Source organism: Calliopsis andreniformis, unplaced genomic scaffold (assembly GCF_051401765.1).
Source record: "Calliopsis andreniformis isolate RMS-2024a unplaced genomic scaffold, iyCalAndr_principal scaffold0007, whole genome shotgun sequence".
Taxonomy (NCBI): Eukaryota; Metazoa; Arthropoda; class Insecta; order Hymenoptera; family Andrenidae; genus Calliopsis; species Calliopsis andreniformis.
Genome location: NW_027480425.1, coordinates 7,834,195 through 7,906,283, shown reverse-complemented (window position 1 = coordinate 7,906,283; position 72,089 = coordinate 7,834,195).

The window sequence follows — 72,089 nt, the reverse complement described above, 5'->3', positions numbered from 1 at the left end:
CCGGAAAGTAGAAATGACCATAACTTTCATACTGGTTGCAATTATTCGTTTTATGCGAAGGAAAAACTGTTGTATTTATATTGTATTTTATGCTTCTTGCGTTGACTTCTAACGCACTAGTTATTCGATCTGGTGGAGCAACGCCCTAGAGTGATGCCTAAGTTGTCCGGAACGTAGCAATTACCATCACTTTCAAACTGGTTGCAAATATTCCTGTTATATGATGGAAAAACTGTTGTATTTTTATTGCATTTTATGCTTCGGGCATTGACTTCTAAGGCCCTAACTATTCAATCTGTAGGAGCAACGCCCTAGGGTGTAGCCTAGGTAGCCTGTAAGGTAGAAATGACCATAGCTTTCATACTGGTTGCAATTATTCGTTTTATATGATGGAAAAACTGTTTTATTTATATTGTATTTTATGATTCTGTCGTTGACGTCTAAGGCCGTAGCTATTAGATGTGGTGGAGCAACGCACTAGAGTGACGCCTAGGTTGCCCGGAACGTAGAAATGACCATTACTTTCGCAATGTTTGCAATTATACACTTTATTCGATGGAAAAACTGTTGTATTTATGTTGTATTTTATCCTTCTGGCGTTGACTTCTTAGGCCCTAACATTTCGATCTGGTGGAGCAACGCCCTACTGTGAAGCCTAGGTTGCTCGGAATGTAGAAATGACCATAACTTTCACACTGGTTGCAATTATTCGTTTTATACGATGGAAAAACTGTTGCATCTTTATCGTATTCTATGCTTCCGGCGTTGACTTCTTAGGCCGTAACTATTCGATCTGGTGGAGCAACGCCCTGGAGTGAAACCTAGGTTGCCCGGAACGCAGAAATGACCATAACTTTTACACTGGTAGCAATTATTCGTTTTATACAATGGAAAAACTGTTCTGTTTCTTTTGTATTTTATGCTTCGGGCGTTGTCTTCTAAGGCCCTACCTATTCGATCTGGTGGGGCAACACCCTACAGTGAAGCCAAGGTTTCCCGGAACGTAGATATGACCATAACCTTCACACAGGTTGCAATTATTCGATTTCTACGATGGCAAAGCTGTTGTTCTTATATTGTATTTTATGCTTCCGGTGCTGACTTCTTAGACCCTAACTCTTCGATCTGGTGGAGCAACGCCCCAGAGTTAGGTCTAGGATGCCCGAAACGTCGAAATGATCGTTACTTTCGCACTGGTTGCAATTGGTCATGCTATACAATGGAAAAACTGTTGTATTTATACTGTATTTTATGCTTCTGGCGTTGACTTCTAAGGCCGTAGCTGTTCGATGTGGTGGAGCAACGCCCTAGAGTGAAGCCTAGGTTGCCCGGAACGTAGAAATGACCATAACTTTCACACCGGTAGCAATTATACGTTTTATACAATGGAAAAACTGTACTACTTATTTTGTATTTTATGCTTCGGGCGTTGACTTCAAAGGCCCTAACCATTCGATCTGGTGGAGCAACGCCCTAGAGTGAAGCCCAGGTTGCCCGGAACGTAGAAATGACCATCACTTTTACACTGGTTGCAATTATTCGTTTTATACGATGGAAAAACTGTTACATTTATATTGTATTTTATGCATCTGGCGTTGCCTTCTTAGGCCCTAGCTGTTCGATCTGGTGGAGCAACGCCCTAGAGTGGGGCCTAGGTTACCCGGAACGTAGAAATGACCAGTACTTTCACATTGTTTGCAGTTATTCCTGTTATACGATGGAAAAACTGTTGCATTTTTATTGAATTTTATGCTTCTGGCGTTGACTTCTAAGGCCCTCACTATTCTATGTGGTGGATCAACGCCCTAGAGTGAAGCCTAGGTTGCTCGGAATGTAGAAATGACCATAACATTCACACTGGTTGAAATTATTCGTTTTAAACGATGGAAAAACTGTTATATTTATATTGTATTTTATGCTTCGGGCGTTGACTTCTAAGTCCCTAACTATTCAATCTGTTGGATCAGCGCCCTAGAGTGAAGCCTAGGTTGCTCGGAATGTAGAAATGACAATAACATTCACACTAGTTGAAATTATTCGTTTAATCCGATGGAAAAGCTGTTGCATCTTTATTGTATTTTATGCTTCTGGCGTTGACTTCTAAGGCCCTAACTACTCAATCTGTTGGAGCAACGCCCAAGGGTGAAGCCTAGGTTGCCCGGAACGTAGAAATGACTATCACTTTCAAACTGGTTGCAATTAATCCTTTTATACGATAGAAAAACTGTTGTATTTATATTGTATTTTATGCTTCTGGCGTTGACTTCTAATGCACTAACTATTCGATCTGGCGGAGCAACGCCCTAGAGTGAAGCCGAGGTTTCCCGGAACGTAGAAATGACCTTCACTTTCAAACTGGTTGCAATTATTCCTGTTATATGATGGAAAAACTGTTGTATTTTTATTGCATTTTATGCTTCGGGCATTGACTTCTAAGGCCCTAACTATTCAATCTGTTGGAGCAACGCCCTAGGGTGTAGCCTAGGTTGCCCGGAAAGTAGAAATGACCATAACTTTCATACTGGTTGCAATTATTCGTTTTATACGATGGAAAAACTGTTGTATTTATAATGTATTTTAAGCTTCTGGTGTCGACTTCTAAGGCACTAACTATACAATCTGGTGGAGCAACGCAATAGAGTGAAGCCTAGGTTGCCCGGAACGTAGAAATGACGTTAACTTTCATACTGGTTGCAATTATTCGTTTTATACGATGGAAAAACTGTTATATTTATATTGTACTTTATGCATCTGGCGTTGCCTTCTTAGGCCCTAGCTGTTCGATCTGGTGGAGCAACGCCCTAGAGTGGAGCCTAGGTTACCCGGAACGTAGAAATGACCAGTACTTTCACACTGTTTGCAGTTATTCCTGTTATACGATGGAAAAACTGTTGCATTTTTATTGAATTTTATGCTTCTGGCGTTGACTTCTAAGGCCCTCACTATTCTATGTGGTGGATCAACGCCCTAGAGTGAAGCGTAGGTTGCTCGGAATGTAGAAATGACCATAACATTCACACTGGTTGAAATTATTCGTTTTAAACGATGGAAAAACTGTTATATTTATATTGTATTTTATGCTTCGGGTGTTGACTTCTTAGGCCCTAACTGTTCGATCTGGTGGAACAACACCCTAGAGTGAAGGCTAGGTTGCCCGGAACGTAGAAATGACCATAACTTTACACTGGTAGCAATTATTCGTTTTATACAATGGAAAAACTGTTCTATTTATTTTGTATTTAATGCTTCGGGCGTTGGCTTCAAAGGCCCTAACTGTTTGATCTGGTGGAGCAACGCCCTAGAGTGAAGCCTAGGTTGCCCGGAACGTAGAAATGACCATAACTTTCACACTGTTTGCAATTATTCCTTTTATACGATGGAAAAGCTGTTGTATTTATATCGTATTTTATGCTCCTGGCGTTGACTTCTAAGGACCTAACTATTCGATCTGGTGGAACAACGCCCTAGAGTGAGGCCTAGGTAGCCCGGAACGTAGAAATGACCATCACTTCCATACTGGTAGCAATTATTCGTTTTATACGATGGAAAGACTGTTGTGTTTATATTGAATTTTATGCTTCTGGCGTTGACTGCTAAGGCTCTAACTATTCGATCTGGTGGAGCAACGCCCTAAGGTAAAGCCTAGGTTGCCCGGAACGTAGAAGTGACCATCACTTTCAAACTGTTTGCAATTAATCCTTCTATACGATGGAAAAACTGATGTATTTTTATTGCATTTTATGCTTCCGGCGTTGACTTCTAAGGCCCTAACTACTCAATCTGTTGGAGCAACGCCCTAGGGTGAAGCCTAGGTTGTCCGGAACGTAGAAATGACGATAACTTTCGTACTGGTTGCAATTACTTGTTTTATACGATTGAAAAACTGTTGTATTTATATTGTATTTTATGCTTCTGGCGTTGACTTCTTATGCCCTAACTATTCCATCTGGTGGAACAACGCCCTATGGTAAAGCCTAGGTTGCCCGGAACGTAGAAATGACCATAACTTTCACACCGGTAGCAATTATTCGTTTTATACGATGGAAAAACTGTTCTATTTATTTTGTATTTTATGCTTCGGACGTTGACTTCTAAGGCCCTAAATATTCAATCAGTTGAAGCAACGCCCTAGGGTGAAGCCTAGGTTGCCCGGAAAGTAGAAATGACCATAACTTTCATACTGGTTGCAATTATTCGTTTTATGCGAAGGAAAAACTGTTGTATTTATATTGTATTTTATGCTTCTTGCGTTGACTTCTAACGCACTAGTTATTCGATCTGGTGGAGCAACGCCCTAGAGTGATGCCTAAGTTGTCCGGAACGTAGCAATTACCATCACTTTCAAACTGGTTGCAAATATTCCTGTTATATGATGGAAAAACTGTTGTATTTTTATTGCATTTTATGCTTCGGGCATTGACTTCTAAGGCCCTAACTATTCAATCTGTAGGAGCAACGCCCTAGGGTGTAGCCTAGGTTGCCCGTAAGGTAGAAATGACCATAGCTTTCATACTGGTTGCAATTATTCGTTTTATACGATGGAAAAACTGTTATATTTATATTGTATTTTATGCTTCTGGCGTTGACTTCTTAGGCCCTAACTATTCGATCTGGTGGAACAACGCCCTAGAGTGAAGCCTAGGTAGCCTGCAACGTAGAAATGACCATCACTTTCACACGGGTTGCCATTATTCCTGTTATAGGATGGAAAGACTGTTGCATTTTTATGGTATTTTATACTTCTGGCGTTGACTTCTTAGGCCGTAACTATTCGATCTGGTGGAACAACGCCCTATGGTGAAGCCTAGGTTGCCCGGAACGTAGAAATGACCATAACTTTCACACCGGTAGCAATTATTCGTTTTATACGATGGAAAAACTGTTCTATTTATTTTGTATATTATGCTTCGGGTGTTGACATCAAAGGCCCTAACTATTCAATCTGTTGGAGCAACGCCCTAGGGTGAAGCCTAGGTTGCCCGGAAAGTAGAAATGACGTTAACTTTCATACTGGTTGCAATTATTCGTTTTATACGATGGAAAAACGGTTATATTTATATTGTATTTTATGCATCGGGCGTTGACTTCTAAGTCCCTAACTATTCAATCTGTTGGAGCAACGCCCGAGGGTGAAGCCTAGGTTGCCCGGAAAGTAGAAATGACATTAACTTTCACACTGGTTGGTATTATTCGTTCTATACGATGGAAAAACTGTTATATTTATATTGTATCTTATGCTTCTGGCGTTGACTTCTTAGGCCCTAACAATTCGATCTGGTGGAAAAACGACCTAGAGTGAGGCCTAGGTTGCCCGGAACGTAGAACTGACCATAACTTTTACACTGGTAGCAATTATTCGTTTTATACAGTGGAAAAGCTGTTCTATTTATTTTGTATTTTATGCTTCGGGCGTTTACTTCTAAGGCCCTAGCTGTTGGATCTGGTGGAGCAACGTCCTAGAGTGAAACCTAGGCTGCCCGGAACGCAGAAATGACCATAACTTTCACACTGGTTGCTATTATTCGTTCTATACGATGGAAAAACTGTTATATTTATATTGTATCTTATGCTTCTGACGTTGACTTGTTAGGCCCTAACAATTCGACCTGGTGGAACAACGACCTAGTGTGAGGCCTAGGTAGCCCGGATCGTAGAAATGACCATCACTTTCATACTGGTTGCAATTATTCGTTTTATACGATGGAAAAACGGTTATATTTATATTGTATTTTATGCATCGGGCGTTGACTTCTAAGTCCCTAACTATTCGATCTGTTGGAGCAACGCCCTGGAGTGAAGCCTAGGTTGCCCGGAACGTAGAAATGACCATCACATTCAAACTGGTTGCAATTATTCCTGTTATATGATGGAAAAACTGTTGTATTTTTATTGCATTTTATGCTTCGGGCATTGACTTCTAAGGTCCTAGCTATTCAATCTGTTGGAGCAACGCCCTACGGTGAAGCCCAGGTTGCGCGGAAAGTAGAAATGACAATAACTTTCACACTGGGTGCAATTATTCGCTTTATACGATGGAAAAGCTGTTGCATCTTTATTGTATTTTATGCTTCTGTCTTTGACGTCTAAGGCCGTAGCTATTAGATGTGGTGGAGCAACGCACTAGAGTGACGCCTAGGTTACCCGGAACGTGGAATGACCATTACTTTCGCAATGTTTGCAATTATTCATTTTATACGATGGAAAAACTGTTGTACTTATATTGTATTTTATGCTTCTGGCGTTGACTTCTTAGGCCCTAACAATTCGATCGGGTGGAACAACGCCATAGAGTGAAGCCTATGTTGCCTGGAACGTACAAATGACCATCACTTTCACACGGGTTGCAATTATTCCTGTTATAGGACGGAAAGACTGTTGAATTTTTATTGTATTTTATGCTTCAGGCGTTGACTTCTGAGGCAGCAGCTATTCGATGTGGTGGAAGAACGCCATAGAGTGAAGCCTAGGTTGCCCGGAACGTAGAAATGACCATCACTTTCAAACTGGTTGCAATTATTCCTGTTATATGATGGAAAAACTGTTGTATTTTTAATGCATTTTATGCTACGGGCATTGACTTCTAAGGTCCTAACTATTCAATCTGTTGGAGCAACGCCCTAGGGTGAAGCCTACGTTTCGCGGAAAGTAGAAATGACAATAACTTTCACACTGGGTGCAATTATTCGCTTAATACGATGGAAAAACTGTTGTATTTATAATGTATTTTAAGCTTCTGGTGTCGACTTCTAAGGCACTAACTATACGATCTGGTGGAGCAACGCAATAGAGTGAAGCCTAGGTTGCCCGGAACGTAGAATTGGCCATCACTTTCAAACTGGTTGCAATTATTCCTGTTATATGATGGAAACACTGTTGTATTTTTATTGCATTTTGTGCCTCGGGCGTTGACTTCTAAGGCCCTAACTATTCAATCTGTTGGTGCAACGCCATAGGGTTCAAGCCTAGGTTGCTCGGAAAGTAGAAATGACCATAAGTTTCATACTGGTTGCAATTATTCGTTTTATACGATGGAAAAACTGTTGTATTTTTATTGTATTTTATGCTTCTGGCGTTGACTTCTAAGGCACTAACTATTCGATCTGGTGGAGCAACGCCCTTGGGTGTAGCCTAGGTTGCCCGGAAAGTAGAAATGACGTTAACTTTCATACTGGTTGCAATTACTCGTTTTATACGATTGAAAAACTGTTGTATTTATATTGCATTTTATGCTTCTGGCGTTGACTTCTTATGCCCTAACTATTCCATCTGGTGGAACAACGCCCTATGGTGAAGCCTAGGTTGCCCGGAACGTAGAAATGACCATAACTTTCACACCGGTAGCAATTATTCGTTTTATACGATGGAAAAACTGTTCTATTTATTTTGTATATTATGCTTCGGGTGTTGACATCAAAGGCCCTAACTATTCAATCTGTTGGAGCAACGCCCTAGGGTGAAGCCTAGGTTGCTCGGTACGTAGAAATGACGTTAACTTTCATACTGGTTGCAATTATTCGTTTTATACGATGGAAAAACTGTTATATTTATATTGTATTTTATGCATCTGGCGTTGCCTTCTTAGGCCCTAGCTGTTCGATCTGGTGAAGCAACGCCCTAGAGTGGAGCCTAGGTTACCCGGAACGTAGAAATGACCAGTACTTTCACACTGTTTGCAGTTATTCGTGTTACACGATGGAAAAACTGTTGCATTTTTATTGAAGTTTATGCTTCTGGCGTTGACTTCTAAGGCCCTCACTATTCTATGTGGTGGATCAACGCCCTAGAGTGAAGCCTAGGTTGCTCGGAATGTAGAAATGACCATAACATTCACACTGGTTGAAATTATTCGTTTTAAACGATGGAAAAACTGTTATATTTATATTGTATTTAATGCTTCTGGCGTTGATTTCTTAGCCCCTAACTATTCGATCTGTTGGAACAAGGCAACAGAGTGAAGCCTAGGTTGCCCGGGACGTAGAATTGGCCATCACTTTCAAACTGGTTGCAATTATTCCTGTTATATGATGGTAACACTGTTGTATTTTTTTTGCATTTTATGGTTCGGGCGTTGACTTCTACGGCCCTAACTATTCAATCTGTTGGAGCAACGCCCTAGGGTGAAGCCTAGGTTGCTCGGAAAGTAGAAATGACCATAAGTTTCATACTGGTTGCAATTATTCGTTTTATACGATGGAAAAACTGTTGCATTTATATTGTATTTTAAGCTTCTGGCGTCGACTTCTAAGGCACTAACTATTCGATCTGGTGGAGCAACGCAATAGACTGAAGCCTAGGTTGCCCGGAACGTAGAATTGGCCATCACTTTCAAACTGGTTGCAATTATTCCTGTTATATGATGGAAACACTGTTGTATTTTTATTGCATTTTATGCTTCGGGCGTTGACTTCTAAGGACCTAGCTATTCAATCTGTTGGTGCAACGCCCTACGGTTGAAGCCTAGGTTGCTCGGAAAGTAGAAATGACCATAAGTTTCATACTGGTTGCAATTATTGGTTTTATACGATGGAAAAACTGTTGTATTTTTATTGTATTTTATGCTTCTGGCGTTGACTTCTAAGGCACTAACTATTCGATCTGGTGAGGCAACGCCCGAGGGTGTAGCCTAGGTTGCCCGTAAAGTATAAATGACCATAGCTTTCATACTGGTTGCAATTATTCGTTTTATATGATGGAAAAACTTTTGTATTTATATTGTATTTTATGCTTCTGGCGTTCACTTCTTAGGCCCTAACTATTCGATCTGGTGGAACAACGCCCTATGGTGAAGCCTAGGTTGACCGGAACGTAGAAATGACCATAACTTTCACACCGGTAGCAATTATTCGTTTTACACGATGGAAAAACTGTTGTATTTATTTTGTATTTTATGCATCGGGCGTTGACTTCTAAGTCCCTAACTATTCAATCTGTTGGAGCAACGCCCGAGGGTGAAGCCTAGGTTGCCCGGAAAGTAGAAATGACGTTAACTTTCACACTGGTTGGTATTATTCGTTCTATACGATGGAAAAACTGTTATATTTATATTGTATCTTATGCTTCTGGCGTTGACTTGTTAGGCCCTAACAATTCGATCTGGTGGAGCAACGCAATAGAGTGAAGCCTAGGTTGCCCGGAACGTAGAATTGGCCATCACTTTCAAAATGGTTGCAATTATTCCTGTTATATGATGGTAACACTGTTGTATTTTTTTTGCATTTTATGGTTCGGGCGTTGACTTCTACGGCCCTAACTATTGAACCTGTTGGAGCAACGCCCTAGGGTGAAGCCTAGGTTGCTCGGATAGTAGAAATGACCATAAGTTTCATACTGGTTGCAATTATTTGTTTTATTCGATGGAAAAACTGTTGTATTTATATGGTACTTTATGCTTCTGGCGTTGACTTCTTAGGCCCCAACTATTCGATCTGGTGGAGCAATGCCTCAGAGTTAAGTCTAGGATGCCCGGAACGCCGAAATGATCATTACTTTCACGCTTGTTGAAATTATTCCTGTTATACGATGAAAAGGCTGTTGTATTTGTATTGTATTTTATGCTTCAGGCGTAGGCTTCTAAGGCCGCAGCTATTCGATATGGTGGAGCACCGCCCTAGAGTGAAGCCTAGGATGCTCGGAACGTAGAAATGACCACTACTTTCACACTGTTTGCAATTATTCATTTAATACGATGAAAAAGCTGTTGTATTTATATCGTATTTTATGCTTCGGGCGTTGACTTCTTAGGCCCTAACACTTCGATCTGGTGGAGCAACGCCCTGCAGTGAATCCTCGGTTGCCCGGAACGTAGATATGACCATAACCTTCACACAGGTTGCAATTATTCGTTTTATACGGTGTAACGGCTGTTGTATTTATATTGTATTTTATGCTTCTGACGTTGACTTCTAAGGCACTAACTATTCGATCTGGAGGAGCAACGCAATAGCGTGAAGCCTAGGTTGCCCGGAACGTAGAAATGACCAGTACTTTCACACTGTTTGCAGTTATTCCTGTTATACGATGGAAAAACTGTTGCATTTTTATTGAAGTTTATGCTTCTGGCGTTGACTTCTAAGGCCCTCACTATTCTATGTGGTGGATCAACGCCCTAGAGTGAAGCCTAGGTTGCTCGGAATGTAGAAATGACCATAACATTCACACTGGTTGAAATTATTCGTTTTAAACGATGGAAAAACTGTTATATTTATATTGTATTTTATGCTTCGGGTGTTAACTTCTTAGGCCCTAACTGTTCGATCTGGTGGAACAACGCCCTAGAGTGAAGCCTAGGTTGCCCGGAACGTAGAAATGACCATAACTTTACACTGGTAGCAATTATTCGTTTTATACGATGGAAAAACTGTTGTATTTATATTGTATTTTATGCTTCTGACGTTGACTTCTAAGGCACTAGCTATTCGATCTGGTGGAGCAACGCAATAGAGTGAAGCCTAGGTTGCCCGGAACGTAGAATTGGCCATCACTTTCAAACTGGTTGCAATTATTCCTGTCATATGATGGTAACACTGTTGTATTTTTTTTGCATGTTATGGTTCGGGCGTTGACTTCTACGGCCCTAACTATTCAATCTGTTGGAGCAACGCCCTAGGGTGAAGCCTAGGTTGCTCGGAATGTAGAAATGACCATAAGTTTCACACTGGTTGCAATTATTCGTTTTATACGATGGAAAAACTGTTGTATTTATATTGTATTTTATGCTTCTGACGTTGACTTCTAAGGCACTAGCTATTCGATCTGGTGGAGCAACGCAATAGAGTGAAGCCTAGGTTGCCCGGAACGTAGAAATGACCATAACTTTCACACTGGTTGCTATTATTCGCTTTATACGATTGAAAAACTGTTATATTTATATTGTATTTTATGCTTCTGGCGTTACCTTCTTAGGCCCTAACTGTTCGATCTGGTGGAACAACGCCCTAGAGTGAAGCCTAGGTTACCCGGAACGTAGAAATGACCAGTACTTTCACACTGTTTGCAGTTACTCCTGTTACACGATGGAAAAACTGTTGCATCTTTATTGAATTTTATGCTTCTGTCGTTGACTTCTAAGGCCCTAACTACTCTATCTGGTGGAACAACACCCTAGAGTGACGCCTAGGTTGCCCGGAACGTAGAAATGACCATAACTTTCACACTGGTTGCTATTATTCGTTCTATACGATGGAAAAACAGTTTTATTTATATCGTATTTTATGCTTCTGGCGTTGACTTCTAAGGCTCTAACTATTCGATCTGGTGGAGCAACGCCCTAGAGTGAAGCCTAGGTTGCCCGGAACGAAGAAATGACCATCACTTTCAAACTGGTTGCAATTATTCCTGTTAAATGATGGAAAAACTGTTGTATTTTTATTGCATTTTATGCTACGTGCATTGACTTCTAAGGTCCTAACTATTCAATCTGTTGGAGCAACGCCCTAGGGTGAAGCCTACGTTGCGCGGAAAGTAGAAATGACAATATCTTTCACACTGGGTGCAATTATTCGTTTAATACGATGGAAAAACTGTTACATTTATATTGTATTTAATGCTTCTGGCGTTGACTTCTTAGCCCCTAACTATTCGATCTGGTGGAACAACGCAATAGAGTGAAGCCTAGGTTGCCCGGAACGTAGAATTGGCCATCACTTTCAAACTGGTTGCAATTATTCCTGTTATATGATGGTAACACTGTTGTATTTTTTTTGCATTTTATGGTTCGGGCGTTGACTTCTACGGCCCTAACTATTCAATCTGTTGGAGCAACGCCCAGGGTGAAGCCTAGGTTGCTCGGAAAGTAGAAATGACCATAAGTTTCATACTGGTTGCAATTATTCGTTTTATACGATGGAAAAACTGTTGTATTTATATTGTATTTTAAGCTTCTGGCGTCGACTTCTAAGGCACTAACTATACGATCTGGTGGAGCAACGCAATAGAGTGAAGCCTAGGTTGCCCGGAACGTAGAATTGGCCATCACTCTCAAACTGGTTGCAATTATTCCTGTTATATGATGGAAACACTGTTGTATTTTTATTGCATTTTATGCTTCGGGCGTTGACTTCTAAGGACCTAACTATACGATCTGGTGAAGCAACGCCCGAGGGTGTAGCCTAGGTTGCCCGTAAAGTAGAAATGACCATAGCTTTCATACTGGTTGCAATTATTCGTTTTATATGATGGAAAAACTGTTGTATTTAGATTGTATTTTATGCTTCTGGCGTTCACTTCTTAAGCCCTAACTATTCGATCTGGTGGAACAACGCCCTATGGTGAAGCCTAGTTTGGCCGGAACGTTGAAATGACCATAACTTTTACACTGGTAGCATTTATTCGTTTTATACAATGGAAAATCTGTTCCATTTATTTTGTATTTTATGCTTTGGGCGTTGACTTCTAAGGCCCTAACTGTTTGATCTGGTGAAGCAACGCCCTAGAGTGAAGCCTAGGTTGCCCGGTACGTAGAAATGACCATCACTTTCAAACTGGTTGCAATTATTCGTTTTATACAATGGAAAAACTGTTCTATTTATTTTGTATTTTATGCTTCGGGCGTTGACTTCTAAGGCCCTAACTGTTTGATCTGGTGGAGCAACGCCCTAGAGTGAAACCTAGGTTGCCCGGAACGTAGATATGACCATAACTTTCACAGTGGTTGCTATTATTCGTTTTATACGATGGAAAAACTGTTATATTTATATTGTATTTTATGCGTCTGGCGTTCACTTCTTAAGCCCTAACTATTCGATGAGGTGGAACAACGCCGTAGAGTGAAGCCTCGGTTGCCCGGATCGTAGAAATGACCATTACTTTCAAACTGTTTGCAATTATTCCTTTTATACGATGGAAAAACTGTTCTATTTATTCTGTATTTTATGCTTCGGGCGTTGACTTCTAAGGCCGTAACTTTCGATCTGGTCGAGCAACGCCCTCGAGTGAAGCCTAGGTTGCCCGGTACGTAGAAATGACCATCACTTTCAAACTGGTTGCAATTATTCCTTTTATATGATGGAAAAACTGTTGTATTTTTATTGCGTTTTATGCTTCGGGCATTGACTTCTAAGGCCCTAACTATTCAATCTGTTGGAGTAACGCCCTAGGGTGAAGCCTAGGTTGCCCGGAAAGTAGAAATGACCATAACTTTCATACTGGTTGCAATTATTCGCTTTATATGATGGAAAAACTGTTCTATTTATTTTGTATTTAATGCTTCGGGCGTAGGCTTTTAAGGCCCTAACTGTTTGATCTGGTGGAGCAACGCCCTAGAGTGAAACCTAGGTTGCCCGGAAAGTAGAAATGACGTTAACTTTCATACTGGTTGCAATTATTCGTTTTATACGATGGAAAAACTGTTATATTTATATTGTATTTTATGCATCTGGCGTTGCCTTCTTAGGCCCTAGCTGTTCGATCTGGTGGAGCAACGCCCTAGAGTGGAGCCTAGGTTACCCGGAACGTAGAAATGACCAGTACTTTCACACTGTTTGCAGTTACTCGTGTTACACGATGGAAAAACTGTTGCATTTTTATTGAAGTTTATGCTTCTGGCGTTGACTTCTAAGGCCCTCACTATTCTATGTGGTGGATCAACGCCCTAGAGTGAAGCCTAGGTTGCTCGGAATGTAGAAATGACCATCACATTCACACTGGTTGAAATTATCCGTTTTAAACGATGGAAAAACTGTTATATTTATATTGTGTTTTATGCTTCGGGTGTTAACTTCTTAGGCCCTAGCTGTTCGATCTGGTGGAACAACGCCCTAGAGTGAAGCCTAGGTTGCCCGGAACGTAGAAATGACCATAACTTTACACTGGTAGCAATTATTCGTTTTATACAATGGAAAAACTGTTCTATTTATTTTGTATTTAATGCTTCGGGCGTTGGCTTCTAAGGCCCTAACTGTTTGATCTGGTGGAGCAACGCCCTAGAGTGAAGCCTAGGTTGCCCGGAACGTAGAAATGACCATAACTTTCACACTGGTTGCTATTATTCGTTCTATACGATGGAAAAACAGTTTTATTTATATCGTATTTTATGCTTCTGGCGTTGACTTCTAAGGCTCTAACTATTCGATCTGGTGGAGCAACGCCCTAGAGTGAAGCCTAGGTTGCCCGGAACGAAGGAATGACCATCACTTTCAAACTGGTTGCAATTATTCCTGTTAATTGATGGAAAAACTGTTGTATTTTTATTGCATTTTATGCTACGGGCATTGACTTCTAAGGTCCTAACTATTCAATCTGTTGGAGCAACGCCCTAGGGTGAAGCCTACGTTGCGCGGAAAGTAGAAATGACAATAACTTTCACACTGGGTGCAATTATTCGTTTTATACGATGGAAAAACTGTTATATTTATATTGTATTTAATGCTTCTGGCGTTGATTTCTTAGCCCCTAACTATTCGATCTGGTGGAACAACGCAACAGAGTGAAGCCTAGGTTGCCCGGGACGTAGAATTGGCCATCACTTTCAAACTGGTTGCAATTATTCCTGTTATATGATGGTAACACTGTTGTATTTTTTTTGCATTTTATGGTTCGGGCGTTGACTTCTACGGCCCTAACTATTCAATCTGTTGGAGCAACGCCCTAGGGTGAAGCCTAGGTTGCTCGGAAAGTAGAAATGACCATAAGTTTCATACTGGTTGCAATTATTCGTTTTATACGATGGAAAAACTGTTGCATTTATATTGTATTTTAAGCTTCTGGCGTCGACTTCTAAGGCACTAACTATTCGATCTGGTGGAGCAACGCAATAGAGTGAAGCCTAGGTTGCCCGGAACGTAGAATTGGCCATCACTTTCAAACTGGTTGCAATTATTCCTGTTATATGATGGAAACACTGTTGTATTTTTATTGCATTTTATGCTTCGGGCGTTGACTTCTAAGGACCTAGCTATTCAATCTGTTGGTGCAACGCCCTAGGGTTGAAGCCTAGGTTGCTCGGAAAGTAGAAATGACCATAAGTTTCATACTGGTTGCAATTATTGGTTTTATACGATGGAAAAACTGTTGTATTTTTATTGTATTTTATGCTTCTGGCGTTGACTTCTAAGGCACTAACTATTCGATCTGGTGAGGCAACGCCCGAGGGTGTAGCCTAGGTTGCCCGTAAAGTAGAAATGACCATAGCTTTCATACTGGTTGCAATTATTCGTTTTATATGATGGAAAAACTGTTGTATTTATATTGTATTTTATGCTTCTGGCGTTCACTTCTTAGGCCCTAACTATTCGATCTGGTGGAACAACGCCCTATGGTGAAGCCTAGGTTGACCGGAACGTAGAAATGACCATTACTTTCACACCGGTAGCAATTATTCGTTTTACACGATGGAAAAACTGTTGTATTTATTTTGTATTTTATGCATCGGGCGTTGACTTCTAAGTCCCTAACTATTCAATCTGTTGGAGCAACGCCCGAGGGTGAAGCCTAGGTTGCCCGGAAAGTAGAAATGACGTTAACTTTCACACTGGTTGGTATTATTCGTTCTATACGATGGAAAAACTGTTATATTTATATTGTATCTTATGCTTCTGCCGTTGACTTCTTAGGCCCTAACAATTCGATCTGGTGGAAAAACGACCTAGAGTGAGGCCTAGGTTGCCCGGAACGTAGAACTGACCATAACTTTTACACTGGTAGCAATTATTCGTTTTATACAATGGAAAAACTGTTCTATCTATTTTGTATTTTATGCTTCGGGCGTTTACTTCTAAGGCCCTAGCTGTTTGATCTGGTGGAGCAACGCCCTAGAGTGAAACCTAGGTTGCCCGGAACGTAGAAATGACCATAACTCTCACACTGGTAGCTATTATTCGTTCTATACGATGGAAAAAATGTTATATTTATATTGTACCTTATGCTTCTGGCGTTGACTTGTTAGGCCCTAACAATTCGATCTGGTGGAGCAACGCAATAGAGTGAAGCCTAGGTTGCCCGGAACGTAGAATTGGCCATCACTTTCAAAATGGTTGCAATTATTCCTGTTATATGATGGTAACACTGTTGTATTTTTTTTGCATTTTATGGTTCGGGCGTTGACTTCTACGGCCCTAACTATTGAACCTGTTGGAGCAACGCCCTAGGGTGAAGCCTAGGTTGCTCGGATAGTAGAAATGACCATAAGTTTCATACTGGTTGCAATTATTTGTTTTATACGATGGAAAAACTGTTGTATTTATATGGTATTTTATGCTTCTGGCGTTGACTTCTAAGGCACTAACTATTCGATCTGGTGAGGCAACGCCCGAGGGTGTAGCCTAGGTTGCCCGTAAAGTAGAAATGACCATAGCTTTCATACTGGTTGCAATTATTCGTTTTATATGAGGGAAAAACTGTTGTATTTATATTGTATTTTATGCTTCTGGCGTTCACTTCTTAGGCCCTAACTATTCGATCTGGTGGAACAACGCCCTATGGTGAAGCCTAGGTTGACCGGAACGTAGAAATGACCATTACTTTCACACCGGTAGCAATTATTCGTTTTATACGATGGAAAAACTGTTGTATTTATATTGTATTTTATGCTTCTGACGTTGACTTCTAAGGCACTAGCTATTCGATCTGGTGGAGCAACGCAATAGAGTGAAGCCTAGGTTGCCCGGAACGTAGAATTGGCCATCACTTTCAAACTGGTTGCAATTATTCCTGTCATATGTTGGTAACACTGTTGTATTTTTTTTGCATGTTATGGTTCGGGCGTTGACTTCTACGGCCCTAACTATTCAATCTGTTGGAGCAACGCCCTAGGGTGAAGCCTAGGTTGCTCGGAAAGTAGAAATGACCATAAGTTTCATACTGGTTGCAATTATTCGTTTTATACGATGGAAAAACTGTTGTATTTATATTGTATTTTAAGCTTCTGGCGTCGACTTCTAAGGCACTAACTATACGATCTGGTGGAGCAACGCAATAGAGTGAAGCCTAGGTTGCCCGGAACGTAGAATTGGCCATCACTTTCAAACTGGTTGCAATTATTCCTGTTATATGATGGAAACACTGTTGTATTTTTATTGCATTTTATGCTTCGGGCGTTGACTTCTAAGGACCTAACTATACGATCTGGTGAAGCAACGCCCTAGGGTGTAGCCTAGGTTGCCCGTAAAGTAGAAATGACCATAGCTTTCATACTGGTTGCAATTATTCGTTTTATATGATGGAAAAACTGTTGTATTTATATTGTATTTTATGCTTCTGGCGTTCACTTCTTAAGCCCTAACTATTCGATCTGGTGGAACAACGCCCTATGGTGAAGCCTAGTTTGGCCGGAACGTTGAAATTACCATAACTTTTACACTGGTAGCATTTATTCGTTTTATACAATGGAAAATCTGTTCCATTTATTTTGTATTTTATGCTTCGGGCGTTGACTTCTAAGGCCCTAACTGTTTGATCTGGTGAAGCAACGCCCTAGAGTGAAGCCTAGGTTGCCCGGTACGTAGAAATGACCATCACTTTCAAACTGGTTGCAATTATTCGTTTTATACAATGGAAAAACTGTTCTATTTATTTTGTATTTTATGCTTCGGGCGTTGACTTCTAAGGCCCTAACTGTTTGATCTGGTGGAGCAACGCAATAGAGTGAAGCCTAGGTTGCCCGGTACGTAGAAATGACCATCACTTTCAAACTGGTTGCAATTATTCCTGTTATATGATGGAAACACTGTTGTATTTTTATTGCATTTTATGCTTCGGGCGTTGACTTCTAAGGACCTAACTATACGATCTGGCGAAGCAACGCCCGAGGGTGTAGCCTAGGTTGCCCGTAAAGTAGAAATGACCATAGCTTTCATACTGGTTGCAATTATTCGTTTTATATGATGGAAAAACTGTTGTATTTATATTGTATTTTATGCTTCTGGCGTTCACTTCTTAAGCCCTAACTATTCGATCTGGTGGAACAACGCCCTATGGTGAAGCCTAGTTTGGCCGGAACGTTGAAATTACCATAACTTTTACACTGGTAGCATTTATTCGTTTTATACAATGGAAAATCTGTTCCATTTATTTTGTATTTTATGCTTCGGGCGTTGACTTCTAAGGCCCTAACTGTTTGATCTGGTGAAGCAACGCCCTAGAGTGAAGCCTAGGTTGCCCGGTACGTAGAAATGACCATCACTTTCAAACTGGTTGCAATTATTCGTTTTAAACAATGGAAAAACTGTTCTATTTATTTTGTATTTTATGCTTCGGGCGTTGACTTCTAAGGCCCTAACTGTTTGATCTGGTGGAGCAACGCAATAGAGTGAAGCCTAGGTTGCCCGGAACGTAGAATTGGCCATCACTTTCAAACTGGTTGCAATTATTCCTGTTATATGATGGAAACACTGTTGTATTTTTATTGCATTTTATGCTTCGGGCGTTGACTTCTAAGGCACTAACTATACGATCTGGTGGAGCAACGCAATAGAGTGAAGCCTAGGTTGCCCGGAACGTAGAATTGGCCATCACTTTCAAACTGGTTGCAATTATTCCTGTTATATGATGGAAACACTGTTGTATTTTTATTGCATTTTATGCTTCGGGCGTTGACTTCTAAGGACCTAGCTATTCAATCTGTTGGTGCAACGCCCTAGGGTTGAAGCCTAGGTTGCTCGGAAAGTAGAAATGACCATAAGTTTCATACTGGTTGCAATTATTGGTTTTATACGATGGAAAAACTGTTGTATTTTTATTGTATTTTATGCTTCTGGCGTTGACTTCTAAGGCACTAACTATTCGATCTGGTGAGGCAACGCCGAGGGTGTAGCCTAGGTTGCCCGTAAAGTAGAAATGACCATAGCTTTCATACTGGTTGCAATTATTCGTTTTATATGATGGAAAAACTGTTGTATTTATATTGTATTTTATGCTTCTGGCCTTCACTTCTTAGGCCCTAACTATTCGATCTGGTGGAACAACGCCCTATGGTGAAGCCTAGGTTGACCGGAACGTAGAAATGACCATTACTTTCACACCGGTAGCAATTATTCGTTTTACACGATGGAAAAACTGTTGTATTTATTTTGTATTTTATGCATCGGGCGTTGACTTCTAAGTCCCTAACTATTCAATCTGTTGGAGCAACGCCCGAGGGTGAAGCCTAGGTTGCCCGGAAAGTAGAAATGACGTTAACTTTCACACTGGTTGGTATTATTCGTTCTATACGATGGAAAAACTGTTATATTTATATTGTATCTTATGCTTCTGGCGTTGACTTCTTAGGCCCTAACAATTCGATCTGGTGGATAAACGACCTAGAGTGAGGCCTAGGTTGCCAGGAACGTAGAACTGACCATAACTTTTACACTGGTAGCAATTATTCGTTTTATACAATGGAAAAACTGTTCTATCTATTTTGTATTTTATGCTTCGGGCGTTTACTTCTAAGGCCCTAGCTGTTTGCTCTGGTGGAGCAACGCCCTAGAGTGAAACCTAGGTTGCCCGGAACGTAGAAATGACCATAACTCTCACACTGGTAGCTATTATTCGTTCTATACGATGGAAAAAATGTTATATTTATATTGTACCTTATGCTTCTGGCGTTGACTTGTTAGGCCCTAACAATTCGATCTGGTGGAGCAACGCAATAGAGTGAAGCCTAGGTTGCCCGGAACGTAGAATTGGCCATCACTTTCAAAATGGTTGCAATTATTCCTGTTATATGATGGTAACACTGTTGTATTTTTTTTGCATTTTATGGTTCGGGCGTTGACTTCTACGGCCCTAACTATTGAACCTGTTGGAGCAACGCCCTAGGGTGAAGCCTAGGTTGCTCGGATAGTAGAAATGACCATAAGTTTCATACTGGTTGCAATTATTTGTTTTATACGATGGAAAAACTGTTGTATTTATATGGTATTTTATGCTTCTGGCGTTGACTTCTAAGGCACTAACTATTCGATCTGGTGAGGCAACGCCCGAGGGTGTAGCCTAGGTTGCCCGTAAAGTAGAAATGACCATAGCTTTCATACTGGTTGCAATTATTCGTTTTATATGAGGGAAAAACTGTTGTATTTATATTGTATTTTATGCTTCTGGCGTTCACTTCTTAGGCCCTAACTATTCGATCTGGTGGAACAACGCCCTATGGTGAAGCCTAGGTTGACCGGAACGTAGAAATGACCATTACTTTCACACCGGTAGCAATTATTCGTTTTATACGATGGAAAAACTGTTGTATTTATATTGTATTTTATGCTTCTGACGTTGACTTCTAAGGCACTAGCTATTCGATCTGGTGGAGCAACGCAATAGAGTGAAGCCTAGGTTGCCCGGAACGTAGAATTGGCCATCACTTTCAAACTGGTTGCAATTATTCCTGTCATATGTTGGTAACACTGTTGTATTTTTTTTGCATGTTATGGTTCGGGCGTTGACTTCTACGGCCCTAACTATTCAATCTGTTGGAGCAACGCCCTAGGGTGAAGCCTAGGTTGCTCGGAAAGTAGAAATGACCATAAGTTTCATACTGGTTGCAATTATTCGTTTTATACGATGGAAAAACTGTTGTATTTATATTGTATTTTAAGCTTCTGGCGTCGACTTCTAAGGCACTAACTATACGATCTGGTGGAGCAACGCAATAGAGTGAAGCCTAGGTTGCCCGGAACGTAGAATTGGCCATCACTTTCAAACTGGTTGCAATTATTCCTGTTATATGATGGAAACACTGTTGTATTTTTATTGCATTTTATGCTTCGGGCGTTGACTTCTAAGGACCTAACTATACGATCTGGTGAAGCAACGCCCTAGGGTGTAGCCTAGGTTGCCCGTAAAGTAGAAATGACCATAGCTTTCATACTGGTTGCAATTATTCGTTTTATATGATGGAAAAACTGTTGTATTTATATTGTATTTTATGCTTCTGGCGTTCACTTCTTAAGCCCTAACTATTCGATCTGGTGGAACAACGCCCTATGGTGAAGCCTAGTTTGGCCGGAACGTTGAAATTACCATAACTTTTACACTGGTAGCATTTATTCGTTTTATACAATGGAAAATCTGTTCCATTTATTTTGTATTTTATGCTTCGGGCGTTGACTTCTAAGGCCCTAACTGTTTGATCTGGTGAAGCAACGCCCTAGAGTGAAGCCTAGGTTGCCCGGTACGTAGAAATGACCATCACTTTCAAACTGGTTGCAATTATTCGTTTTATACAATGGAAAAACTGTTCTATTTATTTTGTATTTTATGCTTCGGGCGTTGACTTCTAAGGCCCTAACTGTTTGATCTGGTGGAGCAACGCAATAGAGTGAAGCCTAGGTTGCCCGGTACGTAGAAATGACCATCACTTTCAAACTGGTTGCAATTATTCCTGTTATATGATGGAAACACTGTTGTATTTTTATTGCATTTTATGCTTCGGGCGTTGACTTCTAAGGACCTAACTATACGATCTGGCGAAGCAACGCCCGAGGGTGTAGCCTAGGTTGCCCGTAAAGTAGAAATGACCATAGCTTTCATACTGGTTGCAATTATTCGTTTTATATGATGGAAAAACTGTTGTATTTATATTGTATTTTATGCTTCTGGCGTTCACTTCTTAAGCCCTAACTATTCGATCTGGTGGAACAACGCCCTATGGTGAAGCCTAGTTTGGCCGGAACGTTGAAATTACCATAACTTTTACACTGGTAGCATTTATTCGTTTTATACAATGGAAAATCTGTTCCATTTATTTTGTATTTTATGCTTCGGGCGTTGACTTCTAAGGCCCTAACTGTTTGATCTGGTGAAGCAACGCCCTAGAGTGAAGCCTAGGTTGCCCGGTACGTAGAAATGACCATCACTTTCAAACTGGTTGCAATTATTCGTTTTAAACAATGGAAAAACTGTTCTATTTATTTTGTATTTTATGCTTCGGGCGTTGACTTCTAAGGCCCTAACTGTTTGATCTGGTGGAGCAACGCAATAGAGTGAAGCCTAGGTTGCCCGGAACGTAGAATTGGCCATCACTTTCAAACTGGTTGCAATTATTCCTGTTATATGATGGAAACACTGTTGTATTTTTATTGCATTTTATGCTTCGGGCGTTGACTTCTAAGGCACTAACTATACGATCTGGTGGAGCAACGCAATAGAGTGAAGCCTAGGTTGCCCGGAACGTAGAATTGGCCATCACTTTCAAACTGGTTGCAATTATTCCTGTTATATGATGGAAACACTGTTGTATTTTTATTGCATTTTATGCTTCGGGCGTTGACTTCTAAGGACCTAGCTATTCAATCTGTTGGTGCAACGCCCTAGGGTTGAAGCCTAGGTTGCTCGGAAAGTAGAAATGACCATAAGTTTCATACTGGTTGCAATTATTGGTTTTATACGATGGAAAAACTGTTGTATTTTTATTGTATTTTATGCTTCTGGCGTTGACTTCTAAGGCACTAACTATTCGATCTGGTGAGGCAACGCCGAGGGTGTAGCCTAGGTTGCCCGTAAAGTAGAAATGACCATAGCTTTCATACTGGTTGCAATTATTCGTTTTATATGATGGAAAAACTGTTGTATTTATATTGTATTTTATGCTTCTGGCCTTCACTTCTTAGGCCCTAACTATTCGATCTGGTGGAACAACGCCCTATGGTGAAGCCTAGGTTGACCGGAACGTAGAAATGACCATTACTTTCACACCGGTAGCAATTATTCGTTTTACACGATGGAAAAACTGTTGTATTTATTTTGTATTTTATGCATCGGGCGTTGACTTCTAAGTCCCTAACTATTCAATCTGTTGGAGCAACGCCCGAGGGTGAAGCCTAGGTTGCCCGGAAAGTAGAAATGACGTTAACTTTCACACTGGTTGGTATTATTCGTTCTATACGATGGAAAAACTGTTATATTTATATTGTATCTTATGCTTCTGGCGTTGACTTCTTAGGCCCTAACAATTCGATCTGGTGGATAAACGACCTAGAGTGAGGCCTAGGTTGCCAGGAACGTAGAACTGACCATAACTTTTACACTGGTAGCAATTATTCGTTTTATACAATGGAAAAACTGTTCTATCTATTTTGTATTTTATGCTTCGGGCGTTTACTTCTAAGGCCCTAGCTGTTTGCTCTGGTGGAGCAACGCCCTAGAGTGAAACCTAGGTTGCCCGGAACGTAGAAATGACCATAACTCTCACACTGGTAGCTATTATTCGTTCTATACGATGGAAAAAATGTTATATTTATATTGTACCTTATGCTTCTGGCGTTGACTTGTTAGGCCCTAACAATTCGATCTGGTGGGGCAACGCAATAGAGTGAAGCCTAGGTTGCCCGGAACGTAGAATTGGCCATCACTTTCAAAATGGTTGCAATTATTCCTGTTATATGATGGTAACACTGTTGTATTTTTATTGCATTTTATGCTACGTGCATTGACTTCTAAGGTCCTAACTATTCAATCTGTTGGAGCAACGCCCTAGGGTGAAGCCTACGTTGCGCGGAAAGTAGAAATGACAATATCTTTCACACTGGGTGCAATTATTCGTTTAATACGATGGAAAAGCTGTTACATTTATATTGTATTTAATGCTTCTGGCGTTGACTTCTACGGCCCTAACTATTCAATCTGTTGGAGCAACGCCCTAGGGTGAAGCCTAGGTTGCTCGGAAAGTAGAAATGACGTTAACTTTCATACTGGTTGCAATTATTCGTTTTATACGATGGAAAAACTGTTATATTTATATTGTATTTTATGCATCTGGCGTTGCCTTCTTAGGCCCTAGCTGTTCGATCTGGTGGAGCAACGCCCTAGAGTGGAGCCTAGGTTACCCGGAACGTAGAAATGACCAGTACTTTCACACTGTTTGCAGTTATTCCTGTTATACGATGGAAAAACTGTTGCATTTTTATTGAAGTTTATGCTTCTGGCGTTGACTTCTAAGGCCCTCACTATTCTATGTGGTGGATCAACGCCCTAGAGTGAAGCCTAGGTTGCTCGGAATGTAGAAATGACCATAACATTCACACTGGTTGAAATTATTCGTTTTAAACGATGGAAAAACTGTTATATTTATATTGTATTTTATGCTTCGGGTGTTAACTTCTTAGGCCCTAACTGTTCGATCTGGTGGAACAACGCCCTAGAGTGAAGCCTAGGTTGCCCGGAACGTAGAAATGACCATAAGTTTCACACTGGTTGCAATTATTCGTTTTATACGATGGAAAAACTGTTGTATTTATATTGTATTTTATGCTTCTGACGTTGACTTCTAAGGCACTAGCTATTCGATCTGGTGGAGCAACGCAATAGAGTGACGCCTAGGTTGCCCGGAACGTAGAAATGACCATAACTTTCACACTGGTTGCTATTATTCGTTCTATACGATGGAAAAACAGTTTTATTTATATCGTATTTTATGCTTCTGGCGTTGACTTCTAAGGCTCTAACTATTCGATCTGGTGGAGCAACGCCCTAGTGTGAAGCCTAGGTTGCCCGGAACGTAGAAATGACCATAACTTTACACTGGTAGCAATTATTCGTTTTATACGATGGAAAAACTGTTGTATTTATATTGTATTTTATGCTTCTGACGTTGACTTCTAAGGCACTAGCTATTCGATCTGGTGGAGCAACGCAATAGAGTGAAGCCTAGGTTGCCCGGAACGTAGAATTGGCCATCACTTTCAAACTGGTTGCAATTATTCCTGTCATATGATGGTAACACTGTTGTATTTTTTTTGCATGTTATGGTTCGGGCGTTGACTTCTACGGCCCTAACTATTCAATCTGTTGGAGCAACGCCCTAGGGTGAAGCCTAGGTTGCTCGGAATGTAGAAATGACCATAAGTTTCACACTGGTTGCAATTATTCGTTTTATACGATGGAAAAACTGTTGTATTTATATTGTATTTTATGCTTCTGACGTTGACTTCTAAGGCACTAGCTATTCGATCTGGTGGAGCAACGCAATAGAGTGACGCCTAGGTTGCCCGGAACGTAGAAATGACCATAACTTTCACACTGGTTGCTATTATTCGTTCTATACGATGGAAAAACAGTTTTATTTATATCGTATTTTATGCTTCTGGCGTTGACTTCTAAGGCTCTAACTATTCGATCTGGTGGAGCAACGCCCTAGTGTGAAGCCTAGGTTGCCCGGAACGTAGAAATGACCATAACTTTACACTGGTAGCAATTATTCGTTTTATACGATGGAAAAACTGTTGTATTTATATTGTATTTTATGCTTCTGACGTTGACTTCTAAGGCACTAGCTATTCGATCTGGTGGAGCAACGCAATAGAGTGAAGCCTAGGTTGCCCGGAACGTAGAATTGGCCATCACTTTCAAACTGGTTGCAATTATTCCTGTCATATGATGGTAACACTGTTGTATTTTTTTTGCATGTTATGGTTCGGGCGTTGACTTCTACGGCCCTAACTATTCAATCTGTTGGAGCAACGCCCTAGGGTGAAGCCTAGGTTGCTCGGAATGTAGAAATGACCATAAGTTTCACACTGGTTGCAATTATTCGTTTTATACGATGGAAAAACTGTTGTATTTATATTGTATTTTATGCTTCTGACGTTGACTTCTAAGGCACTAGCTATTCGATCTGGTGGAGCAACGCAATAGAGTGACGCCTAGGTTGCCCGGAACGTAGAAATGACCATAACTTTCACACTGGTTGCTATTATTCGTTCTATACGATGGAAAAACAGTTTTATTTATATCGTATTTTATGCTTCTGGCGTTGACTTCTAAGGCTCTAACTATTCGATCTGGTGGAGCAACGCCCTAGAGTGAAGCCTAGGATGCCCGGAACGAAGAAATGACCATCACTTTCAAACTGGTTGCAATTATTCCTGTTAAATGATGGAAAAACTGTTGTATTTTTATTGCATTTTATGCTACGGGCATTGACTTCTGAGGTCCTAACTATTCAATCTGTTGGAGCAACGCCCTAGGGTGAAGCCTACGTTGCGCGGAAAGTAGAAATGACAATATCTTTCACACTGGGTGCAATTATTCGTTTAATACGATGGAAAAACTGTTACATTTATATTGTATTTAATGCTTCTGGCGTTGACTTCTTAGCCCCTAACTATTCGATCTGGTGGAACAACGCAATAGAGTGAAGCCTAGGTTGCCCGGAACGTAGAATTGGCCATCACTTTCAAACTGGTTGCAATTATTCCTGTTATATGATGGTAACACTGTTGTATTTTTTTTGCATTTTATGGTTCGGGCGTTGACTTCTACGGCCCTAACTATTCAATCTGTTGGAGCAACGCCCTAGGGTGAAGCCTAGGTTGCTCGGAAAGTAGAAATGACCATAAGTTTCATACTGGTTGCAATTATTCGTTTTATACGATGGAAAAACTGTTGTATTTATATTGTATTTTAAGCTTCTGGCGTCGACTTCTAAGGCACTAACTATACGATCTGGTGGAGCAACGCAATAGAGTGAAGCCTAGGTTGCCCGGAACGTAGAATTGGCCATCACTTTCAAACTGGTTGCAATTATTCCTGTTATATGATGGAAACACTGTTGTATTTTTATTGCATTTTATGCTTCGGGCGTTGACTTCTAAGGACCTAACTATACGATCTGGTGAAGCAACGCCCGAGGGTGTAGCCTAGGTTGCCCGTAAAGTAGAAATGACCATAGCTTTCATACTGGTTGCAATTATTCGTTTTATATGATGGAAAAACTGTTGTATTTATATTGTATTTTATGCTTCTGGCGTTCACTTCTTAAGCCCTAACTATTCGATCTGGTGGAACAACGCCCTATGGTGAAGCCTAGTTTGGCCGGAACGTTGAAATTACCATAACTTTTACACTGGTAGCATTTATTCGTTTTATACAATGGAAAATCTGTTCCATTTATTTTGTATTTTATGCTTCGGGCGTTGACTTCTAAGGCCCTAACTGTTTGATCTGGTGAAGCAACGCCCTAGAGTGAAGCCTAGGTTGCCCGGTACGTAGAAATGACCATTACTTTCAAACTGTTTGCAATTATTCCTTTTATACGATGGAAAAACTGTTCTATTTATTCTGTATTTTATGCTTCGGGCGTTGACTTCTAAGGCCGTAACTTTCGATCTGGTCGAGCAACGCCCTCGAGTGAAGCCTAGGTTGCCCGGTACGGAGAAATGACCATCACTTTCAAACTGGTTGCAATTATTCGTTTTATACAATGGAAAAACTGTTCTATTTATTTTGTATTTTATGCTTCGGGCGTTGACTTCTAAGGCCCTAACTGTTTGATCTGGTGGAGCAACGCCCTAGAGTGAAACCTAGGTTGCCCGGAACGTAGAAATGACCATAACTTTCACACTGGTTGCTATTATTCGTTTTATACGATGGAAAAACTGTTATATTTATATTGTATTTTATGCGTCTGGCGTCCACTTCTTAGGCCCTAACTATTCGATCTGGTGGAACAACGCCCTTGGGTGAAGCCTAGGTTGCCCGGAACGTAGAAATGACCTAAACTTTTACACTGGTAACAATTATTCGTTTTATACAATGGAAAAACTGTTCTATTTATTTTGTATTTTATGCTTCGGGCGTTGACTTCTAAGGCCCTAACCGTTTGATCTGGTGGAGCAGCGCCGTAGAGTGAAGCCTCGGTTGCCCGGATCGTAGAAATGACCATTACTTTCACACTGTTTGCAATTATTCCTTTTATACGATGGAAAAGCTGTTGTATTTATATCGTATTTTATGCTTCTGGCGTTGACATCTAAGGACCTAACTATTCGATCTGGTGGAGCAGCGCCCTAGAGTGAAGCCTAGGTTGCTCGGAATGTAGAAATGACCATAACTTTCACACTGGTTGCTATTATTCGTTTTATACGATGGAAAAACTGTTGTATTTATATTGTATTTTATGCTTCTGGCGTTAACTTCTTAGGCCCTAACTATTCGATCTGGTGGAGCAACGCCCTAGAGCGAAGCCTAGGTTGCCCGGAACGTAGAAATGACCATCACTTTCAAACTGGCTGCAATTAATCCTGTTATACGATGGAAAAACTGTTGTATTTTTATTGCATTTTATGCTTCGGGCCTTGACTTCTAAGGCCCTAACTATTCAATCTGTTGGAGCAACGGCCTAGGGTGAAGCCTAGGTTGCCCGGAAAGTAGAAATGACCATAACTTTCATACTGGTTGCAATTATTCGTTTTATATGATGGATAAACTGTTGTATTTATATTGTATTTTATGGTTCTGGCGTTCACTTCTTAGGCCCTAACTATTCGATCTGGTGGAACAACGACCTAGGGTGAAGCCTAGGTTGCCCGGAACGTAGAAATGACCATAACTTTTACACTGGTAGCTATTATTCGTTTTATACAATGGAAAAACTGTTCTATTTATTTTGTATTTAATGCTTCGGGCATTGACTTCTAAGGCCCTAACTATTCAATCCGTTGGAGCAACGCCCTAGGGTGAAGCCTAGGTTGCCCGGAAAGTAGAAATGACCATAACTTTCACACTGGTAGCAATTATTCGTTTTATACGATGGAAAAACTGTTGTATTTATATTGTATTTTATGCTTCTGGCGATCACTTCTTAGGCCCGAACTATTCGATCTGGTGGAACAACGCCCGAGGGTGAAGCCTAGGTTGCCCGGAACGTTGAAATGACCATAACTTTTACACTGGTAGCAATTATTCGTTTTATACAATGGAAAATCTGTTCTATTTATTTTGTATTTTATGCTTCGGGCGTTGAGTTCTAAGGCCCTAACTGTTTGATCTTGTGGAGCAACGCCCTAGAGTGAAGCCGAGGTTGCCCGGTACGTAGAAATGACCATCACTTTCAAACCGATTGCAATTATTTGTTTTATACAATGGAAAAACTGTTCTATTTATTTTGTATTTTATGCTTCGGGCGTTGACTTCTAAGGCGCTAACTGTCTGATCTGGTGGAGCAACGCCCTAGAGTGAAACCTAGGTTGCCCGGAACGTAGAAATGACCATAACTTTCACACTGGTTGCTATTATTCGTTTTATGCGATGGAAAAACTGTTATACTTATATTGTATTTTATGCGTCTGGCGTTCACTTCTTAGGCCCTAACTATTCGATATGGTGGAGCACCGCCCTAGAGTGAAGCCTAGGATGCTCGGAACGTCGAAATGACCACTACTTTCACACTGTTTGCAATTATACACATAATACGGCGGAAAAGCTGTTGTATGTATATCGTATTTTATGCTTCGGGCGTTGACTTCTTAGGCCCTAACATTTCGATCTGGTGGAGCAACGCCCTACAGTGAAGCCTAGGTTGCCCGGAACGTAGATATGACCATAACCTTCACACAGGTTGCAATTATTCGTTTTATACGGTGTAAAGTCTGTTGTATTTATTTTGTATTTTATTCTTCTGTTGTTGACTTCTAAGGCCCTAACTATCCGATCTGGTGGATCAACGCCCTAGGGTGAAGCCTAGGTTGCCCGGAACGTTGAAATGGCCATAACTTTTACACTGGTAGCATTTATTCGTTTTATACAATGGAAAATCTGTTCTATTCATTTTGTATTTTATGCTTCGGGCGTTGACTTCTAAGGCCCTAACTGTTTGATCTGGTGAAGCAACGCCCTAGAGTGAAGCCTAGGTTGCCCGGTACGTAGAAATGACCATCACTTTCAAACTGGTTGCAATTATTCGTTTTATACAATGGAAAAACTGTTCTATTTATTTTGTATTTTATGCTTCGGGCGTTGACTTCTAAGGCCCTAACTGTTTGATCTGGTGGAGCAACGCCCTAGAGTGAAACCTAGGTTGCCCGGAACGTAGAAATGACCATAACTTTCACACTGGTTGCTATTATTCGTTTTATACGATGGAAAAACTGTTATATTTATATTGTATTTTATGCGTCTGGCGTCCACTTCTTAGGCCCTAACTATTCGATCTGGTGGAACAACGCCCTTGGGTGAAGCCTAGGTTGCCCGGAACGTAGAAATGACCTAAACTTTTACACTGGTAGCAATTATTCGTTTTATACAATGGAAAAACTGTTCTATTTATTTTGTATTTTATGCTTCGGGCGTTGACTTCTAAGGCCCTAACCGTTTGATCTGGTGGAGCAGCGCCGTAGAGTGAAGCCTCGGTTGCCCGGATCGTAGAAATGACCATTACTTTCACACTGTTTGCAATTATTCCTTTTATACGATGGAAAAGCTGTTGTATTTATATCGTATTTTATGCTTCTGGCGTTGACATCTAAGGACCTAACTATTCGATCTGGTGGAGCAGCGCCCTAGAGTGAAGCCTAGGTTGCTCGGAATGTAGAAATGACCATAACTTTCACACTGGTTGCTATTATTCGTTTTATACGATGGAAAAACTGTTGTATTTATATTGTATTTTATGCTTCTGGCGTTAACTTCTTAGGCCCTAACTATTCGATCTGGTGGAGCAACGCCCTAGAGCGAAGCCTAGGTTGCCCGGAACGTAGAAATGACCATCACTTTCAAACTGGCTGCAATTAATCCTGTTATACGATGGAAAAACTGTTGGATTTTTATTGCATTTTATGCTTCGGGCCTTGACTTCTAAGGCCCTAACTATTCAATCTGTTGGAGCAACGGCCTAGGGTGAAGCCTAGGTTGCCCGGAAAGTAGAAATGACCATAACTTTCATACTGGTTGCAATTATTCGTTTTATATGATGGATAAACTGTTGTATTTATATTGTATTTTATGGTTCTGGCGTTCACTTCTTAGGCCCTAACTATTCGATCTGGTGGAACAACGACCTAGGGTGAAGCCTAGGTTGCCCGGAACGTAGAAATGACCATAACTTTTACACTGGTAGCTATTATTCGTTTTATACAATGGAAAAACTGTTCTATTTATTTTGTATTTAATGCTTCGGGCATTGACTTCTAAGGCCGTAACTATTCAATCCGTTGGAGCAACGCCCTAGGGTGAAGCCTAGGTTGCCCGGAAAGTAGAAATGACCATAACTTTCACACTGGTAGCAATTATACACATAATACGGCGGAAAAGCTGTTGTATGTATATCGTATTTTATGCTTCGGGCGTTGACTTCTTAGGCCCTAACATTTCGATCTGGTGGAGCAACGCCCTACAGTGAAGCCTAGGTTGCCCGGAACGTAGATATGACCATAACCTTCACACAGGTTGCAATTATTCGTTTTATACGGTGTAAAGTCTGTTGTATTTATTTTGTATTTTATTCTTCTGTTGTTGACTTCTAAGGCCCTAACTATCCGATCTGGTGGATCAACGCCCTAGGGTGAAGCCTAGGTTGCCCGGAACGTTGAAATGGCCATAACTTTTACACTGGTAGCATTTATTCGTTTTATACAATGGAAAATCTGTTCTATTCATTTTGTATTTTATGCTTCGGGCGTTGACTTCTAAGGCCCTAACTGTTTGATCTGGTGAAGCAACGCCCTAGAGTGAAGCCTAGGTTGCCCGGTACGTAGAAATGACCATCACTTTCAAACTGGTTGCAATTATTCGTTTTATACAATGGAAAAACTGTTCTATTTATTTTGTATTTTATGCTTCGGGCGTTGACTTCTAAGGCCCTAACTGTTTGATCTGGTGGAGCAACGCCCTAGAGTGAAACCTAGGTTGCCCGGAACGTAGAAATGACCATAACTTTCACACTGGTTGCTATTATTCGTTTTATACGATGGAAAAACTGTTATATTTATATTGTATTTTATGCGTCTGGCGTCCACTTCTTAGGCCCTAACTATTCGATCTGGTGGAACAACGCCCTTGGGTGAAGCCTAGGTTGCCCGGAACGTAGAAATGACCTAAACTTTTACACTGGTAGCAATTATTCGTTTTATACAATGGAAAAACTGTTCTATTTATTTTGTATTTTATGCTTCGGGCGTTGACTTCTAAGGCCCTAACCGTTTGATCTGGTGGAGCAGCGCCGTAGAGTGAAGCCTCGGTTGCCCGGATCGTAGAAATGACCATTACTTTCACACTGTTTGCAATTATTCCTTTTATACGATGGAAAAGCTGTTGTATTTATATCGTATTTTATGCTTCTGGCGTTGACATCTAAGGACCTAACTATTCGATCTGGTGGAGCAGCGCCCTAGAGTGAAGCCTAGGTTGCTCGGAATGTAGAAATGACCATAACTTTCACACTGGTTGCTATTATTCGTTTTATACGATGGAAAAACTGTTGTATTTATATTGTATTTTATGCTTCTGGCGTTAACTTCTTAGGCCCTAACTATTCGATCTGGTGGAGCAACGCCCTAGAGCGAAGCCTAGGTTGCCCGGAACGTAGAAATGACCATCACTTTCAAACTGGCTGCAATTAATCCTGTTATACGATGGAAAAACTGTTGTATTTTTATTGCATTTTATGCTTCGGGCCTTGACTTCTAAGGCCCTAACTATTCAATCTGTTGGAGCAACGGCCTAGGGTGAAGCCTAGGTTGCCCGGAAAGTAGAAATGACCATAACTTTCATACTGGTTGCAATTATTCGTTTTATATGATGGATAAACTGTTGTATTTATATTGTATTTTATGGTTCTGGCGTTCACTTCTTAGGCCCTAACTATTCGATCTGGTGGAACAACGACCTAGGGTGAAGCCTAGGTTGCCCGGAACGTAGAAATGACCATAACTTTTACACTGGTAGCTATTATTCGTTTTATACAATGGAAAAACTGTTCTATTTATTTTGTATTTAATGCTTCGGGCATTGACTTCTAAGGCCCTAACTATTCAATCCGTTGGAGCAACGCCCTAGGGTGAAGCCTAGGTTGCCCGGAAAGTAGAAATGACCATAACTTTCACACTGGTAGCAATTATTCGTTTTATACGATGGAAAAACTGTTGTATTTATATTGTATTTTATGCTTCTGGCGATCACTTCTTAGGCCCGAACTATTCGATCTGGTGGAACAACGCCCGAGGGTGAAGCCTAGGTTGCCCGGAACGTTGAAATGACCATAACTTTTACACTGGTAGCAATTATTCGTTTTATACAATGGAAAATCTGTTCTATTTATTTTGTATTTTATGCTTCGGGCGTTGAGTTCTAAGGCCCTAACTGTTTGATCTTGGGGAGCAACGCCCTAGAGTGAAGCCGAGGTTGCCCGGTACGTAGAAATGACCATCACTTTCAAACTGATTGCAATTATTTGTTTTATACAATGGAAAAACTGTTCTATTTATTTTGTATTTTATGCTTCGGGCGTTGACTTCTAAGGCGCTAACTGTCTGATCTGGTGGAGCAACGCCCTAGAGTGAAACCTAGGTTGCCCGGAACGTAGAAATGACCATAACTTTCACACTGGTTGCTATTATTCGTTTTATGCGATGGAAAAACTGTTATACTTATATTGTATTTTATGCGTCTGGCGTTCACTTCTTAGGCCCTAACTATTCGATATGGTGGAGCACCGCCCTAGAGTGAAGCCTAGGATGCTCGGAACGTCGAAATGACCACTACTTTCACACTGTTTGCAACTATACACATAATACGGCGGAAAAGCTGTTGTATTTATATCGTATTTTATGCTTCGGGCGTTGACTTCTTAGGCCCTAACATTTCGATCTGGTGGAGCAACGCCCTACAGTGAAGCCTAGGTTGCCCGGAACGTAGATATGACCATAACCTTCACACAGGTTGCAATTATTCGTTTTATACGGTGTAAAGTCTGTTGTATTTATTTTGTATTTTATTCTTCTGTTGTTGACTTCTAAGGCCCTAACTATCCGATCTGGTGGAGCAACGCCGTAGAGTGAAGCCTAGGTTGCCCGGAACGTAGAAATGACCATTACCTTCACACTGTTTGCAATTATTCCTTTCATACGATGGAAAAGCTGTTGTATTTATATCGTATTTTATGCTTCTGGCGTTGCCTTCTAAGGACCTATCTATTCGATCTGGTGGAGCAACGCCCTAGAGTGAAGCCTAGGCTGCTCGGAATGTAGAAATGACCATAACTTTCACACTGGTTGCTATTATTCGTTTTATACGATGGAAAAACTGTTGTATTTATATTGTATTTTATGCTTCTGGCGTTAACTTCTTAGGCCCTAACTATTCGATCTGGTGGAGCAACGCCCTAGAGCGAAGCCTAGGTTGCCCGGAACGTAGAAATGAGCATCACTTTCAAACTGGTTGCAATTAATCCTGTTATACGATGGAAAAACTGTTGTATTTTTATTGCATTTTATGCTTCGGGCCTTGACTTCTAAGGCCCTAACTATTCAATCTGTTGGAGCAACGCCCTAGGGTGAAGCCTAGGTTGCCCGGAAAGTAGAAATGACCATAACTTTCATACTGGTTGCAATTATTCGTTTTATATGATGGATAAACTGTTGTATTTATATTGTATTTTATGCTTCTGGCGTTCACTTCTTAGGCCCTAACTATTCGATCTGGTGGAACAACGACCTAGGGTGAAGCCGAGGTTGCCCGGTACGTAGAAATGACCATCACTTTCAAACTGATTGCAATTATTCGTTTTATACAATGGAAAAACTGTTCTATTTATTTTGCATTTTATGCTTCGGGCGTTGACTTCTAAGGCCCTAACTGTCTGATCTGGTGGAGCAACTCCCTAGAGTGAAACCTAGGTTGCCCGGAACGTAGAAATGACCATAACTTTCACACTGGTTGCTATTATTCGTTTTATGCGATGGAAAAACTGTTATACTTATATTGTATTTTATGCGTCTGGTGTTCACTTCTTAGGCCCTAACTATTCGATATGGTGGAGCACCGCCCTAGAGTGAAGCCTAGGATGCTCGGAACGTCGAAATGACCACTACTTTCACACTGTTTGCAATTATTCACATAATACGGCGGAAAAGCTGTTGTATTTATATCGTATTTTATGCTTCGGGCGTTGACTTCTTAGGCCCTAACATTTCGATCTGGTGGAGCAACGCCCTACAGTGAAGCCTAGGTTGCCCGGAACGTAGATATGGCCATAACCTTCACACAGGTTGCAATTATTCGTTTTATACGGTGTAATGTCTGTTGTATTTATTTTGTATTTTATTCTTCTGTTGTTAACTTCTAAGGCCCTAACTATCCGATCTGGTGGAACAACGCCGTAGAGTGAAGCCTAGGTTGCCCGGAACGTAGAAATGACCATTACCTTCACACTGTTTGCAATTATTCCTTTCATACGATGGAAAAGCTGTTGTATTTATATCGTATTTTATGCTTCTGGCGTTGCCTTCTAAGGACCTAACTATTCGATCTGGTGGAGCAACGCCCTAGAGTGAAGCCTAGGCTGCTCGGAATGTAGAAATGACCATAATTTTCACATTGGTTGCAATTATTCGTTTTATACGATGGAAAAGCTGTTGTATTTATATTGTATTTTAAGCCTCTGGCGTTGACTTCTGAGGCCGTAGCTATTAGATGTGGTGGAGCAACTTCCTAGAGTGATGCCTAGGGTGCTCGGAACGTAGAAATGGCCATTACTTTCACACTCGTTGCAATTATTCGTTTTATACGATGGAAAAGCTGTTGTATTTATATTGTATTTTATGCTTCTGGCGTTGACTTCTAAGGCCCTAGCTATTCGATCTAGTGGAGCAACGCGCTAGAGTGAAGCCTAGGTTGCCCGGAACGGAGAAATGGCGATCACTTTCAAACTGGTTGCAATTATTCCTGTTATATGATGGAAACACTGTTGCATTTTTTTTGTATTTTATGGTTCGGGCGTTGACTTCTAAGGCCCTAACTGTTTGATCTGGTGGAGCAACGCCCTAGAGTGAAGCCTAGCTTGCCCGGAACGTAGAAATGACCATAACTTTAACACTGGTTGCTATTATTCGTTCTATACGATGGAAAAACTGTTATATTTATATTGTATCTTATGCTTCTGGCGTTGACTTGTTGGGCTCTAACTATTCGACCTGGTGGAGCAACGCCCTAGAGTGAAGCCTAGGTTGACCGGAACGTAGAAATGACCATCACTTTCAAACTGGTTGCAATTATTCCTGTTATATGATGGAAAAACTGTTGTATTTTTATTGCATTTTATGCTTCGGGCATTGACTTCTAAGGTCCTAACTATTCAATCTGTTGGAGCAACGCGCTAGGGTGAAGCCTAGGTTGCGCGGGAAGTAGAAATGACAATAACTTTCACACTGGGTGCAATTATTCGTTTTATACGATGGAAAAACTGTTATATTTATATTGTATTTTATGCGTCTGGCGTTCACTTCTTAGGCCCTAACTATTCGATCTGGTGGAACAACGCCGTAGAGTGAAGCCTAGGTTGCCCGGAACGTAGAAATGACCACCACATTCACACTGGTTGCAATTATTCCTGTTATACGATGGAAAAACTCTTGTATATTTATTGCATTTTATGCTTCTGGCGTTTACTTCTAAGGCCCTAACTATACGATCTGGTGGAGCAGCGCCCCAGAGTGAAGCCCAGGTTGCTCGGAATGTAGAAATGACCATAACTTTCACACTGGTTGCTATTATTCGTTTATACGATGGAAAAACTGTTGTATTTATATTGTATTTTACGCTTCTTGCGTTGTCTTCTTGGGCCCTAACTATTCGATCTGGTGGCACAACGCCCTAGAGTGAAGCCTAGGTTGCCTGGAACGCAGATATGACCATCACCTTCACACGGGTTGCAATTATTCCTGTTATAGGATGGAAAGACTGTTGTATTTTTATTGTATTTTAGACTTCAGGTGTTGACGTCTGAGGCCGTAGCTGTTCGATGTGGTGGAAGAACGCCATAGAGTGAAGCCTAGGTTGCCCGGAACGTAGAAATGACCATAAGTTTCATAGTGGTTGCAATTATTCGTTTTATACGATGGAAAAACTGTTGTATTTATATTGCATTTTATGCTTCTGGCGTCCACTTCTTAGGCCCTAACTATTCGATCTGGTGGAGCAACGCCCTAGAGCGAAGCCTAGGTTGCCCGGAACGTAGAAATGACCATCACTTTCAAGCTGGTTGCAATTAATCCTGTTATACGATGGAAAAACTGTTGTATTTTTATTGCATTTTATGCTTCGGGCCTTGACTTCTAAGGCCCTAACTATTCAATCTGTTGGAGCAACGCCCTAGGGTGAAGCCTAGGTTGCCCGGAAAGTAGAAATGACCATAACTTTCATACTGGTTGCAATTATTCGTTTTATATGATGGAAAAACTGTTGTATTTATATTGTATTTTATGCTTCTGGCGTTCACTTCTTAGGCCCTAACTATTCGATCTGGTGGAGAAACGCCCTAGGGTGAAGCCTAGGTTGCCCGGAACGTAGAAATGACCATAACTTTTACACAGGTAGCAATTATTCGTTTTATACAATGGAAAAACTGTTCTATTTATTTTGTATTTAATGCTTCGGGCGTTGGCTTCTAATGCCCTAACTGTTTGATCTGGTGGAGCAACGCCCTAGGGTGAAGCCTAGGTTGCCCGGAAAGTAGAAATGACCATAACTTTCATACTGGTTGCAATTATTCGTTTTATATGACGGAAAAACTGTTGTATTTATATTGTATTTTATGCTTCTGGCGTTCACTTCTTAGGCCCTAACTATTCGATCTGGTGGAACAACGCCTTAGAGTGAAGCCTAGGTTGCCCGGTACGTAGAAATGACCATCACTTTCAAACTGGTTGCAATTATTCCTGTTATATGTTGGAAAAAGTGTTGTATTTTTATTGCATTTTATGCTTCGGGCATTGACTTCTACGGCCCTAACAATTCAGTCTGATGGAGCAACGCCCTAGGGTGAAGCCTAGGTTGCCCGGCAAGTAGAAATGACCATAACCTTCATACTGGTTGCAATTATTCGTTTTATATGATGGAAAAACTGTTGTATTTATATTGTATTTTATGCTTCTGGCGTTCACTTCTTAGGCCCTAACTATTCGATCTGGTGGAACAACGACCTAGGGTGAAGCCTAGGTTGCCCGGAACGTAGAAATGACCATAACTTTTACACTGGTAGCTATTATTCGTTTTATACAATGGAAAAACTGTTCTATTTATTTTGTATTTAATGCTTCGGGCATTGACTTCTAAGGCCCTAACTATTCAATCTGTTGGAGCAACGCCCTAGGGTGAAGCCTAGGTTGCCCGGAAAGTAGAAATGACCATAACTTTCACACTGGTAGCAATTATTCGTTTTATACGATGGAAAAACTGTTCTATTTATTCTGTATTTTATGCTTCGGGCGTTGACTTCTAAGGCCCTAACTATTCAATCTGGTGGAGCAACGCCCTCGAGTGAAGCCTAGGTTGCCCGTTCCGTAGAAATGACCATCACTTTCAAATTGGTTGCAATTATTCCTGCTATATGATGGAAAAACTGTTGTATTTTTATTGCATTTTATGCTTCGGGCATTGACTTCTAAGGCCCTAACTATTCAATCTGTTGGAGCAACGCCCTAGGGTGAAGCCTAGGTTTTCCGGAAAGTCGAAATGACCATAACTCTCATACTGGTTGCAGTTATTCGTTTTATATGATGGAAAAACTGTTCTATTTATTTTGTATTTAATGCTTCGGGCGTTGGCTTTTAAGGCCCTAACTGTTTGATATGGTGGAGCAACGCCCTAGAGTGAAACCTAGGTTGCCCGTTCCGTAGAAATGACCATCACTTTCAAATTGGTTGCAATTATTCCTGTTATATGATGGTAACACTGTTGTATTTTTTTTGCATTTTATGGTTCGGGCGTTGACTTCTACGGCCCTAACTATTGAACCTGTTGGAGCAACGCCCTAGGGTGAAGCCTAGGTTGCTCGGATAGTAGAAATGACCATAAGTTTCATACTGGTTGCAATTATTTGTTTTATACGATGGAAAAACTGTTGTATTTATATGGTATTTTATGCTTCTGGCGTTGACTTCTTAGGCCCCAACTATTCGATCTGGTGGAGCAATGCCTCAGAGTTAAGTCTAGGATGCCCGAAACGCCGAAATGATCATTACTTTCACGCTTGTTGAAATTATTCCTGTTATACGATGAAAAGGCTGTTGTATTTGTATTGTATTTTATGCTTCAGGCGTAGGCTTCTAAGGCCGCAGCTATTCGATATGGTGGAGCACCGCCCTAGAGTGAAGCCTAGGTTGCCCGGAACGTAGAAATGACCATAACTTTCACACTGGTTGCTATTATTCGCTTTATACGATTGAAAAACTGTTATATTTATATTGTATTTTATGCTTCTGGCGTTACCTTCTTAGGCCCTAACTGTTCGATCTGGTGGAACAACGCCCTAGAGTGAAGCCTAGGTTACCCGGAACGTAGAAATGACCAGTACTTTCACACTGTTTGCAGTTACTCCTGTTACACGATGGAAAAACTGTTGCATCTTTATTGAATTTTATGCTTCTGTCGTTGACTTCTAAGGCCCTAACTACTCTATCTGGTGGAACAACACCCTAGAGTGACGCCTAGGTTGCCCGGAACGTAGAAATGACCATAACTTTCACACTGGTAGCAATTATTCGTTTTATACAATGGAAAAACTGTTCTGTTTATTTTGTATTTTATGCTTCGGGCGTTCACTTCTAAGGCCCTAACTGTTTGATCTGGTGGAGCAACGCCCTAGAGTGAAGCCTAGGTTGCCCGGAACGTAGAAATGACCATAACTTTCACACTGGTTGCTATTATTCGTTCTATACGATGGAAAAACAGTTTTATTTATATCGTATTTTATGCTTCTGGCGTTGACTTCTAAGGCTCTAACTATTCGATCTGGTGGAGCAACGCCCTAGAGTGAAGCCTAGGTTGCGCGGAACGAAGAAATGACCATCACTTTCAAACTGGTTGCAATTATTCCTGTTAAATGATGGAAAAACTGTTGTATTTTTATTGCATTTTATGCTACGTACATTGACTTCTAAGGTCCTAACTATTCAATCTGTTGGAGCAACGCCCTAGGGTGAAGCCTACGTTGCGCGGAAAGTAGAAATGACAATATCTTTCACACTGGGTGCAATTATTCGTTTAATACGATGGAAAAACTGTTACATTTATATTGTATTTAATGCTTCTGGCGTTGACTTCTTAGCCCCTAACTATTCGATCTGGTGGAACAACGCAATAGAGTGAAGCCTAGGTTGCTCGGAACGTAGAATTGGCCATCACTTTCAAACTGGTTGCAATTATTCCTGTTATATGATGGTAACACTGTTGTATTTTTTTTGCATTTTATGGTTCGGGCGTTGACTTCTACGGCCCTAACTATTCAATCTGTTGGAGCAACGCCCTAGGGTGAAGCCTATGTTGCTCGGAAAGTAGAAATGACCATAAGTTTCATACTGGTTGCAATTATTCGTTTTATACGATGGAAAAACTGTTGTATTTATATTGTATTTTAAGCTTCTGGCGTCGACTTCTAAGGCACTAACTATACGATCTGGTGGAGCAACGCAATAGAGTGAAGCCTAGGTTGCCCGGAACGTAGAATTGGCCATCACTTTCAAACTGGTTGCAATTATTCCTGTTATATGATGGAAACACTGTTGTATTTTTATTGCATTTTATGCTTCGGGCGTTGACTTCTAAGGACCTAACTATACGATCTGGTGAAGCAACGCCCGAGGGTGTAGCCTAGGTTGCCCGTAAAGTAGAAATGACCATAGCTTTCATACTGGTTGCAATTATTCGTTTTATATGATGGAAAAACTGTTGTATTTATATTGTATTTTATGCTTCTGGCGTCCACTTCTTAAGCCCTAACTATTCGATCTGGTTGAACAACGCCCTATGGTGAAGCCTAGTTTGGCCGGAACGTTGAAATGACCATAACTTTTACACTGGTAGCATTTATTCGTTTTATACAATGGAAAATCTGTTCCATTTATTTTGTATTTTATGCTTCGGGCGTTGACTTCTAAGGCCCTAACTGTTTGATCTGGTGAAGCAACGCCCTAGAGTGAAGCCTAGGTTGCCCGGTACGTAGAAATGACCATCACTTTCAAACTGGTTGCAATTATTCGTTTTATACAATGGAAAAACTGTTCTATTTATTTTGTATTTTATGCTTCGGGCGTTGACTTCTAAGGCCCTAACTGTTTGATCTGGTGGAGCAACGCCCTAGAGTGAAACCTAGGTTGCCCGGAACGTAGATATGACCATAACTTTCACACTGGTTGCTATTATTCGTTTTATACGATGGAAAAACTGTTATATTTATATTGTATTTTATGCGTCTGGCGTTCACTTCTTAAGCCCTAACTATTCGATGAGGTGGAACAACGCCGTAGAGTGAAGCCTCGGTTGCCCGGATCGTAGAAATGACCATTACTTTCAAACTGTTTGCAATTATTCCTTTTATACGATGGAAAAACTGTTCTATTTATTCTGTATTTTATGCTTCGGGCGTTGACTTCTAAGGCCGTAACTATCGATCTGGTCGAGAAACGCCCTCGAGTGAAGCCTAGGTTGCCCGGTACGTAGAAATGACCATCACTTTCAAACTGGTTGCAATTATTCCTGTTATATGATGGAAATCTGTTGTATTTTTATTGCGTTTTATGCTTCGGGCATTGACTTCTAAGGCCCTAACTATTCAATCTGTTGGAGTAACGCCCTAGGGTGAAGCCTAGGTTGCCCGGAAAGTAGAAATGACCATAACTTTCATACTGGTTGCAATTATTCGTTTTATATGATGGAAAAACTGTTCTATTTATTTTGTATTTAATGCTTCGGGCGTAGGCTTTTAAGGCCCTAACTGTTTGATCTGGTGGAGCAACGCCCGAGAGTGAAACCTAGGTTGCCCGGAACGTAGAAATGACCATAACTTTCATACTGGTTGCAATTATTCGTTTTATATGATGGAAAAACTGTTCTATTTATTTTGTATTTAATGCTTCGGGCGTAGGCTTTTAAGGCCCTAACTGTTTGATCTGGTGGAGCAACGCCCTAGAGTGAAACCTAGGTTGCCCGGAACGTAGAAATGACCATAACTTTCACACTGGTTGCTATTATTCGTTTTATACGATGGAAAAACTGTTATATTTATATTGTATCTTATGCTTCTGGCGTTGTCTTCTTAGGCCCTAACTATTCGGTCTGGTGGCACAACGCCCTAGAGTGAAGCCTAGCTTGCCTGGAACGCAGATATGACCATCACCTTCACACGGGTTGCAATTATTCCTGTTATAGGCTGGAAAGGCTGTTGTATTTTTATTGTATTTTAGACTTCAGGTGTTGACTTCTGAGGCCGTAGCTGTTCGATGTGGTGGAAGAACGCCATAGAGTGAAGCCCAGGTTGCCCGGAACGAAGAAATGACCATAAGTTTCATAGTGGTTGCAATTATTCGTTTTATACGATGGAAAAACTGTTATATTTATATTGTATTTTATGCTTCTGGCGTTACCTTCTTAGGCCCTAACTGTTCGATCTGGTGGAACAACGCCCTAGAGTGAAGCCTAGGTTACCCGGAACGTAGAAATGACCAGTACTTTCACACTGTTTGCAGTTACTCCTGTTACACGATGGAAAAACTGTTGCATCTTTATTGAATTTTATGCTTCTGTCGTTGACTTCTAAGGCCCTAACTACTCTATCTGGTGGAACAACACCCTAGAGTGACGCCTAGGTTGCCCGGAACGTAGAAATGACCATAACTTTCACACTGGTAGCAATTATTCGTTTTATACAATGGAAAAACTGTTCTGTTTATTTTGTATTTTATGCTTCGGGCGTTCACTTCTAAGGCCCTAACTGTTTGATCTGGTGGAGCAACGCCCTAGACTGAAGCCTAGGTTGCCCGGAACGTAGAAATGACCATAACTTTCACACTGGTTGCTATTATTCGTTCTATACGATGGAAAAACAGTTTTATTTATATCGTATTTTATGCTTCTGGCGTTGACTTCTAAGGCTCTAACTATTCGATCTGGTGGAGCAACGCCCTAGAGTGAAACCTAGGTTGCCCGGAACGTAGAAATGACCATCACTTTCAAACTGGTTGCAATTATTCCTGTTAAATGATGGAAAAACTGTTGTATTTTTATTGCATTTTATGCTACGTGCATTGACTTCTAAGGTCCTAACTATTCAATCTGTTGGAGCAACGCCCTAGGGTGAAGCCTACGTTGCGCGGAAAGTAGAAATGACAATATCTTTCACACTGCGTGCAATTATTCGTTTAATACGATGGAAAAACTGTTACATTTATATTGTATTTAATGCTTCTGGAGTTGACTTCTTAGCCCCTAACTATTCGATCTGGTGGAACAACGCAATAGAGTGAAGCCTAGGTTGCCCGAAACGTAGAATTGGCCATCACTTTCAAACTGGTTGCAATTATTCCTGTTATATGATGCTAACACTGTTGTATTTTTTTTGCATTTTATGGTTCGGGCGTTGACTTCTACGGCCCTAACTATTCAATCTGTTGGAGCAACGCCCTAGGGTGTAGCCTATGTTGCTCGGAAAGTAGAAATGACCATAAGTTTCATACTGGTTGCAATTATTCGTTTTATACGATGGAAAAACTGTTGTATTTATATTGTATTTTAAGCTTCTGGCGTCGACTTCTAAGGCACTAACTATACGATCTGGTGGAGCAACGCAATAGAGTGAAGCCTAGGTTGCCCGGAACGTAGAATTGGCCATCACTTTCAAACTGGTTGCAATTATTCCTGTTATATGATGGAAACACTGTTGTATTTTTATTGCATTTTATGCTTCGGGCGTTGACTTCTAAGGACCTAACTATACGATCTGGTGAAGCAACGCCCGAGGGTGTAGCCTAGGTTGCCCGTAAAGTAGAAATGACCATAGCTTTCATACTGGTTGCAATTATTCGTTTTATATGATGGAAAAACTGTTGTATTTATATTGTATTTTATGCTTCTGGCGTCCACTTCTTAAGCCCTAACTATTCGATCTGGTTGAACAACGCCCTATGGTGAAGCCTAGTTTGGCCGGAACGTTGAAATGACCATAACTTTTACACTGGTAGCATTTATTCGTTTTATACAATGGAAAATCTGTTCCATTTATTTTGTATTTTATGCTTCGGGCGTTGACTTCTAAGGCCCTAACTGTTTGATCTGGTGAAGCAACGCCCTAGAGTGAAGCCTAGGTTGCCCGGTACGTAGAAATGACCATCACTTTCGAACTGGTTGCAATTATTCGTTTTATACAATGGAAAAACTGTTCTATTTATTTTGTATTTTATGCTTCGGGCGTTGACTTCTAAGGCCCTAACTGTTTGATCTGGTGGAGCAACGCCCTAGAGTGAAACCTAGGTTGCCCGGAACGTAGATATGACCATAACTTTCACACTGGTTGCTATTATTCGTTTTATACGATGGAAAAACTGTTATATTTATATTGTATTTTATGCGTCTGGCGTTCACTTCTTAAGCCCTAACTATTCGATGAGGTGGAACAACGCCGTAGAGTGAAGCCTCGGTTGCCCGGATCGTAGAAATGACCATTACTTTCAAACTGTTTGCAATTATTCCTTTTATACGATGGAAAAACTGTTCTATTTATTCTGTATTTTATGCTTCGGGCGTTGACTTCTAAGGCCGTAACTATCGATCTGGTCGAGCAACGCCCTCGAGTGAAGCCTAGGTTGCCCGGTACGTAGAAATGACCATCACTTTCAAACTGGTTGCAATTATTCCTGTTATATGATGGAAAAACTGTTGTATTTTTATTGCGTTTTATGCTTCGGGCATTGACTTCTAAGGCCCTAACTATTCAATCTGTTGGAGTAACGCCCTAGGGTGAAGCCTAGGTTGCCCGGAAAGTAGAAATGACCATAACTTTCATACTGGTTGCAATTATTCGTTTTATATGATGGAAAAACTGTTCTATTTATTTTGTATTTAATGCTTCGGGCGTAGGCTTTTAAGGCCCTAACTGTTTGATCTGGTGGAGCAACGCCCTAGAGTGAAACCTAGGTTGCCCGGAACGTAGAAATGACCATAACTTTCACACTGGTTGCTATTATTCGTTTTATACGATGGAAAAACTGTTATATTTATATTGTATCTTATGCTTCTGGCGTTGTCTTCTTAGGCCCTAACTATTCGGTCTGGTGGCACAACGCCCTAGAGTGAAGCCTAGCTTGCCTGGAACGCAGATATGACCATCACCTTCACACGGGTTGCAATTATTCCTGTTATAGGCTGGAAAGACTGTTGTATTTTTATTGTATTTTAGACTTCAGGTGTTGACTTCTGAGGCCGTAGCTGTTCGATGTGGTGGAAGAACGCCATAGAGTGAAGCCTAGGTTGCCCGGAACGAAGAAATGACCATAAGTTTCATAGTGGTTGCAATTATTCGTTTTATACGATGGAAAAACTGTTGTATTTATATTGTATTTTATGCTTCTGGCGTCCACTTCTTAGGCCCTAACTATTCGATCTGGTGGAACAACGCCCTTGGGTGAAGCCTAGGTTGCCCGGAACGTAGAAATGACCTAAACTTTTACACTGGTAGCAATTATTCGTTTTATACAATGGAAAAACTGTTCTATTTATTTTGTATTTTATGCTTCGGGCGTTGACTTCTAAGGCCCTAACCGTTTGATCTGGTGGAGCAGCGCCGTAGAGTGAAGCCTCGGTTGCCCGGATCGTAGAAATGACCATTACTTTCACACTGTTTGCAATTATTCCTTTTATACGATGGAAAAGCTGTTGTATTTATATCGTATTTTATGCTTCTGGCGTTGACATCTAAGGACCTAACTATTCGATCTGGTGGAGCAGCGCCCTAGAGTGAAGCCTAGGTTGCTCGGAATGTAGAAATGACCATAACTTTCACACTGGTTGCTATTATTCGTTTTATACGATGGAAAAACTGTTGTATTTATATTGTATTTTATGCTTCTGGCGTTAACTTCTTAGGCCCTAACTATTCGATCTGGTGGAGCAACGCCCTAGAGCGAAGCCTAGGTTGCCCGGAACGTAGAAATGACCATCACTTTCAAACTGGTTGCAATTAATCCTGTTATACGATGGAAAAACTGTTGTATTTTTATTGCATTTTATGCTTCGGGCCTTGACTTCTAAGGCCCTAACTATTCAATCTGTTGGAGCAACGCCCTAGGGTGAAGCCTAGGTTGCCCGGAAAGTAGAAATGACCATAACTTTCATACTGGTTGCAATTATTCGTTTTATATGATGGATAAACTGTTGTATTTATATTGTATTTTATGGTTCTGGCGTTCACTTCTTAGGCCCTAACTATTCGATCTGGTGGAACAACGACCTAGGGTGAAGCCTAGGTTGCCCGGAACGTAGAAATGACCATAACTTTTACACTGGTAGCTATTATTCGTTTTATACAATGGAAAAACTGTTCTATTTATTTTGTATTTAATGCTTCGGGCATTGACTTCTAAGGCCCTAACTATTCAATCCGTTGGAGCAACGCCCTAGGGTGAAGCCTAGGTTGCCCGGAAAGTAGAAATGACCATAACTTTCACACTGGTAGCAATTATTCGTTTTATACGATGGAAAAACTGTTCTATTTATTCTGTATTTTATGCTTCGGGCGTTGACTTCTAAGGCCCTAACTATTCAATCTGGTGGAGCAACGCCCTCGAGTGAAGCCTAGGTTGCCCGGTCCGTAGAAATGACCATCACTTTCAAATTGGTTGCAATTATTCCTGTTATATGATGGAAAAACTGTTGTATTTTTATTGCATTTTATGCTACGTGCATTGACTTCTAAGGTCCTAACTATTCAATCTGTTGGAGCAACGCCCTAGGGTGAAGCCTACGTTGCGCGGAAAGTAGAAATGACTATATCTTTCACACTGGGTGCAATTATTCGTTTAATACGATGGAAAAACTGTTACATTTATATTGTACTTAATGCTTCTGGCGTTGACTTCTTAGCCCCTAACTATTCGATCTGGTGGAACAACGCAATAGAGTGAAGCCTAGGTTGCCCGGAACGTAGAATTGGCCATCACTTTCAAACTGGTTGCAATTATTCCTGTTATATGATGGTAACACTGTTGTATTTTTTTTGCATTTTATGGTTCGGGCGTTGACTTCTACGGCCCTAACTATTCAATCTGTTGGAGCAACGCCCTAGGGTGAAGCCTATGTTGCTCGGAAAGTAGAAATGACCATAAGTTTCATACTGGTTGCAATTATTCGTTTTATACAATGGAAAAACTGTTGTATTTATATTGTATTTTAAGCTTCTGGCGTCGACTTCTAAGGCACTAACTATACGATCTGGTGGAGCAACGCAATAGAGTGAAGCCTAGGTTGCCCGGAACGTAGAATTGGCCATCACTTTCAAACTGGTTGCAATTATTCCTGTTATATGATGGAAACACTGTTGTATTTTTATTGCATTTTATGCTTCGGGCGTTGACTTCTAAGGACCTAACTATACGATCTGGTGAAGCAACGCCCGAGGGTGTAGCCTAGGTTGCCCGTAAAGTAGAAATGACCATAGCTTTCATACTGGTTGCAATTATTCGTTTTATATGATGGAAAAACTGTTGTATTTATATTGTATTTTATGCTTCTGGCGTTCACTTCTTAAGCCCTAACTATTCGATCTGGTGGAACAACGCCCTATGGTGAAGCCTAGTTTGGCCGGAACGTTGAAATGACCATAACTTTTACACTGGTAGCATTTATTCGTTTTATACAATGGAAAATCTGTTCCATTTATTTTGTATTTTATGCTTCGGGCGTTGACTTCTAAGGCCCTAACTGTTTGATCTGGTGAAGCAACGCCCTAGAGTGAAGCCTAGGTTGCCCGGTACGTAGAAATGACCATCACTTTCAAACTGGTTGCAATTATTCGTTTTATACAATGGAAAAACTGTTCTATTTATTTTGTATTTTATGCTTCGGGCGTTGACTTCTAAGGCCCTAACTGTTTGATCTGGTGGAGCAACGCCCTAGAGTGAAACCTAGGTTGCCCGGAACGTAGATATGACCATAACTTTCACACTGGTTGCTATTATTCGTTTTATACGATGGAAAAACTGTTATATTTATATTGTATTTTATGCGTCTGGCGTTCACTTCTTAAGCCCTAACTATTCGATGAGGTGGAACAACGCCGTAGAGTGAAGCCTCGGTTGCCCGGATCGTAGAAATGACCATTACTTTCAAACTGTTTGCAATTATTCCTTTTATACGATGGAAAAACTGTTCTATTTATTCTGTATTTTATGCTTCGGGCGTTGACTTCTAAGGCCGTAACTTTCGATCTGGTCGAGCAACGCCCTCGAGTGAAGCCTAGGTTGCCCGGTACGTAGAAATGACCATCACTTTCAAACTGGTTGCAATTATTCCTGTTATATGATGGAAAAACTGTTGTATTTTTATTGCGTTTTATGCTTCGGGCATTGACTTCTAAGGCCCTAACTATTCAATCTGTTGGAGTAACGCCCTAGGGTGAAGCCTAGGTTGCCCGGAAAGTAGAAATGACCATAACTTTCATACTGGTTGCAATTATTCGTTTTATATGATGGAAAAACTGTTCTATTTATTTTGTATTTAATGCTTCGGGCGTAGGCTTTTAAGGCCCTAACTGTTTGATCTGGTGGAGCAACGCCCTAGAGTGAAACCTAGGCTGCCCGGAACGTAGAAATGACCATAACTTTCACACTGGTTGCTATTATTCGTTTTATACAATGGAAAAACTGTTCTATTTATTTTGTATTTTATGCTTCGGGCGTTGACTTCTAAGGCGCTAACTGTCTGATCTGGTGGAGCAACGCCCTAGAGTGAAACCTAGGTTGCCCGGAACGTAGAAATGACCATAACTTTCACACTGGTTGCTATTATTCGTTTTATGCGATGGAAAAACTGTTATACTTATATTGTATTTTATGCGTCTGGCGTTCACTTCTTAGGCCCTAACTATTCGATATGGTGGAGCACCGCCCTAGAGTGAAGCCTAGGATGCTCGGAACGTCGAAATGACCACTACTTTCACACTGTTTGCAATTATTCACATAATACGGCGGAAAAGCTGTTGTATTTATATCGTATTTTATGCTTCGGGCGTTGACTTCTTAGGCCCTAACATTTCGATCTGGTGGAGCAACGCCCTACAGTGAAGCCTAGGTTGCCCGGAACGTAGATATGACCATAACCTTCACACAGGTTGCAATTATTCGTTTTATACGGTGTAAAGTCTGTTGTATTTATTTTGTATTTTATTCTTCTGTTGTTGACTTCTAAGGCCCTAACTATCCGATCTGGTGGAACAACGCCGTAGAGTGAAGCCTAGGTTGCCCGGAACGTAGAAATGACCATTACCTTCACACTGTTTGCAATTATTCCTTTCATACGATGGAAAAGCTGTTGTATTTATATCGTATTTTATGCTTCTGGCGTTGCCTTCTAAGGACCTAACTATTCGATCTGGTGGAGCAACGCTCTAGAGTGAAGCCTAGGTTGCCCGGAAAGGAGAAATGACCATCACTTTCAAACTGGTTGCAATTATTCGTTTTATACAATGGAAAAACTGTTCTATTTATTTTGTATTTTATGCTTCGGGCGTTGACTTCTAAGGCCCTAACTGTTTGATCTGGTGGAGCAACGCCCTAGAGTGAAACCTAGGTTGCCCGGAACGTAGAAATGACCATAACTTTCACACTGGTTGCTATTATTCGTTTTATACGATGGAAAAACTGTTATATTTATATTGCATTTTATGCGTCTGGCGTCCACTTCTTAGGCCCTAACTATTCGATCTGGTGGAACAACGCCCTTGGGTGAAGCCTAGGTTGCCCGGAACGTAGAAATGACCTAAACTTTTACACTGGTAGCAATTATTCGTTTTATACAATGGAAAAACTGTTCTATTTATTTTGTATTTTATGCTTCGGGCGTTGACTTCTAAGGCCCTAACCGTTTGATCTGGTGGAGCAGCGCCGTAGAGTGAAGCCTCGGTTGCCCGGATCGTAGAAATGACCATTACTTTCACACTGTTTGCAATTATTCCTTTTATACGCTGGAAAAGCTGTTGTATTTATATCGTATTTTATGCTTCTGGCGTTGACATCTAAGGACCTAACTATTCGATCTGGTGGAGCAGCGCCCTAGAGTGAAGCCTAGGTTGCTCGGAATATAGAAATGACCATAACTTTCACACTGGTTGCTATTATTCGTTTTATACGATGGAAAAACTGTTGTATTTATATTGTATTTTATGCTTCTGGCGTTAACTTCTTAGGCCCTAACTATTCGATCTGGTGGAGCAACGCCCTAGAGCGAAGCCTAGGTTGCCCGGAACGTAGAAATGACCATCACTTTCAAACTGGTTGCAATTAATCCTGTTATACGGTGGAAAAACTGTTGTATTTTTATTGCATTTTATGCTTCGGGCCTTGACTTCTAAGGCCCTAACTATTCAATCTGTTGGAGCAACGCCCTAGGGTGAAGCCTAGGTTGCCCGGAAAGTAGAAATGACCATAACTTTCATACTGGTTGCAATTATTCGTTTTATATGATGGATAAACTGTTGTATTTATATTGTATTTTATGGTTCTGGCGTTCACTTCTTAGGCCCTAACTATTCGATCTGGTGGAACAACGACCTAGGGTGAAGCCTAGGTTGCCCGGAACGTAGAAATGACCATAACTTTTACACTGGTAGCTATTATTCGTTTTATACAATGGAAAAACTGTTCTATTTATTTTGTATTTAATGCTTCGGGCATTGACTTCTAAGGCCCTAACTATTCAATCCGTTGGAGCAACGCCCTAGGGTGAAGCCTAGGTTGCCCGGAAAGTAGAAATGACCATAACTTTCACACTGGTAGCAATTATTCGTTTTATACGATGGAAAAACTGTTCTATTTATTCTGTATTTTATGCTTCGGGCGTTGACTTCTAAGGCCCTAACTATTCAATCTGGTGGAGCAACGCGCTCGAGTGAAGCCTAGGTTGCCCGGTCCGTAGAAATGACCATCACTTTCAAATTGGTTGCAATTATTCCTGTTATATGATGGAAAAACTGTTGTATTTTTATTGCATTTTATGCTTCGGGCATTGACTTCTAAGGCCCTAACTATTCAATCTGTTGGAGCAACGCCCTAGGGTGAAGCCTAGGTTTTCCGGAAAGTCGAAATGACCATAACTTTCATACTGGTTGCAGTTATTCGTTTTATATGATGGAAAAACTGTTCTATTTATTTTGTATTTAATGCTTCGGGCGTTGGCTTTTAAGGCCCTAACTGTTTGATATGGTGGAGCAACGCCCTAGAGTGAAACCTAGGTTGCCCGGCACGTAGAAATGACCATAACTTTCACACTGGTTGCTATTATTCGTTTTATACGATGGAAAAACTGTTGTATTTATATTGTATTTTATGCTTCTGGCGATCACTTCTTAGGCCCGAACTATTCGATCTGGTGGAACAACGCCCTAGGGTGAAGCCTAGGTTGCCCGGAACGTTGAAATGACCATAACTTTTACACTGGTAGCAATTATTCGTTTTATACAATGGAAAATCTGTTCTATTTATTTTGTATTTTATGCTTCGGGCGTTGAGTTCTAAGGCCCTAACTATTCGATCTGGTGGAACAACGCCGTAGAGTGAAGCCTAGGTTGCCCGGAACGTAGAAATGACCACCACATTCACACTGGTTGCAATTATTCCTGTTATACGATGGAAAAACTCTTGTATATTTATTGCATTTTATGCTTCTGGCGTTTACTTCTAAGGCCCTAACTACACGATCTGGAGGAGCAGCGCCCCAGAGTGAAGCCCAGGTTGCTCGGAATGTAGAAATGACCATAACTTTCACACTGGTTGCTATTATTCGTTTTATACGATGGAAAAACTGTTGTATTTATATTGTATTTTATGCTTCTGGCGTTCACTTCTAAGGCCCTAACTATTCGATCTGGCGGAGCAACGCCCTAGAGCGAAGCCTAGGTTGCCCGGAACGTAGAAATAACCATCACTTTCAAACTGGTTGCAATTAATCCTGTTATACGATGGAAAAACTGTTGTAGTTTTATTGCATTTTATGCTTCGGGCCTTGACTTCTAAGGCCCTAACTATTCAATCTGTTGCAGCAACGACCCAGGGTGAAGCCTAGGTTGCCCGGAAAGTAGAAATGACCACAACTTTCATACTGGTTGCAATTATTCGTTTTATACGATGGAAAAACTGTTGTATTTATATTGTATTTTATGCTTCTGGCGATCACTTCTTAGGCCCTAACTATTCGATCTGGTGGAACAACACCCTAGGGTGAAGCCTAGGTTGCCCGGAACGTAGAAATGACCATAACTTTTACACTGGTAGCTATTATTCGTTTTATACAATGGAAAAACTGTTCTATTTATTTTGTATTTAATGCTTCGGGCATTGACTTCTAAGGCCCTAACTATTCAATCTGTTGGAGCAACGCCCTAGGGTGAAGCCTAGGTTGCCCGGAAAGTAGAAATGACCATAACTTTCACACTGGTAGCAATTATTCGTTTTATACGATGGAAAAACTGTTCTATTTATTCTGTATTTTATGCTTCGGGCGTTGACTTCTAAGGCCCTAACTATTCAATCTGGTGGAGCAACGCCCTCGAGTGAAGCCTAGGTTGCCCGTTCCGTAGAAATGACCATCACTTTCAAATTGGTTGCAATTATTCCTGTTATATGATGGAAAAACTGTTGTATTTTTATTGCATTTTATGCTTCGGGCATTGACTTCTAAGGCCCTAACTATTCAATCTGTTGGAGCAACGCCCTAGGGTGAAGCCTAGGTTTTCCGGAAAGTCGAAATGACCATAACTTTCATACTGGTTGCAGTTATTCGTTTTATATGATGGAAAAACTGTTCTATTTATTTTGTATTTAATGCTTCGGGCGTTGGCTTTTAAGGCCCTAACTGTTTGATATGGTGGAGCAACGCCCTAGAGTGAAACCTAGGTTGCCCGGCACGTAGAAATGACCATAACTTTCACACTGGTTGCTATTATTCGTTTTATACGATGGAAAAACTGTTGTATTTATATTGTATTTTATGCTTCTGGCGATCACTTCTTAGGCCCGAACTATTCGATCTGGTGGAACAACGCCCTAGGGTGAAGCCTAGGTTGCCCAGAACGTTGAAATGACCATAACTTTTACACTGGTAGCAATTATTCGTTTTATACAATGGAAAATCTGTTCTATTTATTTTGTATTTTATGCTTCGGGCGTTGAGTTCTAAGGCCCTAACTGTTTGATCTGGTGGAGCAACGCCCTAGAGTGAAGCCGAGGTTGCCCGGTACGTAGAAATGACCATCACTTTCAAACTGATTGCAATTATTCGTTTTATACAATGGAAAAACTGTTCTATTTATTTTGTATTTTATGCTTCGGGCGTTGACTTCTACGGCGCTAACTGTCTGATCTGGTGGAGCAACGCCCTAGAGTGAAACCTAGGTTGCCCGGAACGTAGAAATGACCATAACTTTCACACTGGTTGCTATTATTCGTTTTATGCGATGGAAAAACTGTTATACTTATGTTGTATTTTATGCGTCTGGCGTTCACTTCTTAGGCCCTAACTATTCGATATGGTGGAGCACCGCCCTAGAGTGAAGCCTAGGATGCTCGGAACGTCGAAATGACCACTACTTTCACACTGTTTGCAATTATTCACATAATACGGCGGAAAAGCTGTTGTATTTATATCGTATTTTATGCTTCGGGCGTTGACTTCTTAGGCCCTAACATTTCGATCTGGTGGAGCAACGCCCTACAGTGAAGCCTAGGGTGCCCGGAACGTAGATATGACCATAACCTTCACACAGGTTGCAATTATTCGTTTTATACGGTGTAAAGTCTGTTGTATTTATTTTGTATTTTATTCTTCTGTTGTTGACTTCTAAGGCCCTAACTATCCGATCTGGTGGAACAACGCCGTAGAGTGAAGCCTAGGTTGCCCGGAACGTAGAAATGACCATTACCTTCACACTGTTTGCAATTATTCCTTTCATACGATGGAAAAGCTGTTGTATTTATATCGTATTCTATGCTTCTGGCGTTGCCTTCTAAGGACCTAACTATTCGATCTGGTGGAGCAACGCCCTAGAGTGAAGCCTAGGTTGCCCGGAAAGGAGAAATGACCATCACTTTCAAACTGGTTGCAATTATTCCTGTTATATGATGGAAACACTGTTGCATTTTTTTTGTATTTTATGGTTCGGGCGTTGACTTCTAAGGCCCTAACTGTCTGATCTGGTGGAGCAACGCCCTAGAGTGAAGCCTAGGTTGCCCGGAACGTAGAAATGACCATAACTTTCACATCGGTTGCTATTATTCGTTTTATGCGATGGAAAAACTGTTATATTTATATTGTATTTTATGCGTCTGGCGTTCACTTCTTAGGCCCTAACTATTCGATCTGGTGGAACAACGCCGTAGAGTGATGCCTAGGTTGCCCGGAACGTAGAAATGACCACCACATTCACACTGGTTGCAATTATTCCTGTTATACGATGGAAAAACTCTTGTATATTTATTGCATTTTATGCTTCTGGCGTTTACTTCTAAGGCCCTAACTATACGATCTGGAGGAGCAGCGCCCCAGAGTGAAGCCCAGGTTGCTCGGAATGTAGAAATGACCATAACTTTCACACTGGTTGCTATTATTCGTTTTATACGATGGAAAAACTGTTGTATTTATATTGTATTTTATGCTTCTGGCGTTCACTTCTAAGGCCCTAACTATTCGATCTGGCGGAGCAACGCCCTAGAGCGAAGCCTAGGTTGCCCGGAACGTAGAAATGAGCATCACTTTCAAACTGGTTGCAATTATTCCTGTTATATGATGGAAAAACTGTTGTATTTTTATTACATTTTATGCTTCGGGCATTGACTTCTAAGGTCCTAACTATTCAATCTGTTGGAGCAACGCGCTAGGGTGAAGCCTAGGTTGCGCGGGAAGTAGAAATGACTATAACTTTCACACTGGGTGCAATTATTCGTTTTATACGATGGAAAAACTGTTATATTTATATTGTATTTTATGCGTAGGCGTTCACTTCTTAGGCCCTAACTATTCGATCTGGTGGAACAACGCCGTAGAGTGAAGCCTAGGTTGCCCGGAACGTAGAAATGACCACCACATTCACACTGGTTGCAATTATTCCTGTTATACGATGGAAAAACTCTTGTATATTTATTGCATTTTATGCTTCTGGCGTTTACTTCTAAGGCCCTAACTATACGATCTGGTGGAGCAGCGCCCCAGAGAGAAGCCCAGGTTGCTCGGAATGTAGAAATGACCATAACTTTCACACTGGTTGCTATTATTCGTTTTATACGATGGAAAAACTGTTGTATTTATATTGTATTTTATGCTTCTTGCGTTGTCTTCTTGGGCCCTAACTATTCGATCTGGTGGCACAACGCCCTAGAGTGAAGCCTAGGTTGCCTGGAACGCAGATATGACCATCACCTTCACACGGGTTGCAATTATTCCTGTTATAGGATGGAAAGACTGTTGTATTTTTATTGTATTTTAGACTTCAGGTGTTGACTTCTGAGGCCGTAGCTGTTCGATGTGGTGGAAGAACGCCATAGAGTGAAGCCTAGGTTGCCCGGAACGTAGAAATGACCATAAGTTTCATAGTGGTTGCAATTATTCGTTTTATACGATGGAAAAACTGTTGTATTTATATTGTATTTATGCTTCTGGCGTTCACTTCTTAGGCCCTAACTATTCGATCTGGTGGAGCAACGCCCTAGAGCGAAGCCTAGGTTGCCCGGAACGTAGAAATGACCATCACTTTCAAGCTGGTTGCAATTAATCCTGTTATACGATGGAAAAACTGTTGTATTTTTATTGCATTTTATGCTTCGGGCGTTGACTTCTAAGGCCCTAACTATTCAATCTGTTGGAGCAACGCCCTAGCGTGAAGCCTAGCTTGCCCGGAAAGTAGAAATTACCATAACTTTCATACTGGTTGCAATTATTCGTTTTATATGATGGAAAAACTGTTGTATTTATATTGTATTTTATGCTTCTGGCGTTCACTTCTTAGGCCCTAACTATCCGATCTGGTGGAGAAACGCCCTAGGGTGAAGCCTAGGTTGCCCGGAACGTAGAAATGACCATAACTTTTACACTGGTAGCAATTATTCGTTTTATACAATGGAAAAACTGTTCTATTTATTTTGTATTTAATGCTTCGGGCGTTGGCTTCTAATGCCCTAACTGTTTGATCTGGTGGAGCAACGCCCTAGGGTGAAGCCTAGGTTGCCCGGAAAGTAGAAATGACCATAACTTTCACACTGGTAGCAATTATTCGTTTTATACGATGGAAAAACTGTTCTATTTATTCTGTATTTTATGCTTCGGGCGTTGACTTCTGAGGCCCTAACTATTCGATCTGGTGGAGCAACGCCCTCGAGTGAAGCCTAGGTTGCCCGGTACGTAGAAATGACCATCACTTTCAAACTGGTTGCAATTATTCCAGTTATATGATGGAAAAACTGTTGTATTTTTATTGCATTTTATGCTTCGGGCATTGACTTCTAAGGCCCTAACTATTCAATCTGTTGGAGCAACGCCCTAGGGTGAAGCCTATGTTACCCGGAAAGTAGAAATGACCATAACTTTCATACTGGTTGCAGTTATTCGTTTTATATGATGGAAAAACTGTTCTATTTATTTTGTATTTAATGCTTCGGGCGTTGGCTTTTAAGGCCCTAACTGTTTGATCTGGTGGAGCAACGCCCTAGAGTGAAACCTAGGTTGCCCGGAACGTAGAAATGACCATAACTTTCACACTGGCTGCTATTATTCGTTGTATACGATGGAAAAACTGTTATATTTTTATTGCATTTTATGCTTCGGGCATTGACTTCTAAGGCCCTAACTATTCAATCTGTTGGAGCAACGCCCTAGGGTGAAGCCTAGGTTTTCCGGAAAGTCGAAATGACCATAACTTTCATACTGGTTGCAGTTATTCGTTTTATATGATGGAAAAACTGTTCTATTTATTTTGTATTTAATGCTTCGGGCGTTGGCTTTTAAGGCCCTAACTGTTTGATATGGTGGAGCAACGCCCTAGAGTGAAACCTAGGTTGCCCGGCACGTAGAAATGACCATAACTTTCACACTGGTTGCTATTATTCGTTTTATACGATGGAAAAACTGTTGTATTTATATTGTATTTTATGCTTCTGGCGATCACTTCTTAGGCCCGAACTATTCGATCTGGTGGAACAACGCCCTAGGGTGAAGCCTAGGTTGCCCGGAACGTTGAAATGACCATAACTTTTACACTGGTAGCAATTATTCGTTTTATACAATGGAAAATCTGTTCTATTTATTTTGTATTTTATGCTTCGGGCGTTGACTTCTAAGGCCCTAACTGTTTGATCTGGTGGAGCAACGCCCTAGAGTGAAACCTAGGTTGCCCGGAACGTAGATATGACCATAACTTTCACACTGGTTGCTATTATTCGTTTTATACGATGGAAAAACTGTTATATTTATATTGTATTTTATGCGTCTGGCGTACACTTCTTAAGCCCTAACTATTCGATGAGGTGGAACAACGCCGTAGAGTGAAGCCTCGTTTGCCCGGATCGTAGAAATGACCATTACTTTCAAACTGTTTGCAATTATTCCTTTTATACGATGGAAAAACTGTTCTATTTATTCTGTATTTTATGCTTCGGGCGTTGACTTCTAAGGCCGTAACTTTCGATCTGGTCGAGCAACGCCCTCGAGTGAAGCCTAGGTTGCCCGGTACGTAGAAATGACCATCACTTTCAAACTGGTTGCAATTATTCCTGTTATATGATGGAAAAACTGTTGTATTTTTATTGCGTTTTATGCTTCGGGCATTGACTTCTAAGGCCCTAACTATTCAATCTGTTGGAATAACGCCCTAGGGTGAAGCCTAGGTTGCCCGGAAAGTAGAAATGACCATAACTTTCATACTGGTTGCAATTATTCGTTTTATATGATGGAAAAACTGTTCTATTTATTTTGTATTTAATGCTTCGAGCGTCGGCTTTTAAGGCCCTAACTGTTTGATCTGGTGGAGCAACGCCCTAGAGTGAAACCTAGGTTGCCCGGAACGTAGAAATGACCATAACTTTCACACTGGTTGCTATTATTCGTTTTATACGATGGAAAAACTGTTATATTTATATTGTATCTTATGCTTCTGGCGTTGTCTTCTTAGGCCCTAACTATTCGGTCTGGTGGCACAACGCCCTAGAGTGAAGCCTAGCTTGCCTGGAACGCAGATATGACCATCACCTTCACACGGGTTGCAATTATTCCTGTTATAGGCTGGAAAGAGTGTTGTATTTTTATTGTATTTTAGACTTCAGGTGTTGACTTCTGAGGCCGTAGCTGTTCGATGTGGTGGAAGAACGCCATAGAGTGAAGCCTAGGTTGCCCGGAACGAAGAAATGACCATAAGTTTCATAGTGGTTGCAATTATTCGTTTTATACGATGGAAAAACTGTTGTATTTATATTGTATTTTATGCTTCTGGCGATCACTTCATAGGCCCGAACTATTCGATCTGCTGGATCAACGCCCTAGGGTGAAGCCTAGGTTGCCCGGAACGTTGAAATGGCCATAACTTTTACACTGGTAGCATTTATTCGTTTTATACAATGGAAAATCTGTTCTATTCATTTTGTATTTTATGCTTCGGGCGTTGACTTCTAAGGCCCTAACTGTTTGATCTGGTGAAGCAACGCCCTAGAGTGAAGCCTAGGTTGCCCGGTACGTAGAAATGACCATCACTTTCAAACTGGTTGCAATTATTCGTTTTATACAATGGAAAAACTGTTCTATTTATTTTGTATTTTATGCTTCGGGCGTTGACTTCTAAGGCCCTAACTGTTTGATCTGGTGGAGCAACGCCCTAGAGTGAAACCTAGGTTGCCCGGAACGTAGAAATGACCATAACTTTCACACTGGTTGCTATTATTCGTTTTATACGATGGAAAAACTGTTATATTTATATTGTATTTTATGCGTCTGGCGTCTACTTCTTAGGCCCTAACTATTCGATCTGGTGGAACAACGCCCTTGGGTGAAGCCTAGGTTGCCCGGAACGTAGAAATGACCTAAACTTTTACACTGGTAGCAATTATTCGTTTTATACAATGGAAAAACTGTTGTATTTATTTTGTATTTTATGCTTCGGGCGTTGACTTCTAAGGCCCTAACCGTTTGATCTGGTGGAGCAGCGCCGTAGAGTGAAGCCTCGGTTGCCCGGATCGTAGAAATGACCATTACTTTCACACTGTTTGCAATTATTCCTTTTATACGATGGAAAAGCTGTTGTATTTATATCGTATTTTATGCTTCTGGCGTTGACATCTAAGGACCTAACTATTCGATCTGGTGGAGCAGCGCCCTAGAGTGAAGCCTAGGTTGCTCGGAATGTAGAAATGACCATAACTTTCACACTGGTTGCTATTATTCGTTTTATACGATGGAAAAACTGTTGTATTTATATTGTATTTTATGCTTCTGGCGTTAACTTCTTAGGCCCTAACTATTCGATCTGGTGGAGCAACGCCCTAGAGCGAAGCCTAGGTTGCCCGGAACGTAGAAATGACCATCACTTTCAAACTGGTTGCAATTAATCCTGTTATACGATGGAAAAACTGTTGTATTTTTATTGCATTTTATGCTTCGGGCCTTGACTTCTAAGGCCCTAACTATTCAATCTGTTGGAGCAACGCCCTAGGGTGAAGCCTAGGTTGCCCGGAAAGTAGAAATGACCATAACTTTCATACTGGTTGCAATTATTCGTTTTATATGATGGATAAACTGTTGTATTTATATTGTATTTTATGGTTCTGGCGTTCACTTCTTAGGCCCTAACTATTCGATCTGGTGGAACAACGACCTAGGGTGAAGCCTAGGTTGCCCGGAACGTAGAAATGACCATAACTTTTACACTGGTAGCTATTATTCGTTTTATACAATGGAAAAACTGTTCTATTTATTTTGTATTTAATGCTTCGGGCATTGACTTCTAAGGCCCTAACTATTCAATCCGTTGGAGCAACGCCCTAGGGTGAAGCCTAGGTTGCCCGGAAAGTAGAAATGACCATAACTTTCACACTGGTAGCAATTATTCGTTTTATACGATGGAAAAACTGTTGTATTTATTCTGTATTTTATGCTTCGGGCGTTGACTTCTAAGGCCCTAACTATTCAATCTGTTGGAGCAACGCCCTAGGGTGAAGCCTAGGTTTTCCGGAAAGTCGAAATGACCATAACTTTCATACTGGTTGCAGTTATTCGTTTTATATGATGGAAAAACTGTTCTATTTATTTTGTATTTAATGCTTCGGGCGTTGGCTTTTAAGGCCCTAACTGTTTGATATGGTGGAGCAACGCCCTAGAGTGAAACCTAGGTTTCCCGGCACGTAGAAATGACCATAACTTTCACACTGGTTGCTATTATTCGTTTTATACGATGGAAAAACTGTTGTATTTATATTGTATTTTATGCTTCTGGCGATCACTTCTTAGGCCCGAACTATTCGATCTGGTGGAACAACGCCCTAGGGTGAAGCCTAGGTTGCCCGGAACGTTGAAATGACCATAACTTTTACACTGGTAGCAATTATTCGTTTTATACAATGGAAAATCTGTTCTATTTATTTTGTATTTTATGCTTCGGGCGTTGAGTTCTAAGGCCCTAACTGTTTGATCTGGTGGAGCAACGCCCTAGAGTGAAGCCGAGGTTGCCCGGTACGTAGAAATGACCATCACTTTCAAACTGATTGCAATTATTCGTTTTATACAATGGAAAAACTGTTCTATTTATTTTGTATTTTATGCTTCGGGCGTTGACTTCTAAGGCGCTAACTGTCTGATCTGGTGGAGCAACGCCCTAGAGTGAAACCTAGGTTGCCCGGAACGTAGAAATGACCATAACTTTCACACTGGTTGCTATTATTCGTTTTATGCGATGGAAAAACTGTTATACTTATATTGTATTTTATGCGTCTGGCGTTCACTTCTTAGGCCCTAACTATTCGATATGGTGGAGCACCGCCCTAGAGTGAAGCCTAGGATGCTCGGAACGTCGAAATGACCACTACTTTCACACTGTTTGCAATTATTCACATAATACGGCGGAAAAGCTGTTGTATTTATATCGTATTTTATGCTTCGGGCGTTGACTTCTTAGGCCCTAACATTTCGATCTGGTGGAGCAACGCCCTACAGTGAAGCCTAGGTTGCCCGGAACGTAGATATGACCATAACCTTCACACAGGTTGCAATTATTCGTTTTATACGGTGTAAAGTCTGTTGTATTTATTTTGTATTTTATTCTTCTGTTGTTGACTTCTAAGGCCCTAACTATCCGATCTGGTGGAACAACGCCGTAGAGTGAAGCCTAGGTTGCCCGGAACGTAGAAATGACCATTACCTTCACACTGTTTGCAATTATTCCTTTGATACGATGGAAAAGCTGTTGTATTTATATCGTATTTTATGCTTCTGGCGTTGCCTTCTAAGGACCTAACTATTCGATCTGGTGGAGCAACGCCCTAGAGTGAAGCCTAGGTTGCCCGGAAAGGAGAAATGACCATCACTTTCAAACTGGTTGCAATTATTCGTTTTATACAATGGAAAAACTGTTCTATTTATTTTGTATTTTATGCTTCGGGCGTTGACTTCTAAGGCCCTAACTGTTTGATCTGGTGGAGCAACGCCCTAGAGTGAAGCCTAGGTTGCCCGGAAAGGAGAAATGACCATAACTTTTACACTGGTAGCTATTATTCGTTTTATACAATGGAAAAACTGTTCTATTTATTTTGTATTTAATGCTTCGGGCATTGACTTCTAAGGCCCTAACTATTCAATCCGTTGGAGCAACGCCCTAGGGTGAAGCCTAGGTTGCCCGGAAAGTAGAAATGACCATAACTTTCACACTGGTAGCAATTATTCGTTTTATACGATGGAAAAACTGTTCTATTTATTCTGTATTTTATGCTTCGGGCGTTGACTTCTAAGGCCCTAACTATTCAATCTGGTGGAGCAACGCGCTCGAGTGAAGCCTAGGTTGCCCGGTCCGTAGAAATGACCATCACTTTCAAATTGGTTGCAATTATTCCTGTTATATGATGGAAAAACTGTTGTATTTTTATTGCATTTTATGCTTCGGGCATTGACTTCTAAGGCCCTAACTATTCAATCTGTTGGAGCAACGCCCTAGGGTGAAGCCTAGGTTTTCCGGAAAGTCGAAATGACCATAACTTTCACACTGGTAGCAATTATTCGTTTTATACGATGGAAAAACTGTTCTATTTATTCTGTATTTTATGCTTCGGGCGTTGACTTCTAAGGCCCTAAGTATTCAATCTGGTGGAGCAACGCCCTCGAGTGAAGCCTAGGTTGCCCGTTCCGTAGAAATGACCATCACTTTCAAATTGGTTGCAATTATTCCTGTTATATGATGGAAAAACTGTTGTATTTTTATTGCATTTTATGCTTCGGGCATTGACTTCTAAGGCCCTAACTATTCAATCTGTTGGAGCGACGCCCTAGGGTGAAGCCTAGGTTTTCCGGAAAGTCGAAATGACCATAACTTTCATACTGGTTGCAGTTATTCGTTTTATACGATGGAAAAACTGTTGTATTTATATTGTATTTTATGCTTCGGGCATTGACTTCTAAGGCCCTAACTATTCAATCTGTTGGAGCATCGCCCTAGGGTGAAGCCTAGGTTGCCCGGAAAGTAGAAATGACCATAACTTTCATACTGGTTGCAGTTATTCGTTTTATATGATGGAAAAACTGTTGTATTTATATTGTATTTTATGCTTCTGGCGTTCACTTCTTAGGCCCTAACTATTCGATCTGGTGGAACAACGCCCTAGAGTGGAGCCTAGGTTGCCCGGTACGTAGAAATGACCACCACATTCACACTGGTTGCAATTATTCCTGTTATACGATGGAAAAACTCTTGTATATTTATTGCATTTTATGCTTCTGGCGTTTACTTCTAAGGCCCTAACTATACGATCTGGAGGAGCAGCGCCCCAGAGTGAAGCCCAGGTTGCTCGGAATGTAGAAATGACCATAACTTTCACACTGGTTGCTATTATTCGTTTTATACGATGGAAAAACTGTTGTATTTATATTGTATTTTATGCTTCTGGCGTTCACTTCTAAGGCCCTAACTATTCGATCTGGCGGAGCAACGCCCTAGAGCGAAGCCTAGGTTGCCCGGAACGTAGAAATAACCATCACTTTCAAACTGGTTGCAATTAATCCTGTTATACGATGGAAAAACTGTTGTAGTTTTATTGCATTTTATGCTTCGGGCCTTGACTTCTAAGGCCCTAACTATTCAATCTGTTGCAGCAACGACCCAGGGTGAAGCCTAGGTTGCCCGGAAAGTAGAAATGGCCACAACTTTCATACTGGTTGCAATTATTCGTTTTATACGATGGAAAAACTGTTGTATTTATATTGTATTTTATGCTTCTGGCGATCACTTCTTAGGCCCTAACTATTCGATCTGGTGGAACAACACCCTAGGGTGAAGCCTAGGTTGCCCGGAACGTAGAAATGACCATAACTTTTACACTGGTAGCTATTATTCGTTTTATACAATGGAAAAACTGTTCTATTTATTTTGTATTTAATGCTTCGGGCATTGACTTCTAAGGCCCTAACTATTCAATCTGTTGGAGCAACGCCCTAGGGTGAAGCCTAGGTTGCCCGGAAAGTAGAAATGACCATAACTTTCACACTGGTAGCAATTATTCGTTTTATACGATGGAAAAACTGTTCTATTTATTCTGTATTTTATGCTTCGGGCGTTGACTTCTAAGGCCCTAACTATTCAATCTGGTGGAGCAACGCCCTCGAGTGAAGCCTAGGTTGCCCGTTCCGTAGAAATGACCATCACTTTCAAATTGGTTGCAATTATTCCTGTTATATGATGGAAAAACTGTTGTATTTTTATTGCATTTTATGCTTCGGGCATTGACTTCTAGGGCCCTAACTATTCAATCTGTTGGAGCAACGCCCTAGGGTGAAGCCTAGGTTTTCCGGAAAGTCGAAATGACCATAACTTTCATACTGGTTGCAGTTATTCGTTTTATACGATGGAAAAACTGTTGTATTTATATTGTATTTTATGCTTCGGGCATTGACTTCTAAGGCCCTAACTATTCAATCTGTTGGAGCATCGCCCTAGGGTGAAGCCTAGGTTGCCCGGAAAGTAGAAATGACCATAACTTTCATACTGGTTGCAGTTATTCGTTTTATATGATGGAAAAACTGTTGTATTTATATTGTATTTTATGCTTCTGGCGTTCACTTCTTAGGCCCTAACTATTCGATCTGGTGGAACAACGCCCTAGAGTGGAGCCTAGGTTGCCCGGTACGTAGAAATGACCATTACTTTGACACTGTTTGCAAGTACACATTATATACGATGGAAAAGCTGTTGTATTTATATCGCATTTTATGCTTCTGGCGTTGACTTCTTCCAAACCCTAACTATTTCGTCTGGTGGAACAACGCCCTGGGGTAAAGCCCAGGTTGCGCGGAACGTTGAAATGACCATAACTTTCACACTGGTAGCAATTATCCGTTTTATACGATGGAAAAACTGTTTTATTTATTTCGTATTTTATGCTTCGGGCGTTGACTTCTTAGGCCCTAACTATTCGATCTGGAGGAACAACGGCCTAGGGTGAAGCCTAGGTTGCCCGGAACGTAGAAATGACCATAACTTTTACACTGGTAGCAATTATTCGTTTTATACAATGGAAGAACCGTTATATTTATTTCGTATTTAATGCTTCGGGCGTTGGCTTCTAAGGCCCTAACTGTTTGATCTGGTAGAGCGACGCCCTAGAGTGAAACCTAGGTTGCCCGGAACGTAGCAATGACCACAACTTTCACACTGGTTGCTATTATTCGTTTTATACGATGGAAAAACTGTTATATTTATATTGTATTTTATTCTTCTGGCGTTCACCTGTTAGGCCCGAACTATTCGATCTGGTGGAACAACGCCCTAGGGTGAAGCCTAGGTTGCCCGGAACGTAGAATTCACCATAACGTTTACACTGGTAGCAATTATTCGTTTTATACAATGGAAAAACTGTTCTATTTATTTTGTATTTTATGCTTCGGGCGTTGACTTCTAAGGCCCTAACTGTTTGATCTGGTGGAGCAACGCCCTAGAGTGAAGGCTAGGTTGCCCGGTACGTAGAAATGGCCATCACTTTCAAACTGGTTGGAATTATTCGTTTTATACGATGGAAAAGCTGTTGTATTTATATCGTATTTTATGCTTCTGGCGTTGACTTCTTAGGCCCTAACTATTCCATCAGGCGGAACAACGCCCTAGCGTGAAGCCTAGGTTGCCCGGCAAGTAGAAATGACCATAACTTTCACAATGGCAGCAATTATTCGTTTTATACGATGGAAAAACTGTTCTATTTATCTTGTATTTTATGCTTCGGGCGTTGACTTCTAAAGCCCTAACTATTCGATCTGGTGGAGCAACGCCGTAGGGTGAAACCTAGGTTGCGCGGGAAGTAGAAATGACAATAACTTTCACACTGGGTGCAATTATTCGTTTTATATGATGGAAAAACTGTTCTATTTATTTTGTATTTAATGCTTCGGGCGTTGGCTTCTAAGGCCCTAACTGTCTGATCTGGTGAAGCAACGCCCTAGAGTGAAGCCTAGGTTGCCCGGAACGTAGAAATGACCATAACTTTCACATCGGTTGCTATTATTCGTTTTATACGATGGAAAAACTGTTATATTTATATTGTATTTTATGCGTCTGGCGTTCAGTTCTTAGGCCCTAACTATTCGATCTGGTGGAACAACGCCGTAGAGTGAAGCCTAGGTTGCCGGAACGTAGAAATGACCACCACATTCACACTGGTTGCAATTATTCCTGTTATACGATGGAAAAACTCTTGTATATTTATTGCATTTTATGCTTCTGGCGTTTACTTCTAAGGCCCTAACTATACGATCTGGTGGAGCAGCGCCCCAGAGTGAAGCCCAGGTTGCTCGGAATGTAGAAATGACCATAACTTTCACACTGGTTGCTATTATTCGTTCTATACGATGGAAAAACTGTTGTATTTATATTGTATTTTATGCTTCTGGCGTTCACTTCTAAGGCCCTAACTATTCGATCTGGTGGAGCAACGCCCTAGAGCGAAGCCTAGGTTGCCCGGAACGTAGAAATGACCATCACTTTCAAACTGGTTGCAATTAATCCTGTTATACGATGGAAAAACTGTTGTATTTTTATTGCATTTTATGCTTCGGGCCTTGACTTCTAAGGCCCTAACTATTCAATCTGTTGCAGCAACGACCCAGGGTGAAGCCTAGGTTGCCTGGAAAGTAGAAATGACCATATCTTTCATAGTGGTTGCAATTATTCGTTTTATATGATGGAAAAACTGTTGTATTTATTTCGTATTTTATGCTTCTGGCGTTGACATCTAAGGACCTAACTATTCAATCTGTTGCAGCAACGACCCAGGGTGAAGCCTAGGTTGCCCGGAAAGTAGAAATGCCCACAACTTTCATACTGGTTGCAATTATTCGTTTTATACGATGGAAAAACTGTTGTATTTATATTGTATTTTATGCTTCTGGCGATCACTTCTTAGGCCCTAACTATTCGATCTGGTGGAACAACACCCTAGGGTGAAGCCTAGGTTGCCCGGAACGTAGAAATGACCATAACTTTTACACTGGTAGCTATTATTCGTTTTATACAATGGAAAAACTGTTCTATTTATTTTGTATTTAATGCTTCGGGCATTGACTTCTAAGGCCCTAACTATTCAATCTGTTGGAGCAACGCCCTAGGGTGAAGCCTAGGTTGCCCGGAAAGTAGAAATGACCATAACTTTCACACTGGTAGCAATTATTCGTTTTATACGATGGAAAAACTGTTCTATTTATTCTGTATTTTATGCTTCGGGCGTTGACTTCTAAGGCCCTAACTATTCAATCTGGTGGAGCAACGCCCTCGAGTGAAGCCTAGGTTGCCCGTTCCGTAGAAATGACCATCACTTTCAAATTGGTTGCAATTATTCCTGTTATATGATGGAAAAACTGTTGTATTTTTATTGCATTTTATGCTTCGGGCATTGACTTCTAAGGCCCTAACTATTCAATCTGTTGGAGCAACGCCCTAGGGTGAAGCCTAGGTTTTCCGGAAAGTCGAAATGACCATAACTTTCATACTGGTTGCAGTTATTCGTTTTATACGATGGAAAAACTGTTGTATTTATATTGTATTTTATGCTTCGGGCATTGACTTCTAAGGCCCTAACTATTCAATCTGTTGGAGCATCGCCCTAGGGTGAAGCCTAGGTTGCCCGGAAAGTAGAAATGACCATAACTTTCATACTGGTTGCAGTTATTCGTTTTATATGATGGAAAAACTGTTGTATTTATATTGTATTTTATGCTTCTGGCGTTCACTTCTTAGGCCCTAACTATTCGATCTGGTGGAACAACGCCCTAGAGTGGAGCCTAGGTTGCCCGGTACGTAGAAATGACCATTACTTTGACACTGTTTGCAAGTATACATTATATACGATGGAAAAGCTGTTGTATTTATATCGCATTTTATGCTTCTGGCGTTGACTTCTTCCAAACCCTAACTATTTCGTCTGGTGGAACAACGCCCTGGGGTAAAGCCCAGGTTGCGCGGAACGTTGAAATGACCATAACTTTCACACTGGTAGCAATTATCCGTTTTATACGATGGAAAAACTGTTTTATTTATTTCGTATTTTATGCTTCGGGCGTTGACTTCTTAGGCCCTAACTATTCGATCTGGTGGAACAACGGCCTAGGGTGAAGCCTAGGTTGCCCGGAACGTAGAAATGACCATAACTTTTACACTGGTAGCAATTATTCGTTTTATACAATGGAAGAACCGTTATATTTATTTCGTATTTAATGCTTCGGGCGTTGGCTTCTAAGGCCCTAACTGTTTGATCTGGTAGAGCGACGCCCTAGAGTGAAACCTAGGTTGCCCGGAACGTAGCAATGACCACAACTTTCACACTGGTTGCTATTATTCGTTTTATACGATGGAAAAACTGTTATATTTATATTGTATTTTATTCTTCTGGCGTTCACCTGTTAGGCCCGAACTATTCGATCTGGTGGAACAACGCCCTAGGGTGAAGCCTAGGTTGCCCGGAACGTAGAATTCACCATAACGTTTACACTGGTAGCAATTATTCGTTTTATACAATGGAAAAACTGTTCTATTTATTTTGTATTTTATGCTTCGGGCGTTGACTGCTAAGGCCCTAACTGTTTGATCTGGTGGAGCAACGCCCTAGAGTGAAGGCTAGGTTGCCCGGTACGTAGAAATGGCCATCACTTTCAAACTGGTTGGAATTATTCGTTTTATACGATGGAAAAGCTGTTGTATTTATATCGTATTTTATGCTTCTGGCGTTGACTTCTTAGGCCCTAACTATTCCATCAGGCGGAACAACGCCCTAGCGTGAAGCCTAGGTTGCCCGGCAAGTAGAAATGACCATAACTTTCACAATGGCAGCAATTATTCGTTTTATACGATGGAAAAACTGTTCTATTTATCTTGTATTTTATGCTTCGGGCGTTGACTTCTAAAGCCCTAACTATTCGATCTGGTGGAGCAACGCCGTAGGGTGAAACCTAGGTTGCGCGGGAAGTAGAAATGACAATAACTTTCACACTGGGTGCAATTATTCGTTTTATATGATGGAAAAACTGTTCTATTTATTTTGTATTTAATGCTTCGGGCGTTGGCTTCTAAGGCCCTAACTGTCTGATCTGGTGAAGCAACGCCCTAGAGTGAAGCCTAGGTTGCCCGGAACGTAGAAATGACCATAACTTTCACATCGGTTGCTATTATTCGTTTTATACGATGGAAAAACTGTTATATTTATATTGTATTTTATGCGTCTGGCGTTCAGTTCTTAGGCCCTAACTATTCGATCTGGTGGAACAACGCCGTAGAGTGAAGCCTAGGTTGCCGGAACGTAGAAATGACCACCACATTCACACTGGTTGCAATTATTCCTGTTATACGATGGAAAAACTCTTGTATATTTATTGCATTTTATGCTTCTGGCGTTTACTTCTAAGGCCCTAACTATACGATCTGGTGGAGCAGCGCCCTAGAGTGAAGCCTAGGTTGCTCGGAATGTAGAAATGACCATTACTTTCACACTGTTTGCAATTATTCCTTTTATACGATGGAAAAGCTGTTGTATTTATATCGTATTTTATGCTTCTGGCGTTGACATCTAAGGACCTAACTATTCGATCTGGTGGAGCAGCGCCCTAGAGTGAAGCCTAGGTTGCTCGGAATGTAGAAATGACCATAACTTTCACACTGGTTGCTATTATTCGTTTTATACGATGGAAAAACTGTTGTATTTATATTGTATTTTATGCTTCTGGCGTTCACTTCTTAGGCCCTAACTATTCGATCTGGTGGAGCAACGCCCTAGAGCGAAGCCTAGGTTGCCCGGAACGTAGAAATGACCATCACTTTCAAGCTGGTTGCAATTAATCCTGTTATACGATGGAAAAACTGTTGTATTTTTACTGCATTTTATGCTTCGGGCCTTGACTTCTAAGGCCCTAACTATTCAAGCTGTTGGAGCAACGCCCTAGGGTGAAGCCTAGGTTGCCCGGAAAGTAGAAATGAACATAACTTTCATACTGGTTGCAATTATTCGTTTTATACGATGGAAAAACTGTTGTATTTATATTGTATTTTATGCTTCTGGCGTTCACTTCTTAGGCCCTAACTATTCGATCTGGTGGAGCAACGCCCTAGAGCGAAGCCTAGGTTGCCCGGAACGTAGAAATGACCATCACTTTCAAGCTGGTTGCAATTAATCCTGTTATACGATGGAAAAACTGTTGTATTTTTACTGCATTTTATGCTTCGGGCCTTGACTTCTAAGGCCCTAACTATTCAATCTGTTGGAGCAACGCCCTAGGGTGAAGCCTAGGTTGCCCGGAAAGTAGAAATGACCATAACTTTCACACTGGCAGCAATTATTCGTTTTATACGATGGAAAAACTGTTGTATTTATTTTTTATTTTATGCTTCGGGCGTTGACTTCTAAGTCCCTAACTATTCGATCTGGTCGAGCAACGCCCTCGAGTGAAGCCTAGGTTGCCCGGTACGTAGAAATGACCATCACTTTCAAACTGGTTGCAATTATTCCTGTGATATGATGGAAAAACTGTTGTATTTTTATTGCATTTTATGCTTCGGGCATTGACTTCTAAGGCCCTAACTATTCAATCTGTTGGAGCAACGCCCTAGGGAGACGCCTAGGTTGCTCGGAAAGTAGAAATGACCATAACTTTCATACTGGTTGCAATTATTCGTTTTATATGATGGAAAAACTGTTGTATTTATATTGTATTTTATGCTTCGGGCATTGACTTCTAAGGCCCTAACTATTCAATCTGTTGGAGCAACGCCCTAGGGTGAAGCCTAGGTTGCCCGGAAAGTAGAAATGACCATAACTTTCACACTGGTAGCAATTATTCGTTTTATACGATGGAAAAACTGTTCTATTTATTCTGTATTTTATGCTTCGGGCGTTGACTTCTAAGGCCCTAACTATTCGATCTGGTGGAGCAACGCCCTCGAGTGAAGCCTAGGTTGCCCGGTACGTAGAAATGACCATCACTTTCAAACTGGTTGCAATTATTCCTGTTATATGATGGAAAAACTGTTGTATTTTTATTGCATTTTATGCTTCGGGCATTGACTTCTAAGGCCCTAACTATTCAATCTGTTGGAGCGACGCCCTAGGGTGAAGCCTAGGTTACCCGGAAAGTAGAAATGACCATAACTTTCATACTGGTTGCAGTTATTCGTTTTATATGATGGAAAAACTGTTGTATTTATATTGTATTTTATGCTTCTGGCGTTCACTTCTTAGGCCCTAACTATTCGATCTGGTGGAACAACGCCCTAGAGTGGAGCCTAGGTTGCCCGGTACGTAGAAATGACCATTACTTTGACACTGTTTGCAAGTATACATTATATACGATGGAAAAGCTGTTGTATTTATATCGTATTTTATGCTTCTGGCGTTGACTTCTTCCAAACCCTAACTATTTCGTCTGGTGGAACAACGCCCTGGGGTAAAGCCCAGGTTGCGCGGAACGTTGAAATGACCATAACTTTCACACTGGTAGCAATTATCCGTTTTATACGATGGAAAAACTGTTCTATTTATTTTTTATTTTATGCTTCGGGCGTTGACTTCTAAGTCCCTAACTATTCGATCTGGTCGAGCAACGCCCTCGAGTGAAGCCTAGGTTGCCCGGTACGTAGAAATGACCATCACTTTCAAACTGGTTGCAATTATTCCTGTTATATGATGGAAAAACTGTTGTATTTTTATTGCATTTTATGCTTCGGGCATTGACTTCTAAGGCCCTAACTATTCAATCTGTTGGAGCAACGCCCTAGGGAGACGCCTAGGTTGCTCGGGAAGTAGAAATGACCGTAACTTTCATACTGGTTGCAATTATTCGTTTTATATGATGGAAAAACTGTTGTATTTATATTGTATTTTATGCTTCGGGCATTGACTTCTAAGGCCCTAACTATTCAATCTGTTGGAGCAACGCCCTAGGGTGAAGCCTAGGTTGCCCGGAAAGTAGAAATGACCATAACTTTCACACTGGTAGCAATTATTCGTTTTATACGATGGAAAAACTGTTCTATTTATTCTGTATTTTATGCTTCGGGCGTTGACTTCTAAGGCCCTAACTATTCGATCTGGTGGAGCAACGCCCTAGAGTGGAGCCTAGGTTGCCCGGTACGTAGAAATGACCATTACTTTGACACTGTTTGCAAGTATACATTATATACGATGGAAAAGCTGTTGTATTTATATCGTATTTTATGCTTCTGGCGTTGACTTCTTCCAAACCCTAACCATTTCGTCTGGTGGAACAACGCCCTGGGGTAAAGCCCAGGTTGCGCGGAACGTTGAAATGACCATAACTTTCACACTGGTAGCAATTATCCGTTTTATACGATGGAAAAACTGTTTTATTTATTTCGTATTTTATGCTTCGGGCGTTGACTTCTTAGGCCCTAACTATTCGATCTGGTGGAACAACGGCCTAGGGTGAAGCCTAGGTTGCCCGGAACGTAGAAATGACCATAACTTTTACACTGGTAGCAATTATTCGTTTTA